Source organism: Vanellus vanellus (assembly GCF_965231255.1).
Source record: "Vanellus vanellus genome assembly, contig: HAP1_SCAFFOLD_707, whole genome shotgun sequence".
Classification (NCBI taxonomy): Eukaryota; Metazoa; Chordata; class Aves; order Charadriiformes; family Charadriidae; genus Vanellus; species Vanellus vanellus.
Genome location: NW_028126742.1, coordinates 24,506 through 95,000, shown reverse-complemented (window position 1 = coordinate 95,000; position 70,495 = coordinate 24,506). Strand labels below are relative to the sequence as shown.

The following is a 70,495-nucleotide window of genomic DNA, read 5'->3' as shown; positions in this document are numbered from 1 at the left end:
GTCTGGAATAGAGTACTTGGGTTTGCAGAAATGTGCACTGCAGCGGTGTTCAAAATAGTTTTAAAAGCAGTTTCAGCCTAAATGAAGATAGAAAGCCCCATTTAACTGTGGGACTAATATGGAGTTACGGACTTTCCAAGCATTTGTTCTACTTAAGCTTGACCAGGTTAATTGGCTGAATTTTTATCACCCGATGACAACTTATTTGTAAAATGGGTCTCCGTGTCATTTGGTGTCGCAGCCATGGTCCCATCACACAAGATCACACGGAGCATCCTGCAGCAGTCTCAGCAGACGGAGCAGACAGGCAGCAAACGAGGGAAACACAACCGCTTCTGTTTCTCATTGTGGTTCAGGGCGGTTACGTTGGGCTGGAGTTGTTGGGAAGCTGCGCCATCAGGGTTGCATTTTGAGCACTCAATTTCATCTTTAACAAACCTTTCTTTACTTAGGAGTTTCCCCGAGTCGACGGGGCCTGCCCCCGTTCCTCAGTGCTTGCGGTTTGTAGATGGTTTTGCCTGTTGACAGGAATTTTCTCATGCAGCTCATTTCTAACTCCTATAAGAGGTGGAATCACTCCAGAGTCAAAATGTTGTTGCAAGTGGCGGTGAGACACAGAACTGAGGTCATGCAGTTGGGATGCAGGAAGGCATCCCGACTTTAGGGAAGTGCATACACAAGCTCAGAGCAGCAAAGTAATCTCATAAAATTTCCTGGGGCTTTGACAGTCTTACTGCTGCTGGATTGTCTGCATCTCTCTTGCTGGCACTTGAATGCAGTCGGATTGAGCACAGAGTGCTGGTTTCAGAGCCTGCTGCAAGTCATGCTGGTGGCAACTGTGCTTTTATTTAATTACCTTCCCACTGCTCTAAAAAAAGTGTCTTACCAAGACAAGGAGCAAGAAAAGTTCCTGGGTTCTGATGAGTAAATTGTGCCTGATGTGTTCAGTCTCCCTACGTGCGTGCATGCTGCGAGGGTTAAGAACGCTGACGCTGGAATAACTGCCTCCGGATCCCACTGTAGGTGAAAGCAGATCCTGGAGACAGACACGGGATCCCTCCAGCGCCTGGCTGGCATCCTTGTTACCTCCTGCTTCCCTGCAGCAGCCCGAGGCAGTGGGTTGGCTGCCTGTTGGTTGTGCTGCGTAAACACAGGGTGCGCGCAAACCCTCTGCGAACGCTTGGTTGGTTGCAGGGCTGCATCCCCCTCTACAGGCAGACGTTTGGGTGAAATAATTTTCTCTCCACCCCTGTTCAAACAGGCGGAAATAGTCTTTCCGATGGGATTAAGAGTGCATGCGTGTATTTTGTTTATGGTTTAAAATATGCAAGTAGCACATGCGTTGCCTTCTAAAGTCTTCTGTCCACGTCTGAATGTTTTAGCAGTTTTGCTGCAAGCGTGGCTCTCTTAGGAATGAGATGGCTTTGGGGAACGGCAATATTAAAAAGTAATCAAAGCTGTGAAAGTATAACCAAATTCTCACAACCCTCTTTGAATGTAAACAATAAGGTATGAATTTAAGATTATTTTGAGAAGACATAATTTACAAAATTGAAATAAACACGAAGACATGCAAGATCCTTGCATCATCATGGTGTTATGGCGTGTCCTGAAAAAAATACAATCAGAAATTACTATTTCAATGTAGCAAACGGAATCCTGACTTAAAGAGAAATCTTTGTCTTTGTATTGATCTTCCATACGTAAAAGTGCTTAGACTAAAATGTCCTGAAGACAAACACAATGCGTGGCCCTTGGCAGCTGTACGGTTTGGAAGGAATTGGGAAGCCACAGTCCCAAGTCCTGAGGTGAGGAGCAGCGGCGTGCGTGAAGGCTGCTGTGAGGCAGCAGGAGAGCTGAGATGGGAGGCGACATGTCCCAGAAGCTGGGGCGGCAGCAGGGTGACCCGTAAGCACTGGCTGCGCACCAGTGTGACTGGAGATACAGGGCCAAGGGGGCTGGTCGGGAGTGGTCGAGTCTGGTCTTGCTCCTCCCAGAAACCCATGACGGTGTTCAAATCAGCAGGCTGGAAACTTGGACGTGAGTAACTGTGACCGCACTTGATTCTTACAAACTGATTTTTTCTATGTGTTTAAAGGATGTTCTAACGGACATCTTTGGGTTCATGATTTTTATGGGTCAGTTCAAGGCTTTTAGGTGCAGGAAAAACATTAACAGAAGCAGTAACAATTTGGGATTCGGGATCATTTGGGATCAGAAGTTGCATCTAAACATGATGCACGATTTCCTGAGCTTGGATGTTTAAATACTTTGCTATAGCAAATCCCGAGTTTAGTTCTAAATTAGACGATGCGGTGGGAGTTAGGGCCTGCTGCCACTGGAGGGCTGCCTCACCACGGGGAGCCAGGGTGGGCTACATTCTCCCCTCAGCCTTGGGGGGGTGGGGTACTTCTTTGTCATCATTATCCTGTTGCCAGTAAGAAGAAAAACGAGTTTGCTGGTGTTAAATTACGAGGGCTTTATATGCAGGTAAGTCATTACTTTGTTGCCACAGTAATCCTACGCTTTTTTAAATTTTTGATATTTTGACATCATTATCACATTTCCAGCAATAATGTTTCTAAAAACAGTTCTGCACAAAATATTTGTAGTTCTGGTGCTATCTAAGATTAATAATGTGGACACCGCTATACTGGCAAGAGGGTTGTTCCTTGTAAACCTTTTCTGCAGTTTTCCCGCCAGCCCTTAACAATACGCCTCGGAAGCCCGAGCACAAATAATGTTGGGGGGGAGGGTTGCGTACGAATTGAACTACAAGAGAAGTGTCTGTCTTACAATCGTGTTCAGCCCTAGTGCCACTTGATTTCCAGCTATGGGGTTGACAGCAGAGCTCCTCCCACACCGCAGGGAATCCCACTGCATTTGCTGTAACCTTATTTCCCTGCTGAACACGCACGTCTCCCTTTGGTGCCTGGAAGGCGACGGCTGTCAGTGTGGTCCGGATGCGTGTGAGTTATTCACAGGCTGCACCCTTGGGTGCTAGCACTTTCCCATCAAGAGGAGAAAAGTATCAACTGGCACACAGCACCCCCAGGCAGCTTGGTTTCACAGTCAGTACTACTTTGTGGAAAATCTTCCCCCCACTCCCCCTCAAGTTTTAGTGTTATCCAGGACATCCATAGAAAAACGTGTTTGTTTCCAGAGAGGGAACCTGCACCTCTTGGTTCCAGCCCTCCTAGCCAGGTCAAGAGCCACAACGGTGTCAACATCCTTGCCGGGGGGCAAGGGCAGGAGCAGGGTGGTATGGTTTGCAGCCGTAACGCAGGATTTTCTCTGCTGACAAAGGTTTCCGGTTGGGAATTATACTTCAGGAATGACCTCTCAACAGAAACTTGCCTTTGGGGGGGTAATTACTACAAATTTTATTTGAAGACTTGAGAATTCCAGTATTCTAGTGGGTAAGCTCAGGTCAAGAATCTTTTCAGCTTTCTAACGAGTATATTAGCTTGAGAAAGTACATTGAAAGACAGGTTTCAGACCAAGTACCTGCTATTTCCACTGCTGCCAGCAGTCCCTTCGGACATGGGCAGTGAACTTCTCTGCTCCACTTCTCTTAGTGTGCAACAGGGATGTCGTTACCTTCTAAAACTTGAGACGCTTTGTGTTACAAAGCTCTTACACAATTAGGAAATGTTTAAGACTACATTCCCGAAAATAAGTTACATTAAATGGCACTCGAGTCCTTCAGAAAATGCGTAGCAGGGCTGTTGGGTAAGGCTCAGCAGTACTAACTGCTGCTCTCTCTCCTCACCCCATGCCTGGTTTACAGTTCAATAATGAGTCCCTGTACCAGTTGCCTCAAATGATTCTGAAATTACAGCTTCTCAGAAATGGGATGATTGCAGCTCTTGGCAGGTTTTCTCCTGTGAGTTATACTTTTATTCCATGTTTTCACAGACTTTTCCGTATCACTACTGATAGAAAGCCACCAAAAGCTTTACAGTTGCAGGAGGTAACATCTTCACAAAGAAAATGTATTGTTTGCATTTCTTAACCTACCATACAAAACACGGTGTTTAAAAGCTCCGCAGTGCCTCCCTTCCTATCGTTCCTCTGGAATTTGGAGGAGGCAGCAGAGCTCACATGCAGTCAACAACATTGCTGGATCCTTGGCCCACGTCCCGGATCTGGCTGCTGAGACAAGAGCACACAGCCACGCCTGCCCCTGCCCTGCAGTGTGACACAGGGCCGACGAGTTCCCACCTAAAGAAGATGGCAGAGGAAAAAAAAAAGAAAAATAAGTTCCTGTTCTTTCTGAGCAAGCGGAAAGTATTTCTTTTCTGTGTCTGAAATTCTATTATACAGCCTAGTTATATAGTCTGTGCAAAATATACCTTGCTAGTTTATGCTCATTATTTGTCTGGTAAATTTAGTGCAAAATCGGGTTGAAACAACCAGAAGAATGTAGATTCTTATTGAGCGAAGGGAAGAGAACAAAGGACGGAAAGAAGGAGGAGGAGGTAGTGCTTTTTTTATTTACAAGAATATTTATTTACAAGAAGAACCTAATGGCATAAGCAGCACTCCTGCATCGCTAGTCATGGATGTAATATGTTGATCTCACAAAATTGACGTGAGACAGAGTCAATTAAAATTTGGAGTATTTATTAGCAAGCGGCAGCAAGCAAAACAGCGCTGGGCGGCCCGGGAGTCTCACTCCACTGACGGCGCGCACTCAATGCAGCGGCCTTCTCAAATATATATGGTACTTTTTACATAATCATAAGATCTCTTAATACGGCTATACATATGCATAACCTATCCCCGCTTCGTATTAAAATTAGCTTTAAGAAGTCATTTTCATAAACTCCTCCTAACTGCGCTTGCGCAATGCTTTGTGGTGGTGGTCGCTGAGGGTCTTGAGGATGAAGGCTGCAAATTCTTCTTCATCACTTCAAGTAACCTTTTGTCCCTGCGCAGACTCAGTTTTTCTTTTTGGTCTCTGTCCAGACTGCAGGGTTGGTTTCAGCCGCCTTTCAAGGCCTTCTTTTATTTGTTATCAGGAGCTGTCCTTGGCAATGCCTCAAGACTTCTTGCTTCGTCCATTTTTTTTATCAGGCCTGTTTTTTAGGTTATGAATTACTACTAGTTAATTAGTACTATATCTTTGACTCAGTCCCCCCCCTTTTTCTAAAGAGTTAGTAAATTCTATAAGGATTCTTCATCTAACATTTTCTCAAAGTATTTATCTAAGTGCTATAGGTATCTCTAAAACTCTGGCAGTACTAAACGAACACCTTTAAAATTACACAAATTAATATCTTAAACACTAGTATTGCCAGTGGTCTTGGGGTGAAGGTTTCTTTCTTTCAAGTCTTTTCACAATTTATTATACTTTGTCTACATAACTTGACCCTGCAGCTTAGTCTTGCCTGCACAATCATGCATATCTTGTTTACACAGTAAAATGTTGGCCATCTTGCCACCTCTTGTTAAGCAGTTGCCTTCTTGTGGAAATGTAAGTTTTCAGGTTTGGTGAACAAACGATGCTGAGTTTATCACAATTCCCCCCTTTATTTTTTTTACTATTTTGTTCATCAAACTGCTTAAGCTTTTGTTGACTTAAAATAAAGGTTTCTTTTGGTTTTGGTATTTTTTTAGGGGTTCATACTTGGCTCTTATAAGCATTAAATGAGCTGCTTTTAATTTGCTTTTTACAATTGCAACTATTTTGTTGCTTTATTGTCATTACTAACACTTTTATTGTACACAGGCTTATTTGCAGATTTGAGAAAGGTGGAGTGCTCTTGCCTTTGCTATAGGTATTTCGATATCTCTGGCAATTTATATATATATATTTTATTTATTTATTTATTTATTTATTTATTTATTTATTTTCTTTTGTTTCCTGGGAGAGTGTGTAGACTTCGGGAAAGTTTTAAGGTTGCTTGGGTTGGGAGTTGTAAGTCAAAGGGCATTATGTGTCATTTCTGGAGGTGGTTTATTAATCTCAATCCCCGCAGCAGTACGCCTCTGCCTCTTCCTCTGCCTACTCTGTTGCTTAGAGCAGCGAGGGGTACCATCTTCTCGGCAGCAGTCGTATTTTTCAGGGGAACCTCCTTCATATTTAGCTCACCTTGACTTACATGCTTGTCAGTTTTTATTTTTTTACCTCCTAAGCTCTACACCCTATCTTAGACACTGTCTGTCCGCAAGTCACCTGCACAATTTTGGCCTCCGTTAAACAAGGTTCATTTGCATGGAGACAACACTTCTCAGGGTTCATGCTTTTGGCAAAGATATTTTACCACTTCTTAGATTCTTTTATGATTTTCCCGGTTGCAACTCTTGTGCGTAATGTCTGTAGTTATAACATTCATGGCAAATACTACTAAGAGGATACCCATAGAGGCAGTGGACCCACCACTTTTCTTTACAAAGTTTACACTTAGACAAAGGGATAACAAATACAGTTAGGATTTCTACAAAAGACAGTTTCATTCATTTGTCTTTCTTCGGAAGGTAACCTTTAGGTTGTCCGGGCTTCCTGTTGCCTCTTAATGGGAACTTCGAACGGGTCCTTTGATTCGGCTTGCGTGAGTCCACTCTTTTTCAGCAGTCCGAACAACAGAATCTGTAGTGAGTAAAACAAGAAAAGGTACCTCCCAACAGGGAGTCAGGGATGATTCTTTCCAGACTTTGATCAATACTTTATTTAATTGTAATATTTAAAGGCGGTCTCTGCACTCTTAGTCTTTTCTTTATTAACTTTTGCCTTCTTTTCATGCACAGGAGAAAGAGTCTGTCTCTCACCTTGAAACACGCTCCACACTGCAACCAGCTCTCTCACCTGTGCACTACCTTCTCCTGTAATGATTTGCTTCTTGGTTTTTACTTGAAGGGCCACAGCCCGGTACTTCTAAACTTTCTCTTCTCGCTTCGATGAAGCATCAGTAAACTATGCATTTAAAACTTGCTCTGAGAATGGGGGAGCGACTTTGATCACAAGGGAAAGTTGGGGGCATCTCCCTATCCAAGTTCGCCTCATCTTGGATAGGCAGTATTTTAGCAGTTCTTTTTGTCACAAAAAATCGCAATAGTGTTTTATTTGAGCATACTATTTTTTTTTTTTTTTTTTTTTTTTTATGGAGGCGCGCTGAGCCACCCCGTCAGGGGTGGGGTCTTTGTAAATTTTAACTTTTTCTTGTATGTGAATGGTTTCAAGTTCTTGGGCCAGTACATGATGAGCTGGTGTGGGGGAGTGTTTACATCCTTGAGGCAGTCGAGTAAACGTATACTGCCCCCCCCCCCCCCCCCCCCCCCCCACGTGAAAGCAAAGCATTCCTGTTTCACAGGTTGCAGCGGAACCATAAAAAAATGTCTTTGACATCAATTGTTGCTATCACCGGGTGAGATTGTTTCTGAATGGTGGCGATTAACTCAGCGATGTTTGGCACGGCAGCCGTTAATGGGCCTGTATTGTTATTGAAGCGCCGGTAGTCTACAGCCAATCTCCATTTCTCATTAGGTTTTCTCACGGGCTATATGGGAGAGTTGAAGGGGGACTGTGTCGGGACTACGACTCTCTGCTGCTTCAGATCTTCTAACACGGGGGTGATGCCCTCCCTCGCTCCCAGGGGTAACGGGTAGGGTTTCACATTAGTCAAGCGGGAAGGGGGGGGGGGGGCGCCGCTTGTAGCAGGCGCACTGACACACTGAAATTCTCGGTTAGCCTTCTAACCTGAGGAATGCTGAAAGACTGTAAGTTTCCTTGGGTGTCCCGCCACTGTCTTCCCTTCAAAATATTTATTTTTAGGAGATTTATTTGGAAGGGCTTTATAACCGCCATGGTGTCTACCGGACTTTCCTCTCCTGGTAGCCACAAGATTACCGGAGTCATGGGCACAGATTGGGTTTTCCCCAAAGCATTTAGTACTATTAGGTGTTTAGAAGGGGCCGAGATGCCGCACTGTTCTACCTCACTCCGATTAATTGCTGTAATTTGGGCCCCTGTATCAATTAAAAAAGTCACGGGCTTTTTCCTTGGCCCTACTGCAACTGTAATTAGTAAGTCTCCTTTATTATTGCAGATGAGTTGTCTAATAAACGTTTACCCTCTGCCTCCCCTCTCACCTTGGGGGGGCGGAGGATTTAGCTTTCTGCCACCTTTTTGTTTCTTTTGAACCTTTCTTCTATGTCCACGGGTGGCGCCGAAGGTGGGTTCAGTGTGAGCGGGGGTCTTTGTTCAGACCACCTCCGCACTAGGAACTCTAGCTTTTTGGTGGGGAGCCCCATCCATTAAGTCTTGGGGCACCTCCTTTTGTAGTTCTATTTGCCACAATTCTTGCTGGAACAGAGGTCTCTCTCTCTCTTTTTTTTTTTTTTTTTTTTTTTTTTTAAGATCAGGGCTTTTCCCAGAGGAAAAAAAAACCTAAACAATGATTTATTCGCCTGCTCCTCCGTCCGCACTGCTCTAGTTTCTGCTTTTTGGTAAGTCGACTTACTGGCCTGTATTTCTTTCTGTAATTTATTAATTCTTGAGTCACTTCCCCCTCTTCAATGGGTTCAGCCCCCCCACCCCCCGACTAATATGCGGCTCTCTGGGTTAGAGACCATGGGGCTCGGAGGTCGCCCGTTGTGAGGAAAACGCCAGGGCCCTAATATCCCTCTGCTCCCTTTTTGATAAAATGATTCCGTTCTCTCCCGACAGGGATATACTCCACACGTATTCGGTTTCGGATTTCTTTGCCATCCTAGCAAAATCTTTCCGTAGTTTGGCTAATTCAGTGGCGGTAAAGGGGATTCTGTTTTTATCAGTGGATACATGTGGGGGTGTTATCTGTGGCGTCTTTTAGTTGGGTTTTTGTTTTGTGGTGTTTTTATCTTCCTGACGATAAATTGGGCGCACCCCTTTTCCCTTTGGCATTACTTTTGTCTCAGCGAGGGTGTCTGACTCCTTTAGGAGCTGAACTCAGCTTCTCTTTCAATATTAAGTTTTTTGCTCTTTTCTTCCTTTAGCACCCGCTTGGTTTCTAGGAACTGTTCCTGCAGCGGCGCCAGTGCCGCTTGTATTGAGGCAACTATCGCCTCTTCTTGGCAGGGCGCCTGCCTCTTGTCCTCCACCGCAGCCGCCAGGCACGCTCCCAGCACAGCACAAACAGTAGCTTTCCCTTTTCTCTTTCTAGCTTTAGCTTCTTTGTGCAACACCACTATTCGGTTTATGACACCTTGCAGTTGGAACCAATGGTTCCGTGCTCAATCTCGTCCCGAGAGTGAGGGGCGAGAACAATACCTCTCTCAACAACTCGTTTAATCCTTGCTCTTGCCAGTTTTCTAACTTTATCAATTTCTTTCTAATGTCTGTCCATGACTTTACCACAAACTGAGTTTTCAACAGAACTTGTCTCACAGGGGTGGTGGGATCTAGCCTTGAATAGAGTTGCAGATTCTGTCGCAATCTGTCTAGCCATTTAGTGGGGGGGTTCATCTTTCCCTTGATGTTCACTAAAAGCTTTATTTATATTCTGTCTCTGAGGAACAGATTCTTTAATTTCTTGAACAACTCTGGTGCGCAGATCCACCATATGAGTTTTATGTTCAGTGTCTTGATTAGTCCAGTTTGGCTGCTGTAGTAGCCATTTAATGTCTGCGCCTGGACTATGTCGATGTTCCCTCTCCTCCATTATGAAAATCCTTTTCACTTAGGGTGAACACACAAACTCTGCACCGCACTCACTCAAACACTCACTCAGTCATATAAAAGGGCCCATTACACTTCTCACTCACACCACAAGATTTTCCAATTAAAACAATAGCCAGTTACGTGTAACTTAAATCTTAAACCATTTGCCATTTACCACTAATCTGCACCAAGATAGTCAGACTGATCACAAATCTAAATTGGCCAATATAAGCCTTTTCTTATTTGTTTCTTTCTCTCCATATTTCCATACAATAGTGGATCAATTTTACTTTGTTCTTACCCCGCCTAGAGGGGTAATCATCCCAATACTTGATCATTAAACTTCACGGACTGTCTGGTGGTATTTGGGGGGGGTTTCACATGAGGTCCCAATCCACCCATGGAATCAGAGGGCTTGCTCTTCCTCTGTCCCATCTTCCGGAGTGCCTTCTTACACACACACACACGCTCCCCCTATTCGTGGCCCAGTCCCTCGCGGGAGATGGGAACTGCACTACTAAGGGGTCCGCACTCGCTTCGTCCGGTGGGCTACTAAGTCCGGTGGACGTCTCACATTATCACACTCCGGGATACCCAACCCCAACCGAACGGATAACTGGCCTATACTCACGCGTTCCTGCGTCTTCGTTCGGGGCTTCGTGCACAAAGATTACAGGGTTTGCCGGCTTTCTTTTGCTTGTTGCCGAATTTAGGGTTCGTCGGTAGAGGATGTGATGCGATAGCACCCAGCCAGGGCCGCTGAATTTCAGCGGGGCGCCTCCCTGTATGGGGCTTCTCACCAGATTGCCTCTATCCGAGTCACGGCACCAAAATTGTTATATGTTGATCTCACAAAATTGACGTGAGACAGAGTCAATTAAAATTTGGAGTATTTATTAGCAAGCGGCAGCAAGCAAAACAGCGCTGGGCGGCCCGGGAGTCTCACTCCACTGACGGCGTGCACTCAATGCAGCGGCCTTCTCAAATATATATGGTACTTTTTACATAATCATAAGATCTCTTAATACGGCTATACATATGCATAACCTATCCCCGCTTCGTATTAAAATTAGCTTTAAGAAGTCATTTTCATAAACTCCTCCTAACTGCGCTTGCGCAATGCTTTGTGGTGGTGGTCGCTGAGGGTCTTGAGGATGAAGGCTGCAAATTCTTCTTCATCACTTCAAGTAACCTTTTGTCCCTGCGCAGACTCAGTTTTTCTTTTTGGTCTCTGTCCAGACTGCAGGGTTGGTTTCAGCCGCCTTTCAAGGCCTTCTTTTATTTGTTATCAGGAGCTGTCCTTGGCAATGCCTCAAGACTTCTTGCTTCGTCCATTTTTTTTATCAGGCCTGTTTTTTAGGTTATGAATTACTACTAGTTAATTAGTACTATATCTTTGACTCAGTCCCCCCCCTTTTTCTAAAGAGTTAGTAAATTCTATAAGGATTCTTCATCTAACATTTTCTCAAAGTATTTATCTAAGTGCTATAGGTATCTCTAAAACTCTGGCAGTACTAAACGAACACCTTTAAAATTACACAAATTAATATCTTAAACACTAGTATTGCCAGTGGTCTTGGGGTGAAGGTTTCTTTCTTTCAAGTCTTTTCACAATTTATTATACTTTGTCTACATAACTTGACCCTGCAGCTTAGTCTTGCCTGCACAATCATGCATATCTTGTTTACACAGTAAAATGTTGGCCATCTTGCCACCTCTTGTTAAGCAGTTGCCTTCTTGTGGAAATGTAAGTTTTCAGGTTTGGTGAACAAACGATACTGAGTTTATCACAATGGATATTACTCAATTATTACCAGGAAACAATAGATAGACTCCTGCTGCGCACTACTTCTATTATGTTGCGTTTTCATATAGGCAGTTCAGTTTGATCTGAGTATTATCCTAAATATCCTCATCTTTTGCACAGCTCAGTAGGATTTTGATGACCAGAGGTGCTAAGACCTACCAGCTGCATTTTGTTCAAAATCCTGTGTTCTGCCTTGTAAAAGCAGATGGGAAAAGCAGTTCAGTTCCTCAGATGGCCTCAACTTGGGAGGAAACAGTCACTTACCACAAGGGCTACGGAGCCAACTCCTCCCCTGGGAGCGTTCATTGGGGCGACTGCACTCCATCGATCAGAATCAATGTCATATCTTTCCACATCGCTGAAGCAAGTGTTGTCATCTAAACCTCCTATTGCGTAAATGGGGCCACCAAGGGAGGCAAGAGCAATTCCTCTCCTAAGAAAACCACAGGATCAACACCTCAGTGCAAGTCCTTAAGGAAAAGGAATGGGAAAGACACATCAAGTGCAATGTTACCTGACTGGTACCTGTTTCAAACTATGGGGGAAAAAGTAATGAAAATGTTAAAAGTGAAGTTTATAATAAATAATGACCAGTAACTGCGGCTGGCCCTCTGTACACCTGCATCAGTCTTGCAGCTTTATCCTGAAAGTCTTTCGTATGTTTGCATCCTCCCGTGAGAGGGGCTCTAGAGTTTTATCTTGACTTCACCTCAGCTTTCCCAGGCACCTCTACGTTATTGTGTGATCCATGAACAGGACTGTTGCAGCTAGAATATTTCTAGACTGCAAAAAGACAAAGCTCCTGTTTAAAGAATAAAGGCAGGGGGACGCGGAATACTGTTTTGACTGAATGTCACCCAAGACCCAAGTCTTCTAATTACACGCTTAGATATATGAGGTTAGCTTAGCTATGTGATTTCTTGGTACTGAATTTTACGCCTCCTATTTTGTTTTATTGAAGAACCACATTTTGTTTTATGGAGAACCCAAACCTGCTGGTTTTAACTTTGCTGGTATAGCTGCTGCTACAATCTGGGAATGATTTTTTTTGGGGGTGATATTAATACCTATTAAAAGCAAGCCTGCGCTGGATATTAGATGAGTGAACTCTAGAAAGATTTAGTTACAATTTCTTCCATTCTCTTCTTTTTTATTAAGTCTGTGTTAAAATAGTTGTCAGATTTTTTTCTACTGAATCTACAATTATGAGAATACAGTCAGTATTACAAAATGCAAAGTATGGTCTAGACTCATTAGAAGCATTAAGTTTCTGCTTTAAGTACCAAGACAGGTGATTCACCATTTCACTGAGAACATTCTTGCCTCATTACACAGAGGGCAGGTGCGAAGATACCGAGGCAGGAGCAAGGGATGCACAGTCTTTCTACAGAACACACACTGGGGAGATACCCTGACCTTATCTTGCATTGCCTCACCAGGTAACATAGATGGCATCAATGGTGGCAGTTTTTTCTCAACTAAGTATTCGGACACCATGTCCATGAATGGGAGGAATGGAGCGTAGCCAAGGCACAGCAGCCCTTCCATTTACCAAGGTACTGAGTAAGAAATGTCACAGAAATCTAGGGCTGATGCTTGCAGAGAATATGCCCTGTGGTGGTGGCAGTAGGGAGGAGTAAGAAGCTCCTTCTGGGAGTCTGGGTCTTTTACTTTGATTATGTCACAGCTACAAATAGCTTGAGGACTTAGCCGTGTTCAGTAGTTCACTCCTGCTTGTACATGATGCTTTTAGAAACAACAAATAACAAAACAGAATGTAGAATTCAAGAGGTTGATTTAAATGACAGCGGAAACAAAAAATTACCCATCTGTGACTCCTTAAAAGAATCCTAAATGTCAAAAGGCAAGAAAAAGCCTCAATCTGACTTTAAGTGTTTTAGTGCGTCTGGCCTTTTGTGGCAAAAACATAGGCAGCATGAAGGTTTCCTGGGCATGAAGAATTTCACTGTGCGTGTTCACTGGCAGTCATCTTGCTCATTCTTAAAAAGCGCAAAAAACCCACAGAAGTCTATCAGTTTCAAGTTCTTTATCGGGCATAGCAGAAATGCCCTAGATACGGGAATGTAAGCACAGCTGGAGTAGAAGAGCTCTCTGCTCCAGAAGCCAGGCCCCCAAGAAAGAAAAGAATAGTGACAAAAGAAAGCCAAAGTGTAAACGTAACCAATGTTACCAGCCAGGGCCCCTCCCTAGAGAGAGAGAGATATTATGCAGTTTTGCACTGAAATAGTATGTTACACACAACGTTGTGTTTCTGAAAATATGTGATGTATGCAAGTATGTGATGCAAATTTGTATTTGCTTTACAGCTAGTAAATAAAGGTGTTTGATAGCATAAAGCCCCAAAATAGGAAAAAAAAAAAAGAAACCAACCCAAAACTAAAAATAGCACAGTTTGGAAACCCAAATAAAGACAGGACAGACATGGTGTTTTTCAGCGTCAGCAAGAAATTATTTATCGCAGACTAGGACTTAAAATTTGGATCACGTACCTCTTTGTGTTCATTGATGCCTTCATCATCCACTTGTTTGTGAGAGGATCAAATACTTCCATGCTTCCTAAGTGTTCGTTTCCATCATGTCCACCTACTGCGTAGACTTTACCTGAAACACATATGCATCTTTTGATACAGAGATTTCTTGGCAACACTTCAGTTTTCATTTATGCAATATCCCTGCCTATGTGGAGACAACAAGCTCAAATAAAGGTTAAAGTTTTCAAATGTTTTCAATATCAAGATTTTAGTAAGTACAGACTTTATATTTTTATATGCTGTACTCAACCAGAGATCTGTTTCTAACTTGGACTTTTATACAAAGCTTGAGATATGTAGACAAAAAAATCTTCCCATCACTTGAGTACTGCAGGTCAGATCAGTTTTGGACATTTCTATCAGTCTCTCCAGATTTTCGGGGGGGGTGTGGGAGGAGGGGGAAATCTCTGTTCTGCTGCAGCAACACAGGAGCTACCGTTTACAAGGAGAAGTTGCATCATGGGTGCTAAGCTCCTCTGGGTTGCACGGACCTGGTTTGAGAAGATGGAGACCCAAAAATAAAGGTAGGTCTGTTCTTGGAAGATTTATGGTCTTAGTGACTTGCCTGTATGGAGTTAAGTGTGAAGGGAGCTAGTATGAGTACTAGCAAATTCTGGGTGACTCTGCTGTGTAAGGCTATTTTTTTGTAAATGGGTTAAAAAAAAATTAAATCGCCTGTTAAGAGAAGAGGCTATGTACCGTTCATAGAATCATAGAATAGTTGGGGTTGGAAGGGACCTTTAAAAGGTCATCTAGTCCACCCCCCCTGCAATGAGCAGGGACATCTTCAACTAGACCAGGTTGCTCAGAGCCCTGTCCAACCTGACCCTGAGCGTTTCCAGGGATGGGGCATCTACAACCTCTCTGGGCAACCTGTTCCACCACCCTCATTGTAAAAAATGTCTCCTTATATCTGGTCTAAATCTTCCCTCTTTTAGTTTAAAACCATTACCCCTTGGCCTATTGCAACAGCCCCTATTAAAAAGTCTGTCCCCATCTTTCTTACAAGCTCCCTTTAAGTATTAAAAAGCTACAGTAAGGTCTCCCCAGAGCCTCTTGCACGCTGAACCACCCCAACTCCCAGTTCACAGTAATATCTTTTCAGTAAGCATGCTCTCAGATTGTTTCAGAATCACAAACCACTTCGTGGGGAAGAAGCCTTACTAAATTGAAGAATATCCAACAGGTAAGCCATTGGAAGACAGATTTATTTATTAAAAGTACCGATTCCACCAAAAGGAGCAAACAAGTGCCTTTAGAATAGCATTACTGACCTCCCACAGAGATCACACCCACGTGCCTTCTCCTGCTGTTCATTTCAGGGCCAAAGAACCAGTTGTTCTTACTGATAGAGTAACATTCAATGCTGCGAAATGGGTCACCAGATCCACCTCTACCACCGACACAAAACAACACACCTGAAGAAGACAAAACAGGTTTCCAGAAAAATAGCAGGAAGATGGGGGATAAAGTTGTACAGCAGAGTGAACTGAAACTTATGTAGTTCGGGAGAAGTCATATTTCACTTCAGGGGGCACAGTCATTGCCCTGCGTAACTGGGTGCTGGATTTTGCCTTTGCTTGGCATGCTGTTATGGCAATTAACTATCTATGCTGATGCAAAACCAATGCATATTTTAAATATGCTTTTTGTGATTTTTTGCTCAGGGAGATAAACATTGTTAAATATAAAAATGTAAAAATTCGGATTTGCAGTCTAATATTCATCACTCACTTTTGGTGTAGGTTAGCCAAAGAGTTTAAAAGTTAGCTCAACCTTCTCGTGCCAAAAGATAAGTGTCCACTGTTGTCGGTATAGCTGTGAGCATGCTGCCTGGTCACAAGATACTTAACAGTTCTAGCTTTAATACAGATAGAGCCAATCAGGATAAATAAATAATGCTTTAAAGAAAGCAAATGACAGCTAAAGTTCTGCTAGGACAATGCAGCACACTAGCTAATTACCAGAGAGGTACACAACGGCTTTCCCAGTTTTGCATTAAGTCATTAACAACCATTTCTACCAAGCTACCTAACCCTGCACAGACGCACCGCCTTTTCTCCACACCACTCCCTATGGGATAATCAGACACACATTTAATTACCAGCAGTCTGCTTCCTTGGTGTTGTGCGAATGGAGTACTCAAAGTCTGGCACTGCCCTGCTGCTCAGGTGAAGGTGGTAGTTTCTTGCTTCATCCAGCAAATCCCTACATTTTAGATTCTGCTTGACAATCTCTTCCTTTGCCACAACACCCATAAGGAAACAAATGGGCAAGAGAGGCAGCCGTACCTGACAGAAATGAACACAGTTGGAGTAACTGGCTGAACTGACTGAGTCTCACCATTTACAGTGACGCAAGCATAACAGATGGCAGCTTCTGAGCCAGCTGCCAGCCCCACGCTCTTCACTAAAAAGGGAGGCGTTCATACTTTTTTTCCAGAATAACAGCGATACGAACAGTTCTTTTTAGTGACAAACGTTTGCTACAAGCCTTTGCATTTAAGCAGCGGTGGAGAACTGCCCCTTGGCCCAGGCTGAGCGGAGGAAGAAGTGCCGCTGCCTGTACTGCAACTGCACCTGCCTGATGTGATGCAGGCAGCATCCGTGACTGTACCAGGATAGCCCGTGTCAGGTTAGTCTGCTGAGGGGGTGAATTTTCAGCTCATTGCTATGCCAGTATAAGAGGGCTTTTGCTAGAATGGCTGATTTTCTTTGGGTGGCAAGTCAAAGAGGAAACACTATCAGCATGAACTAAGTGTCTGTCTATTAAGGAGGTATTGATAGTGCAGTAACACCTTTCTCTAGTGTGGACTTGACAGACTACAGGATTAAAAAAACCCCAACGTTGAGAGCTAATTGTTTCCTTCCCCAAATCCTTCCTGTGGTTCCCTAGCAGAGAGCTGGTGAGCAGGCTGAGGAAAGAAAGGCTCCTTCTGGGTAAGGCTATAGGTGGTCACTGCCCAGAGCAATCCCCAGCGACAGGGCACATCTGAAATAAGGTCAGCCTCTCCAAGGCTGCCTTGAAATGTCTTCCTCCCCACAGTCACTTATTTCAGCAAACCGTTCATTTGTCCTTTTGAGAGAAACAGTGAGGAATATGAAGTACAATCGGGTGCAAAGGTGGGACAGGTGTTAGCAGGGGGGACTGAAGCAAACCAGCATCTGACTTCCTAAGGTTTGGAATCGATGCTGTCAGGCGCCTCCCAGTTAGCTCAGCAGCAATTGTGAAGTCCAGTATCTCCAGTGCTTCTCAGAGCAGCAAAAGGGTGCTGTTACATGGCTGACAAATGTCCCTGCCTTGAAGTAAGCAAGTGTTTCTACCAGTTCTTCCTTACCCGCTTGCTTTCAGTCCCACTTCTTCCTTTACTTTGGCCTGTCTTGGTTTTGGCCGATTAAAAGCACAGCCATAGCCCTGCTCATAGACTCATGAGGCAAGTGATGCGGTAAGAGCACAAGGCTGACAAATTCAGAACCTCATGATGACAGCGCAACCCCTAAGGCTGATTATGATGTGGATAATAACTATCGCGAAGCCCAGTCATGTTTTCTGCTAGCAATAATGTCCAAATCACCTGATGGCTCCGTATACTCTGGCAAATAACCCATATTTACAGGAAGGGGTTTACTTTTTCATTGTTTCATTCTAGACTGGTTACCATGAATAAAACAAAGATGTTAATCTCACCTACTTGTACACCTGGGTAATAATGAAGATTTTTTTAAATCTCAAATTATATTGCCTATAAATTTAATTATAGTGTACTAAAGAAGGAATTTTTCTACCAAAACCATCATGCTAGTCTAGATGAAACTGAAAGTTTTGGGAAGACAGTTAATAAACAGTTGTGATCTTTTACCAGGAAAGGTGAAAAATGATGCATGAAGACAATGACAGCAGTATTCTAGTGGGCCTCTCTTTACTCACATGATGCCAATATTAGCACTTCTGCTGAATGCAAAACATTCAAGCTGGAGTTCAGTGACAACTGAAATGGCACAGTTGATCCTACCTGCTAAGATTCACAGGGCATTTTGCAGTGCACAGCATGTACCACCCTCCTCCCCAGCACAGGTTCTCTATACCTGTCTCAAATACTGTATTTTAAATTCCCATAATCAACGCATACGGAGCTTGAATAACTGACGTACCTAACGCTTTGACAGGAGGAGGTCCGATGGGTGTTTAAATAAGTTCAGCTAAGTGACCTTTTGATACCCGTATGTGTTTCTTTCAGAAGCAGTGGACTCTCATCAAGTCTAGATCATTAAACTGCTAACTCCTACAGGTAACCAGCAGTGCTAGCCTAGTGAGCATTAAATGGTCTAGCATATGTTTCCTAGCCTGCTTATAGGGCTAACATGTCTTGGTCTTTTGTTAATTAAGTATAGGAACATTCTAGAAGTAGCACAACTTGATATGACACATCCCCGTTACAGTTTTACTCTCCTAGACACGTAAAAAGCTCCTCAACAGCTTTGCTCTCTTTTCTTAAGTACAAACACTTACCAGCAAGGGAAGTGAGTGTTTCAGGCTGTAGTAGTATCAAACCAAGTGAAGTGATGGCTTTATGTACTCTACTATGTGTAAATCTAAGAATTTTCTGCTCTAACACAGATGCAGCTTTTTGTTGGCTCCCCACTCCCCAGCCACGAGCATGTAGTGAGTACTCATCTCACAAGAGAAACTGAAGAATATGACTTCTTCCTGATATTCTACTGTTAACTCACAACTGCGAATACCAGAGGAGGTGCCAACTGCCGAGAACAATTTTCATCATGAGATCTACCCAAGGACAAACAGTTGATTAGACAACAAAACCAGTGACAAGACAGGCACACGGCGCCTCAGCCTGCCCTACCTGTGCAAGTATTTCATCCAGCCACGTCGCATGATGCTGTGGATTGGCTAGCAGCCACTTGATAGCAGCGTTGTAAACTTGCTTTTCGTTTTCAATATTCAGGTCACTGGAGGACAGGAGTTTATGGAGGTGCTGTGGTGACACACTCACAAAGTCTTCGCACTCCACCACTTCTGTAAAGTGTTCGCAAGCATACTGATCAGCCATGTCCATCAAGTCAATGCGGGTGTGACTCTCCGCAAATGCCCTGACTGCCAGGCAGTTGGAGGGATGGAAGTGCAGCTTCATGTATTCACAGCACGCCTTTGCTACCAGTTCCACCTGAAGAATGCAAGCAGCGTACAAGAGAGGCTGGACGTTATCCACTGTCAGAGTAATCCGGGAGGAGTACACAAACTTCACCAGGTCTTCTATTGCATCACCATCAAAGTCCCTGATCTCAATCAATGTCTGCTTGGCTTCAGCCATTTCCGAAAGAAACATGGCTCTAAAGTAAGGTATAACACAAGCTAGCACCAGTTTGTGGCAGGAGATAAGCTTTGGACCAACCTGAAAAAAAAGAAGAAAATAACCCTCGGTCTTTCACTGGAATGTCAGTTTTGGCTACGATAGGACGGACAGTTAAGCCGAAATAAGAATCCTGAACTCAATATGCATTGAGCTACTGTATTTTGTTCAAGCAAAATAACTCCATCTGCCCTGTACTTCTGACATCAGATCAATGTATCCCAAGCAGGTCTGAGTTGTAACTTGGTCACCAGAGTAGGGCAAGGCCGTAACACAAAGAAGCAATAGCACTGATGCGCTGAACTTGCTTTTCTTTAAGAGGCGTGTCCTATTTCTTAAATGAAACATCCTTAGGAACCTTCTAGATGCATCTTGGAGACAGGAGGAGACTGCCAGGCACTTGTTTCTTTTATGTGTATTTCAGAGACTTTGCAGGGCGGGGAGGGTGTAAATTGTAAAGCGACATTTTTAGACAACCTAATTTAAACCTCTGGACTTTTACTAATGTTGAGGAATTTATAATTCTCTATATTAGCAGCAAATTCATGTAAAACGGCAGTAATAACAGGTATTACAGGGATTATTAAAAGTTACCAATCACTTCAAGATTTTTAGCAGTTGTTCAGCCACAAAAGATAGAGTATTCCCCATAAAGAGGAGGTATTTTTCATAATTCCGATCAGAAAGCACAAAACAAGCTTTTCACTTATAAAATTCTAGAATTCAACTATGTTAAGAGAATGTAGGTAGTGAAGGTAAAGGAACAATCCACTACTTATTTGCGTTACAGGAGTGCTTTCTTACAGCCTTTGTCATTCATCAGTCTGCGCTAACAAAGGGATGGCTGAGTTAAGCAACCGGTACTCCTGGCAGACTCAAATTACATGTTCATTTTCAGATGAAGGCGTTAAAGTGAGCGGTCTTGCAATGTAAAAATAAAAAAAAGGGTGGGATATTAAATTATAAAGGATAATTTGGAGTTTTTTCTATCTCTGATTCAACACACAATTTCTCTACCCTTTTTAAAAGTGTGTGTTATCAACACAAGTGTAACCTGCCTGGTGAGCAGTAAGTCGAGGCTACAAGGAGCTGAAATTGCACAGTTACATACTGATCAACTGTGGGAACCTGCTTAGAAGGCAATTTGGGTGAGGTCGAAGTCATGCACGTCCTCTCTTGGACTGTTAGCATCTTAAATGTTTACATTTCTGTTGTAAACTTCCTAAATAAAAAAAAAATACAAACACCTAGATAGAGATGCTTCAGATCCAACAGGTATTCTATGCTTTCCATACCCCTGCCCAAATTCACAGCCACCTCCAGCATACGTATTCATAGCTTAATCTTCAGGCTGTTAAATGCAATGGATGCGTGACAATATCTCCTTTAGTGTAACATCGCAGAGCTCTCCAGCTTCAAAGAACTGAAGGAGAGAGCTGTGAAAATCCTTCCAAGCCTCATTTGCTTCAAATACAAAGATGTCATCTTCACCGTCACTGTTGGAAGACCTAGGCTGCTGCTGCTGCTGCTGTTGCTGCCGCCTTTTTCCCTTTATCAGATGTTGTTTTGCCTGCTCTGGAACCATGGATTCTGAAGCCATTGGCTGTTTCTTCTTGCACTGTGTCCATCTTCAAAAATTCATGCCAAGACAAAATCCAGCCCATCAGGAGTCAAATCCTAAAATGCAGTTAAATTCTGTTCATGTTCCTGTTCGGAAAAAAAAAACAAAACCCAACACAAAAAATGATGAGACATTAGGTACTGGTAGTACCTAACAATTTGATTACATGTTATAAATACTACCTATAACCTTACTTGGGGAAGGTGGGAGGAGAAAGCAGGGAAAAAAGACCCACAGTCAAGAACCCTACGCAGGTACCTTTAGGAAAAGCCATTGTTTGTGAACTTGTTGCCCACGCTTCTTGAAAAAAAGACAAGAAAAAGAAAAGGCAAGGATGTATCCTCCAACATTCCTGATCTCACTGCTGTGGATGGCAGAGGAACAAAAGCGACACGGCCCACACACAACCGTGTTTCTTTGGTCCTTAAATAGCATCTCTCATCACTGCTGCCATAGACAAACTATTGATCTGACCCCGATGGGTATTTTGTACATACTTATTACTCAGCTTTCCTAGGTCTCTTAAAAAGCTAAAGCAATCCTTAAGTGTTTTATGCATTTATGCAAATGTAAGCAAAATATAAAAAGCTTCTACACAATTAGAGAACAAGAATTTACACTTACAGAAAAATCTTGGAATGAAAATTATTTCCTTTTATCTAGCAACCTTATTAATCCAACAGATTGATAATTAAAGCATGACAATGAGGAGCAAGTTTGCTCCTGCTTGCTAGCTTTTATTTTATACTGTTTACCCAGCTTAGCTGAAGATATTTAAGGTGTCTAAGTTTTATACAGCTCGGACTAAAGGAATTGTAGCCATACTAACATCATAGCTTTCCCAGGGCTGAAAGACAAATCAGGGATACCACAGACAATGGGGAGAAGGTTTTTTCTGCTTCTGCCACTCGACTATTTTACTCTTCCTGCTACTGTGAGCTTCAGTTAGGTTAAGATTTAAGTCCAGCTTTTTATTTGGAAAAAAAAACAAAAAACAAACTTAAGCATTAGGGGAAGAGCAAATTTTTTTCCAGTTCAGTAGCATATTTTAAGTTTCAGCTCTGTGTGCCTAGAACTCATGAAAGCCACCTCAGTGAGATTTAGGCCATGCATCCACACGTTTTGTGGAAGATTATGAAGTCCACAAGAAAAAATGAAATACTGTTTGAAAGCATGGAGTTACTGATCTAGCTTACAAGCAGGAGTTCTGTTAGATTTTGGCAAGGAAAGCAAATGGATTTGTAAGGTTTTAAGACAAAGTCTCTGGAGAGGGTATTTAGTAGCGTGTTCCTCTCTTACGCTGGCTACGAAACTTTGGTTTTCATGTTTTCTGGTTAATTTATTATGCATTCATTCTTTGTTTTATGCTAAGAGTTGATGATTGCTGTAGTTCAGTGATTTCTGCTCATGGACTCTGGTGTTGGAGGAAGTGGACTGGCTGAAGTAACAAAAAAATTATTCTACAATAAAAATGTAAGTCGCATGTCTAGGAGCAGACTTGACTTTCTTCTGGGATATTTGGAAAGCGTCCATGCTAAATTTAGAACTCCTCAGGCATCGGTACTGGAGAAAAAGCAGGAAGTCATACTCATTTCTGCTGTAGGTCACAGGGTTGTTGCCAGCTCCTCGTCCTGTGCAGTGACAAGGCTGTTGGCTGCACTGGGCCAGGCAGGTTAAAGTAATATCACACGTGCCTAGAATATTCACTGATGGTGCTGTAAGCAAGGTAAGTATTCTTCCTTCAAAAGATACCTAAGAGAAAGATCTTACTTATTCCAAAATCACAAACTAGTTCACAGATATTACGGATCACAGGATATTTACATAGTTTATAAGAAGGAATACCTTTTCCTGCTGAAAACTTAATTTCTACTATGCCAGATTTGACAAATTCCTATACTAAGATGTTTTTATAGTTAGCTAGGGGGAAAAATCTTGATATTTTGGTTCTCTTAACTTCAAATTAATCCTCAACTACTGGTATTCACCACCTTTGCTTTGTTTAACATTCCCTTTGAAGAAGTCACTATTATCATTGAGATATAAGCTTCCGAGACAACCTACTTAAGTTACAAAAGTGAACATAAAAAAGCAAGAGGAAAAATGAGAGAGGTTGAAATGCTGTACAAGGGTTTTGAAAAGCACCATGTATTATTCATTCAGAGGTCAGATATAGCATCTTTAGCCTACACTTCCAGGGAACTCTTGCTTGTTTTGGTCCTTAAATGACAGTCTCACTTCACCGCTCCCTAGCTACTCACACTTAACAGTATTTTTACAGCCGAGAAGAAATGCTGCTTACAGATAGAACTGCCACTGACTACTAAATGATAGTTTGCAGCTCCCAAGTCGTAAGGTTTTCCACCTGGCATACATGCTACATTTATCCTTGTACTTTAAGTGCAACTGCACATACGCTTTCCAAAACTATTCTGTGTCTCAACGTGAAAGAGGCTGATGGTGTATGTTTTACCTATTCTGGGTATGCCATTGTAAACACCAACACAAAACCCACACAATAAGTCTTAAGATAAATCAGTGCTGTTGGGGTGACTTTTTGTGTGTGTTTTAAATCAACTGAGCAATAACACAAAATTCAAACATAACTGCTTTTAAGCAGTTTTTTCAAAACCAAGTCATCGCTTTCTTTTGTTTCTAATCTTTTAGCTACAAGCAATTAACAAAACCCCGATCTGTAGTTCAGAGTACTGAGGCAAAAACAGTGCCTGGAACTAGGTTCGTGCATGCATGGAGTATCATGACACAATCTTGCCTATTTGTGTGCTTTCTAGGGAAAATGAAACTTGCTGGTAGCAAAACATACTTTGATTGCATTGGAGGTTTTCTTTGTATCTTTTTGAAAAGCTAAAATACCCCGTTCATAAAGTTTTAAAAATTATTATTTTCAAGTTATGCAAGTATCAGGTGCAGTATAAGAGTCACTTCAGATTTGCTGGAATCTGTAGGAATTCATCAATTAATCTCTCTGAAGTAACTTCCTCAACTGCATTTTCCCAGAAGGAAGATGAGTATAGCAGTGCTGCCTGAAATGACTCTGAATTGTGTGTCCTTCCCCACTTCATTATCTGGGCAATGCACTTGCATTATCAGAGGTTTCCAAAGTGTTGTACCTACAGTAGATGTTAAATGGAAGCACACAACTTCTTTGTCAAAAAAACCCTGAATCAAAATAAAACAGCTCCCCCCCAAAAAAACCTCAAAATATATGGTACATCTTTTTTTCTTTTTTTTATTTAAGCTTCCGCAGGTAGAGATTTCTTCTTGGCTGAGGTCATTAGTAGTGAGGAAAAAGGAAGTGGGTGATTTTTTTTTGTGCAACTAGCAAGGTGGGGAGAGGGTGGATGTGGGATTTAGGTCATGCTGGTCTGAGCTGTTACGTTGAAGTTACATTGAACAAAAAGGTTTGAGTGAAGTCCTTTTCAGACAACTTCAGTTGTACCTAAGAGTACTTCAGGCATATTGCCTTGTAGCACTGTCTTAACTTTGAGATGATAGGTCTTTGCAAAAACATTACTTGGCCTTCATGATCCAGTTGTGCGGGTTGGTGAACTGGAAAAACATATCTATTGCAAAAATTATAAAAAGGAGAGAATGTGGCAGCGTCTCACCGTTTTAAGAGCATGTTGCTTGTTCTTTAGTGACTGAGAGGCTTAGAAGTCTTATTAAGAGTAGTCTCTGCGTTTTTCTGTAGTCAAAATTTATTTAATGGCTTTGACTTTGTTTATCTAGCTTTTTGGCCCAAAAACCTTAAAACCAAACTTATCCTTGACATTGTGAAACATCTGTTATGCCAATTAAGTCGTGAATCCTCATCAAAAAGATACCTGAAAAAAGTCTTTATGACCTTTTTAAACCCCTTCTCTTTGCTTTTTAAGCTTGCAAGTAAGGAAGTCATCTGTTAAATTAGCCTTGCAAAACTTATTATGGAAATTCATCAGTCCAGATTCTGCTCCCATCATATGTTATTGTTTGAGAATAATTTTCAATTTGCCCCTTAAATTATTGGTCATGTAACGGGCATGAACCATGTTAAGGTCTGTGTCTAGCTGTTCCCTCGGATTTTTCTGGATAAGCGCTGCAAATTACAAAGGCGGCAGTTTCTTCAGCCTGCTGTCTTAAAGTAGTTTTCTGTCTTTCTGAACGAGATTTCTTTCCAAGTTACATCCATTTATTTAGCCTCTCCGGAGTCTGCGGGCCTGCATCAGTGGAGGAACTGGGCTGGAGTCTTAGGTCAGATGTGAGTACCTGCTTGCAGCTGGACATGTGCGGCTGGCTCTGGTGGTGCTTCTGCTAGAGGAGATGGTAAATGGAGAAGCATGCTGCCCTGCAGACCTGTTATTGAAGCGCAGCATCAGTTTGGGTAGGAATGTTGGCATTAAAAAGCAAAACGAAAACAAAAACCCAGGGACTCAACGGTTCTGGATGTCCCGTGATTGCGCTTGGCCTTGGCTGTCAAAACGTTTTGTGAGTGGCACTTGGAGGCGTCTGCATCATTCCCAAACCGACAGTGAGTATGAAGGTGGCATGAGGAAATCCTAGCTGGAGATTGTGCAGATGTCAGTGTCAGCCAGCAAATATGCACAGGGCTTAAATCGAGTTGTCTGTGGGGAGTACGATGTACTGTTCCCTGTAAAGGCTGTCAAACTGCTAGCGGGGATAGACAGCAACATGTAATATTTGATCTTCTATGCCCACAGTCCTCGGTGGAGCTGATCTCGTTTCAGTATTTCTTTGGCTTTATGGCTTTTTAACTCTTCTTCTTTGACCAACGTTGTATTTCTCCTTAAACTCTTCTCTTCAAAGTGGCAAGGACAGCCCTTGCTGCTGGGTGGCAGTTGTGGTTTAATGGTAGTTTACAGGCTGAAATACAGCTGACATGTGACTTGTAGGGAAAAAAAAAAAAAAAAAAGGAGGAGGGGGGCAAAACATTACTCAGGGTGCAGAAAAGCCCAACTCCTTCAGGCGCTGGACGGTTAGCTTTGTAAGAGTCACTGCAGCTGGGACAGAGTGAAAGGGTGCACGCCCGTCCTCTCCAGGGCCAGCGGGTTTGGGGCACAAGGACTGATGGGCTGCAGTGGCAACTTACGGTAGAAATGACAGTTGCACACCTACCCAAGAGACAGGAGGGCTCCCTGGTGCAGTCAAATGGCCCTGACCAGTTTTGTTGTGGTTTTGGCACTGAAAAGAAATTTTCTGTGCGTGTCCTGAACAGTCTGTGATTTTAATCTCTCGAGCAAACGTTTCACCGTGTATTTGATATGGGTGTTGCAAGTCCATTTGTGGGCAGCAGTTTTGTTTGCCTATTGCACACTTTCCTGCTGGTGAAAGCGTCATTCAGTTTTTCAGTCTTAGGGTGCCGCAGGATGGCAGAACAGAGACTAAAGATGCCTGAAAACCTGTCCTCTTCAGGGAGAGACTCTAGTAGGGGCATGGGCTTCCTAGCGTGTCCTAACTCAGTGGCTGTGGGAATAAACTGCTGGGCAAAGCTGAAAGCAATCCTGACAAAAGTAAACCTTATGTTCTGTACCTCCAGAGCTGCACGTATTTTGGGGATACTTGTGTCCTTTAAAAACAATAGAGGTCCTTGTGCTGCCGCTGCAGACTTCTGCAGTACTTGTGCAGTCGTGCGTTTGCTTTCCTTTAAATTTTGTGCTGCGAAGAAGAAAGTGGTTTCTGCTAAGCCACCGGACCTGTGAAGAACAGCAGACAGTCACTGAACAGTGCCCTTCGGGGTTATGATAAACCCTCCTGGCAATTGCACTATGAATACTCATTGTATGTAAACCTGTATCAATTTCAAAGCCTCTTCAGGCTTATCTGAAAGAACTTCAGGAAGGGCTGTGAGTTGTTTGGCAAGGATAAGAGAGGTCCAAACTGGCTGTTGCAGATATTCTCTGATTCGCAAGTTAATTGAATTCCACTTTTGTCATCAGTTATCACTTTATAAAACTCAAGTTTCTGGAATGGGAGAAGCAAACGGATTTTGATTTGTTGCAATTGATCCATTGTAGAGAGAGGTTTTTGAATACTTTGTCCAGGTGGGATCTTGATTCGTTATGTTTTGTGGGAAGGTTTTTTACTGTGGTGCTCTCATGGGATATCGCAGGAGCTTTCTGCAGTAATCTGCTGGTTGAACGCTGCTTTTCTGTGCCTGCTGTTCACCACTTATTAAATTAAGAAGTAAATTAGGTGTTTGAGCTATCAAGTTAAGCTTGCTGGGAAGAAAAAGGGGAAAAGAGAGATTGCGTTTTGGCACTGTGAGTTCTGAAGCTTCCCGATCTCTTGCTGTGTGGTAGAAGTTCCCTGCTGTTTGCTCTCCCTTTCCCCTCCTCCTGCCTGCTGTGGGGGGCTTCTGCAAGCAAGATCCCAGCCCCTTGCCTTCATTCGTGTGACTTATCTGGCCGTGCCTCAGCTTCTGTTTGTCTCGAGGTGAGTAAGGTCAGATGCAGCTATCCGTGCATGATTTTCTGAAGAGAAGTCAAATCTTTGTCAAATGAGCGCTGCCTCAATGAGAGCCTTTTGTAGACATAGACAAATGAGGTTGCAGGGAAAAGAGAAGATTCCTCACCTGCTCTCGTCCCTCCAATGCAAATAGTGCAGCATATGGGAAACAGATGAGTGACCTTTCTGTGAGAGTGTGAAGGATGACACTTTTTGACTTGATTAAAGTGTTTGCTTGCTCTGCTGTTTACCTTGATCTGGGGAAGATCCCTCTGATGGGGCACTGTAGCTCGCTACCCTCTTCCTTTAACACAAGGATCGTCTCAGTGGCCTTTCCCTTTTCAGCGGTTATGCTGATTGCTGAACATTTCCATTGAATCTCTTGTTTATAGGCAAGAAGCTGGTCTTGGATGCACTTTGCTCATTTTAACTACTCAGCCCTTTGGTTATTTTTCATTCCAATTTCCTTTGATAGGAATGGTTGGGAAAGGATGTGTAAACGACATGTGCTTTCAAAACACATGCGTTGCTAGTAGATAAGCCGATCCATCGAAGTGAAGTGGTGTTCCCTGTGGCCAGGTGGCGAGTCAGTGCGTGGAAACAGTGCAGGTCCTGCTGCAGAGCATCCCCAGCACCTAATTCTGCCAGGGGCATGGGAAGGAGGGCCCTGCTGCTGCGTCCTCTCCCACCAGGCACAGCCTGGGCATGGGGCAGGTGGGTTCTGTCAGGGGGCATCGCCGCTCGCCCTGGCTGTGCAGTTACTCTCGTCCCCACGTGCCTGAGGAGCAGGAGGCGTTCACTGTGCTTGTCCCAGCCCCTGCGCCTTGCCCAGCGGTACCCACACTGCTGATGCGTGGTGTCGCACGTGTGCAGGAGGGTGTCCTGCCAGGAGCCGCTCAGTGGTTTTGCTGATACATTAAAAGCAGATTTATGTGTTTGCACAGGCTGCAATGTCTGCTGTTTGTTATATAACTGGCAAATACCAGCATTGCCTTCGTTTTGTGCTCTTCCCCAGAGCTTTGTTGTGCCTGGGCTCGGGAGCCTGGTTGAAGGCAGCTGTGGGCGCTGCTACGGCTGTAACCTGGTTCCCTTCAGGTGGCACTGCTGGAGTGCCAGGGCACCAGCAAAGAGATGGCCTCCTTTCAGAGGTCCTCATCACACTTGCGCTCGGGAGTCCTGGCCCATGCCAGGTGGGCACGTATGTGGTGGTCACTGCCTGGGCTCCAGTGAAACGGGTGGGGGAAGTACAGGGGCAGTCCCTTGATCGAGGTCATCTGCAGACTTTTCCAGAAATCACCATGTTGTTCCTACTCAGCAGTACGTTCAAGGTTTTGTTCTGAACTGCGCAAGTTACAATTGTATGCTTTTCTATTTTTTAATATCAGTTGATGTTCCCACGAGCCCAAGAGCTGGCATTCAAGGGTCTGGTGTGTGATTCCTCCACTTAAAACCACCTCTGCTTTGCCCTCTCCAAGCTTAGGGCTTTGTACTGGCTTCTTTTTCTGCTGAAAGCACATGAGTTCGTAGAAGAACGTGAGCCATGAAACAAGAGGAATCCTGCCAGCTGAACGAGCACCACTGTTGAATGAGCTGTTTCACTTTCCTTCTTTCTAATCTTTCTTAGAATGTATCTTCTACTAAAGACTTGAAAAGAACAGGCTTTGTAGAAGTGCATTATTAACTGGCCTTCTGATGGGGCCTTTAATTCTTACTAGGATTTTATTATTAATGGGCTTTCATGAAATTTATAGAACTGTTGGTAAGCCAGTGTTTAATGAGTGCATCTGTGTCTCATGTCAGTTGGTAAAAACAAAACAAACTCATGCTGCTTCCCTCTTTTTTTGTTGTAGCAAACCCTCCCCAGTGATGTCCACTCCAGTGAAGAAATTTTGAAGGTAGGTGCTCTTAAATAATCAGTCTCTGTGGTTGCTTATATTTTGCATGCATTAAACTAGCGTGTGGGGAAAGAATGTCATTCTGTTTCTGTTCTGTCAGTGGATGTTGTAGTCACTAAAAGTGGTGTATTTTGGGATATGCCGTGGAGCAGTAAAGATAAAAGCTTCAGATACAGGTGGAGTTGGAAGACCAATAATGGTCTTCCTATCAGTATGTAAGTGTAATGCAGTGTGGTGCAGTTCAAGAGCAAGACTGACAAGTCACCTGAAACAGCCAGAGCTGCTCCTTTGTCGAGTCAGGGGGTTGCCATTATTGAGTGTGTTTCCTCCAAAGGGGCTGGACATGCTGCCTGCTGTCCATACTGCCAGCCCCAGCAGCATGGCCCTGAACAGGAGCACGCACCTGCATCCGTCCCACCTGCCTGCGCAGGGCACTGCTGCTGCACTGTTTCTTCTTCACTGTAATTATAGTCCATTCGTGCAAAGCTAAGGCAGCTCTGATGCAAAACCGTCTCCGTAACTTTGTGTTAGAGTCGGCTCTGTGAGCAGTGTGCAGGCTTCCAGTAGCTGGCTCTGAGTACATGTCACCCATTCACTGTGCAGGGTGTGAAAATGCACTGGGACCTTTAATAAAGGTCTTCAGTAAAAAACACTTTAATAAAGTAAAAAATGGCTGGTCGTTCTGATACTGAGAAGACAGTTCCTTGATGTCAAATGCTGTTCTGAGACACGGGAGTCCTAACAGGTGTTTGGTTTCTGTGATTCGCTTCCCTCACTGTTGCTTCAGGTTGCTTCAGATCCTGATGCCTTTATTGCTCTCGAGAAGCTGTTCTTGAGGCAGTGTTGTAGCTGAAAGGTAGTTGTGCACAGGTGCTCACTAGCTGCTGTGCACTGGTTGGTATTGCAGCACAAGTACTCCTCCTGGAAATACTGCATCATTTTGTGTTTCACAAGACATCCTGTCTTCTTGCCTTGTGTGCAACGCATAACACTATTTTTGTAGCAACCACAGGGAAGCACTGACAAATGCATGAAGAGGTGTAGTGCAGTATATTGAGGAGTTTATAATCTACTGAAAGATTGGAGAGCTAGTCAGTGAAGCGAGCAATGAGCTGAACAGTGGGAGGGGAGAAAAGAGAAGGCAAGGGTGGTAACAGTGCCATCAAATAGTCACTCAGGTTAGTTGTAGGCTGCTTCCAAGTTTTGCACAGAAACCCCTGCAGATTGCTCTAATCCCTTCTTATAGAGCCAAAGGTAGCAATGTGGTTTCATTCCCTATGTATCTTTGCATTTCATGTTGTTCCTAATAGATAAGGAAACTAGGGACACTCCTAAACTTTCATATTTGTGCCTTGTTGAAAAAACGGCACTTGTAAATTATGGCACAGTAGACTTTCACGCTTCAGTCTATTTCATGCCAAAAGTACAAAGATGCGCTTTGTACCGACACGTTTCTCATAATTTTTTTTTTTAAGCCCCTGAGCAAACTGCGTGTGGTGCATGCTCATCATGAGATGTGTTCCGCACGAACATAATTCCTAACTTTCATTCACCTGTTAGTGATGGTGGGTGAGAGTGAGGGCAGGGGAACAGGGCAGGAGAATTCCTGAAGACATAGCACATCGGGCAGTCTCTTTCTTTGGTTTGAAACTACGTCCCAGAGCTCTGCGTCAAAGATGTCTTGGTCGGTCGGAGCAAAAGCCAATAGTCCAGGCAGAATAGCGTGGGGAACGGCTGGCAGTCAGCACTCTCTGGCTGACGTCCTCACATTATGTGAAAAGCCTTTTGGAGTGTTGTTGCTGTAAGGGGTTATAAGAACTTCTGTAACAGGAAAGTCCTGTGCTTTGAGGAACCCCAGAACTACTCATACAGGTTTTATTTACTTTTCCCTTTATTAACTGTGATAGCTGTAAGACTGAGGCCTAATCCTGCAAATACAATATGTACTTAACTCTCTACGAGCTTCACTAAGATTGCTATTACTTGGGCAATGGGAGTATGCTTGCAGAAGAGGAGCAAGTCCTCTCCATGGTCTGGCTGCTGTGATCAAAGGAGGGTTTCTTGCTGTGGTACCAGCTCAGCTTTACAATCGGGTCAATAAGGACTTTATGGGAAGATCTGTATGAACCTCTTAAGCTTAAAACCTCACCTGTGTGTATCAGCGAAAAATAGTGTAAGCCGCTTCTCTCAATCTCTTTCCAGGAAATGACCCACTCATGGCCACCTCCCCTGACAGCTATTCATACGCCTAGTACAGCAGAGCCTTCCAAATTTCCATTCCCAACAAAGGTAAAACACCCTCTTTTTGCCAGGGTTTTTGATAAATTAGAGGAACTCTTTCCGGCTCTTGCATGTGTTTTCATCTGATTTTGTCCCTCTTTCATAGATAAAGGCTGTTAGGAGATATTATCTTTAGAAGTCAGATAAATTAAAGCACAATGGATCTTGAGTTGTATAACAGCTGCTTGCAATGTATCATTTTACTGAGAATTAGATCAGATTGTGCTTCTGAGTAATTGGTTTTGAGTGGGCTATATGGTAGTGTAACTGTCTTTCCTCTTTTTTATTTTTTTAAGCAAGATTTGTATTTTTAGAGTTGAAAGACGTTTGAGCCAGAGGGGGATGAATGAATTAATATTTCAATGACTTACACATTTGTTACAATTGTGGGCTTGAAATGTGACTGCTTTTCCGAAACATTTTAAGCATCTCATCTCTGTTGCCGCATAAAAACCATTTCATCTTTATTGCCAACAAAAATACTTGCTGACTGTGTTAAACAGAAGTGTTTGGCAGCTCTTATAATTTTTTTTTTAATATTTCTTCAAAAATGCACATACCACTGATGTGCTAGGAACACATTTTTGGTGGCAGTAGCACGTATCACTTCTCTGTCCATCTTAAGCTATGTCAGGCCAGCTTAGACTATTGGACACTTCAAAGTCATACTTTGACAAGTTAGTCAAAGTATTTATTACAGTACGTAACCAATATGCTGCTATTAAGAGAGAGCTGATTTATTTTATTCTTAATTTGCACTTTGTCCTTTCTTTCTAAGAATCACAGCATGTTGGATCTGTAGCACAGAATCAGAGTAAGTAGAAATCCAAAGAAAACGCACTTAATGTGTGTATTGACAGATAGTTGTGTGTTGTGTGCTATACGTTGAAGTGAACATCAAATGTTTACATTGATTAAGGAATTTAATTCAACGTTGAACAGTGATGAATTTAGAAAATGCTTAAGAAATTGCATACACTCATTACCTAGAAACTAAGACAGCAGTTCAACAGAGAGCAAGCAGTATTTCGTTAGGAAACCCTGTTTGGAGTGATGAATAATCTTAATGGCAAACAATTGCATTCTGGAAGAAGGTGACTTTCTAATCTGATGCTCAGAGACCATAGGTTAAAATACCTACTTTAGTGTGAGGCAAATAAAAGCAACTGATTCATTTTTGATTTACAGAACAGTATGAAGCACCTTCAAAAACGTTGCCTATTTCTCAGCCGAGAACATCGTAAGTAACCAGACTCAGTTCCCATCTCTACTGTGCAGTTATTTAAATGACCCTGGAATGAATTACAGTTTGGCTTACTTGATGATTCTGAAGATTAAGGCTTTACCAGTCTGATTTTTCTCAGAAAATTTCAATGCAGGGAATTTTCACCAACAGAAACATTACTGTTTCATGATTATAATGACTGTGTTAAAAACAAAACAAAGCTGAAGAAAAGAAACCCAACCATTAATGTACCTGATTTAAGGTTTTTTTCTCTTTTAATATTATTTAATATTACATAGCTGTGGCTACATAATATCTTGTCACACTTAGTGCTATTCAAACTACTAATAATTTATTAAACTGACATAAATGATAAGGGATACAAAATGAATCTGATCTGTTCTGCATATAATTTTGAAGCTTGTGGGGGCTCGTAAAGCTACAGCTACCAAAACTCTGAAAACTAGGGGTGAAATTTTAAAGCAATTGTATGATAGAACTTTCTGCAATTGTGCAAGGAAAAGTTTTCTAAAAAGTGTTGTCTTAATTCTGTTTTCATTTTTAAAAGCAAACAAACAGGCAAAAACTTAAATGTTGACTTTCTAAAAACCTCTATTTATATTCTAAGAATGTTAGCCTGTTGCAAAGTGGGGTGAAGATGAAGTTTCTAGAGCTTTTTTAAATAGTATTTATATATTTCTACTTCTCTTTATCTAGTTATTCTTTTCCCTATCATGTTACGTTTTCTTTCAGAAGAAAGCTTCTTAGAATTTGAGTCTCAGTGTAAGATGTTTATGCGTAATCACTGCAAAAGTTTTACAAGGCTAGGAAGGAGTGCCAACTAACAAATGAATCGGTCCAATAGAAAATTTTAAGTTGGTGGATAAAATAACTTGGTACTTTCCTTGTAGGTTAATAATTAATTAGGTTAATAATTATCTATTAATTAGGTTAATTACAGAAATTGCTTGAAGGTAGTTTTGTGTGGGCTGACATTAGTCTTTCAGGATTAACCTGGCCAAATTGGCAGCATTGATAGCCCTGAGTAACAAATAGAAATCTTTCCATGTCTGGAAAGCTAAGGCGTCCCTGGGCAAGGCAATTGCTGAACCATTAAATGCTTATCAGTCCATGTGATATATAAAGATCTCATGTTCCATGGAAGGCTGCAAACTACAGACCACAAAGCTTACTCCATTTGTTTTCCTTATCGTGAACAATTTAATTAAAAAACCCCCAAACTGGGCTAGTCACAACTAAGAGGAAGAGCATCTCTCCATCTTGTTTGAGATTGTAGAATTTTGCATTCAATCTCTGTAAGATCTGTAAAACAACCCTTTTTATACTGTTCCAGCATCATGCAGAGGAGCCCGCCCTCACTGGGAGCAATCAGCTACTCCCTTAATCCATTCTTTATTTTACTCCTCCTTCTTCCACCCCAGCTTGCTCCTCCTGAACAATTTCTGGCAATTTTCACTGCAGTATTAAAAATACTAGTTTCAACTGCAGCAGGCTCTGCCTTCCTCCTCAGCTACCCTACAACCATCATCTTTATTTCAACTGTTCTCAGCTGCTTGTAAAAATCCCCCTAGAACTGTAGTCAGTTTTCCAGGTGGCAGAGAGAGAAGAGGCTTTCACTGTAAACAAGAATCTGAAAATACTCCTTTCTTAGCCCAAAGGTCCAGAATTGTAAATATGGCATGGTACATAGCTCTGTCCTTAGCCAACATCCCCTCTCTGCTCGGCGTCCTTCTGGGTACTTCAGAGCCAGCACTCATCTGCCCAGGGACATGCATACCCACAATCGACGACGGCAGTTGAAGCAGGAGGAACAGGGTGGTTTAGGTTTACGTCCCAAATGGAATTAAGCAAGATTTGCCCAAGAACTTCCTCTACATCTTTCCCTCGAACTCATGCGTCCCTTCTTTTTTGTTTTGTTTTTGGTTTCATTTGCACAACAGGGCTTGTTTTCTTTGCTGTTTAACGCACACGTGACTGTCTGAAAATTCAGCTGCCTAGAGTAGCTTGCATTACAAAGTGTAGCTGGCTGAAAACAAACAGCGTTTGTGCTGGTTAATTAGAAGTTGAAATCCCAGTGCCTCTGTGTGCCCAAATTAAGCATTCAGCTTTACAGAGCATGCAAGGGTTTCCCAGATGGCTTTCATTCTTGAATAGAGCCCCGAAGTTAGCACCTGGCTACACTGGAATGGAAGCAGCCCTTCTTTTAAAAGGGGAGATGCCAAGCTCTTTCTTGGTGATGCATCTTTAACCTGGCTGGCAGAGAGGGACCAGCCTGTGCTTTCAGTGGGGTTGTTTGGCAAGTGATGTTAATTTTAGTGCTGCTTCTCGCTAAAAGAGCTCTTTTTAAATAGCTTTACAGGGAGATTGATGGTGTGTATATAAGCTGCAAATGAACAGGTCCTGCGAATGAAAACTCGGCATCTATTAACTCCTGAGCTAATTAAAGCATTAAAATTATTAAAGCAGATTTATTTTCTTTAACTAGGCTATTTAACAATTTGTTGAAACCTTCTTTTGGGGAAACTGGTTTTGTCTATCCTTGTAGAAGTATGACTCATTTAAAGTTTTAGTGTTCTTCCTTCCTTGAACCTAAATTGAACTTAAGTAGTTGCGATGTTCTTTTATGCTGAAGATCTAGATAGAGTTTCCTTGCATTATTCTCTTAACCTCTAAAAGAAATGCATCTGTAATCCACAATTCTTAAGGCAAAACAAAAAATGAAAACATTTTCAGAACTTTTTAGCATCCCTGGAAGTTTGTTCATTATCACCTTTGAAGGATTACTTTCCCTAATGGGTTGGGGGGAAAAAAAAAACAACAATTCATTGAGATGCCAACAGACATTTGCCAAACTGCCCAGAAGTGTGGAGAGTGGCTGTATTGTTGCTACCCTTCCTTTTTTCCTATTTATGCCTCAGTGGACTAGCGGTGAGCTTCAGCTCTAGCCCACGTGCGAAGTTGGCACACGCAGGATTGCTGCAGACTGCATGCCATTTGCCTTCTGTAGGAAATTCGGGGGCCTCATTTTCCAAGGTGGTGTCTCATAGTGATTCCTGTCCCTCTAAAGAAGAGGGAAGAGGTGACTTCCACTGAGAAGGTGTGTGAGGAACTGAGGCAGTGGAGGCTGGGAGATGGAGGAGGATAGTCACAGGGGAATGGCAAAGGCAAAATGCCTGAACAAAGAAAGCGCGTAGGTCATCATGAGTGTAATCAGACAGCGCCTTTGTGGCACTGAGAGCCTCTTCTGCATCAGAGAGAGGTACTTGGGGACTGTGGGTCAGTACCTTTGCAGGAGGTGTCACCTATGCAGGAGGGGTTGGCTCCGTACTGGTAGACAAGGAGACCTTTGGGGTTTCTTCATGCTGTCCTGCTCCATGGGCAAGAGTAGATTCGTCCCTTCTGGTTTGTGGAATTATTTGTTTTGAGATCGTGCCAGCTTCAACCGTAAACACGGTCCTATTCCAATGAAAGTATCTCCATGCATGTCAACTGCTTTGGTATGAGTGTAAAAGAATTTATCTAGGTAGTGGGGATAGTACTTAAATAAGGGAATCACTTTTTTATTCAAAGTTTTTACTTCTCTTTTGTCATGGAATCATAAAAGCAAACTGCTCAGGGTCATTAGAGGTGACCCACAGGGCCATAAATCTTTTTCGCTTTGTTCGTAATTTGAAATGAAGGCTTAAAAGAGTGTGAAGGTTTCTGTAGTTTTCCTTCTCCTAACAAGCACCAGGAACACTCTCTCCCCACTTTTCCAAGGTGATGTGGTTCGCTGGGGATCTTTCATATTTGTTTTCATGCTATAAAATGTGTTGTCATGAAGGGTTGGAGGCTTATTTTTCTTATTTCTCACAGAGAGCCCTTAGATTGAAATGAGGCTGAAATAAGCAGAGTTTTGACCTGATTGATTAGAACCCCTGTCTCGGTTCCTAAGCGTTTTATCCAGTTTTTGGACACTTGTGTAACTCTCTGGGTTGAGGAGTCAGTCTCCAGCTAGTTTCAAGATTTGAACCACCGTACACTTGAATAACAAGAGTTTTGCCTGTCTGCTTTCCAACTCCTTTTGGGGGTGCCTGCATGATTGCCAAAGTGGGGGATAACAGTTTGGGAGAACTTTGGGTCCCTCCCCACAAATCCTTCCCTTCCAGCCTTTTAAGGACCTCGGTAATGCATTGAAATTGCCAGCAGTAGTTAGCACCTGCAGGTAGAGGACTAAATTAGGCTTTTTGGAAACATTTGCGGGCAGCCTGCTCTCTACTCTAGCAATAGTAAAAAAGAGTTTGTGCCTCCCAACTCGTAAACCACTTTGAGTATCTGAACTGCTCAATGTTATGGTTACTGCTGAGATGTGCACAAGTGTGAAGTTCATTGTGTAGAGAAGAAATAGGAGAAAGGCTTGACCTTGGCATTTACTTATGTATGTGCGATAGGAAACTTCAGCAGCAAAAAGAGAACTCCTGTGACAGAAGAAATATTCACAGGCCCTCAGAGTGTGAACACGCACAGTTTCTGGTGCAAAGACGATGCTTTCTGCCCCTTGGGGAGCCAGTGGAGGCTAATAGCGTGCTAATTTCTTGCTGTACAAGGAGCAGATAGATTTCTTCCACGCCACCTTGCGGTCTTAGTGCCTAGGTAACTTTTCTTCTCTGTGTTAGTGTGCTAGGTAACCGTTGTTGAGGAGCACTGCCCTCGTAGAACTTTGTCTCAGTTGCCTGTAGATGGCAGCCGATGACACTGACCTCCAATTGCGCAGCTCCTGAGATCGACTGGAAAGCACAGTAAAACGTTGAGGTTGTGTGTTGTCGTTTTATCATTCATTCGGGTAGTGAGAGGGTTTAGCAGATTGAGCATGCCAAATGTTCAAAAAGGATGTGGGAGGTTGGTTTGTTTTGGCAAGTGCAAACCAAGTCTTTTTCAGTGTCTGCTGCTTGAAAATGTGTCTGCCTTGGCTGATATTTATCTTCTGGTTGTCTTTCAGAATGCTCCAGGACGACCTGCAGCTCAGTGATAGTGAAGAGAGTGGTGACGACCAAGTCAGTTTTAGATGTTTTATACACTAGGCACACAGACATCCCTTTCAATCACCACAACTTGTTGCATTGCTCCGAGTTCCTTACGCTAACCTTTCCTCCCCCTCTCCTCTTTGTTTTTGTGAACAAAACAGGTTGTTGAAAAGCCACCTTCTTCACTTGCTCCTCCAAGGTACAGGTTTGTTCCCAAACTACTAGCTAGACCAAATAAGGAGGAAAACCAAAACTACTTTTTGTATATGGGGTAGATAGGTAAGGGTTCCTGGTTTCTCTTGTAGACACAGGCTTTTGTTTCTAGCTGCCTGAAGCTGCTTTTGAAAATTGGCTTGTGGGGGGTTTTACAGAAAGCTCCAATTGGAACTGAGTAATCCAGTCATGCTGGATTTTGCCTGTGAACCGTAATTTTATTTCCCCAGCTGTTCTCTTTTTTTTCTCCTCTTCCCGTCCACCACTGTGTATGTAGATCACGCTGGAGCTAATGGGATTTTCAGTTGTAGTAGTGATGGATGTGAATCCAGTTTTAGTTTGGAAGGAGGCCCAAAACAGCCAAGTGAGTGAAGAACAGGAAACGGTTAAGTAGACTCATTGAGGCTGTTTCAGCTCCCTGATAAGGCAGCTGATTGTAAGCAGCTCCTGCCATGTATTGTTAGTCAGAAGCAATATTCAAGGTAGACTCAACAGCCACATGCCAGCATTAGAGGAAGAAAGGTGGAGAAGCCCAGAATTTTTCCTACAGGAGAGCACTGACAGACATTTTTGGCTTGATATCTGTATTCTTCAAGCACAGGGTAATGGTCGACAAAGTCAGACATGCAGAAGGGCATGCCGATTCTTGGCATGATTTCTGCGTCTCTGCAAGCTCTTGAAATAGAGTGTTCTCTTGAGATCAGTCTGGATCAGCAAGGAGCTTGCCTCCAAGTAATACAAACGTGTTGATGCTGATATGGGAAACAGTTTTCAAAGTAAAAAAAATAATAATAAACCCAACATTTTGATTTTGTAAGCCCATTTCAAAGCAAAAAGAAGCTGTGCATCAAAGTCGTGGCTCTCCCTCACTTCTATTCATTCCCATTGTCAGTGCTGGAGGAAAACACTTTTGAGTAGGGGAGGGTGTTGAAAAAAAGCCGCTGCTTGACATGGCTGTTAACGAAACAGTTACAGCACCTTGACCAAGTAACACAGATGAAGTGAAAAGGTGAAGGGGAGAATACAAAAAAGAGAAACCATCCTGGAATGTGTGTTTCCATCTTGTTAGCCTTTATTGGAAGTTTTTCTTTTGAGGGTTGGGGCTTTCAGAAAAGCACTTGTCAGTTTCAGTTGTTTTTTAAACTTTGGTTGGCTAAATGCTGCTTCATAGTGTAGCAGTGATGTCCTGCTTATGTATTTGTCTGACTGGGTTGGAGTTGAAGGTTTTATTATTTCCAGAGGTTTTTTATTCCGGTGCTTTATCTTTTGGGTATGGCAATGTATTCCTTTGGCCTTCTCCCATCTCCGCTCACTGCCAAAACATGGGGTTTCAGTTTTATTTTTGAATCTTGCCGTGTCAATATAATAAGTAACCTTCGCCCATGCTGCTTTCTAATGTTATCTCATGGTGGTCTAGCAGTGCCCTACAGTCCCAGCCCAAGAGCGTGGCATCAGCACATTCCAGCAGCTCGGAGTCAGGGAGCACCAGTGACTCAGACAGCTCTTCAGACTCGGAGACCACCTCAGAGAGCACCTCCAGTGACAGTGAAGCAAACGACCCTGCGAGAGCGTCAGCGCCTGAGGTGAATATTAATATAAAATGTAGAGGCTGCTTAATACAGCCTCTTGCTTCAGACTCTCTGCTGCCTGAATGCAGTCAGGACAGGAGACCTGAAATAACGTCATCATTCATGTGTCCCCTTGACATCTTTGCTTCATCATCAGACTTTTTTGCCCTTTGCTTCCCTTCTAGAGTTTGTCAATTAAATAATCCTTAGTAACAGCGTAATTAGACTTTTACGTGCCTAACCTTGAAGTGTTCCCCCTTCTACTTTGGCATCGTTGTCTAGCACTCCTGGAGGAATTAGTGTCATCGCTGGGGAGACACAAGTAAGGCACAGATGAGAAACACGGCTTGTCTGGGATGTTTGGGGTGCACCTCTGCCCATGCAGGTTTTCTGAGTGCTGAGGCTATGGGCTGGTTGAGGGTGAGACCAATTTCCTGATATGTGAAGAAGAGCCTTTCTTTTGCCTTAGAAGCACACGAAAGGGAGAATTTTATGTGCAGAAAACAAGTTTTGAGAAGGCATAGCTTTTCTTCTCATATCTAATACACTTCACCTTCCAGCAGTTCAGTTATGGAGTTTGCCTTCTGCAATGCGGTTGTCTTTGGAAGGAAACAGATATTATACTTCTACTCTTTTACCCAATCCTGCCTGCTTTGTTTTGAAAATACTGGATTGCAAGATCCTTCTCGCTCTAGTGAAATCCTAGCTATTTGCCATTGACCATCTTATCCTTTTTTATTCAGCAAACTGTTCATCCATGGTGCTCAAGGAGCAAATTATTGCACATGGCCCATTTGTTTATAGTCAGTTCTTCACATGCAAAAGCACAGACTTTAAGACCTATAGGCAATAGTTCCTCCTTTCTTTTTTTTTTTTTTTTGAAGTCTCTTACTATTCTTTGTGTTTGGAAAACCTAAGGAAAGCCCGTATGATGGTGTAGATCACAAACAAGGTAACCAATGGTAGAAGGTGCTAGAAAAGCATCAGAGTATGCCACTGTCTGATAGCTACCTACATTATGAACTGAAGTTTGCTAAGTATTTTGGCCACGTTTTTATAGTGTTTAAATAAAAAAAAATGCTCTTTGGTGGCTAATGAGTTAAAATTCTAACGAAAACAAAGCTGATTTGTGTTGTCTGAAAACTATAATGGAATTTGTGGTTTAATTTTTCTTACAACCCCAAGGTAAAACCAAACTGGTTTTTAAACCAGGTTTCTAGATTGACTCTCTGAAACACAGTTGAAGACATGTTTTGTTTATCCACATGTTCTACAGTGAGTTGAGTCTGGATAGAGAAGAAAATTGTGGTAGAAGGGATTCATTAGTCTTGGAAAACCTTTCAGGCTTTCTCTTTTTGGGGAAGAGTTGTGGGACTTCTGAGAAGGGAGAGTTGTGACTGGGGAGAATCGGTAAGGGCAGGAGTGTAACTGTGCCATGATGGTGCCCAAATAATGAGCTACACATTTAAGTGATGCTGACCCATACGTGGTGTTTTCAGAACAGGCCCCAGAGAATAATGCTCCTGCTTTGCAGTTTCTGTTGTCTTTTTTTAGGGTTAGTTGGGTTTGCTTTTCATAGAATCATAGAATGGCTTAGGTTGGAAGGGACCTTGAAGATCATCTAGTTCCAATCCACCTGCCATAGGCAGGGACACCTCCCACTAGACCAGGTTGCTCAAAGCCCCATCCACCCTGGCCTTGAACACCTCCAGGGATGGAGCTTCCACGACTTATCTGGGCAACCTGTTCCAGTGCCTTCCACCCTCAAAGTGAAAACTTTATTCCTAATATCTAATCTAAATCTAACTTCTTCCAGTTTAAAGCCATTCCCCTTCATCCTATCGCTACATGCCCTCCTAAAAAGTTCCTCCCCGTCTTTCTTGTAGGCCCCCTTTAGATACTGAAAGGCTGCTATAAGGTCTCCCCAGAGCTTTCTTTTCTCCAGGCTGAACAACCTCACCTCTCTCAGCCTGTCTTCATAGGAGAGGTGCTCCAGCCCTCTGATCATCTCTCTGCTCTTTTTCTCGTAATTTGTCAGACTACTGTTAGGTTAAGCAGGGCTTGTAGCGACCACATTACGTTATCTGACCGTGTGTCCTGGTTTGAGATAGAACAAAACTAATGTTCCTTTTCAATAATTTTCCATTTCAGTTTAGTCTGGTCTAACTGAATGCACTCTCTGAAATTAATGGTATGTTTTTCAGACAGTGTCTGCTTCTGGCAATCAAAAAGTCTGATGCTTATAGTTAGTACCAAGGAATAGTATGCCGAGAGGCTTTTGCTTATACTTATCTCTGTATCAACCAGGGTTAGCTAACTTTGTTATGTACCGAGTTGGAAGCAGAAGAGCGGGCAGGAGCGGACAGGACAGATGACCCAAAACTGACCAGCGGGGTATTCCATCCCATCTGCCTCATGCTCATTATAAAGCTGAGGGAGCAAGGGCTCAAGTTCCCTTTTCTTCAGTGGCTGGAGTCGGAGGAGGACTCTGTCTGTTCTGCCTTTGATCCTGATCTGTGTGTTCCTGCACCCAGTTCCTGTCTGCTGCTGAGTCCAGTCTGGGATTTCCCCAGTGCTGGCTGGTGACGTGATTGTCATCCTGGGAGCTCGATATTGGGTTTATATATATTTGTATATATTTCATTATTTTCTTATTAATATTATTATATTTTCTTTTTATTGTTAATATTTCATTAAAGCTGGTTTAGGGTTTTTTTTCAAGCCGTAAGTCTTTCTCCCTTATCCTCTTTCCTTTCTCTCTTCTGGGAAGGGAGAGGGGTTAATAGAAAACATCTGTCATTCATTTAGTGGCCAGCCCAGCCCTAAACTGTGACTCCAGAGGCCTTCAGACCTTGGTCATTGCTCATGCCTTGCTTGACCCAGAGGGAAGCAAGTGTTAAGTTGTGTAGGCAGAGGACTCAGAAGAGGCTGGACTTGATGCGGTAGCCATACAATTTCTTATGGTAAATGGTTTTCTTTTGGTTAAACCACAGGAGCCTGACAGCCTACCTGTCAAACTTCAATGAGATGTGATAGCTGGCACAGCCCCTTGTCCGTTTTGCTGTGTGCAAATAACTTTCCAAAAGCATTGTGAGGACAGCACCTAAACCGTTTTTACAATTGCTGCTTTTTTTAGACGTTCACAGTATCAGAGTATGCTAGGGATTGGAAGGGACCTCAAAAGATCATCTAGTCCAATCCCCCTGTCGGAGCAGGAACACCTAGATGAGGTTGCACAGGAAGGCATCCAGGCGAGTTTTGAATGTCTCCAGAGAAGGAGACTCCACAACCTCCCTGGGCAGCCTGTTCCAGTGCTCTGTCACCCTCACTGAGAAGAAGTTTCTTCTCAAATTTAAGTGGAACCTCTTGTGTTCCAGCTTGAATCCATTACCCCTTTTCCTATCACTGGTCGCTACTGAGAAGAGCCTGGCTCCATCCTCATGACATTCCCCCTTTATATATTTATAAACACTAATAAGATCACCCCTCAGTCTCCTCTTCTCCAAACTAAAGAGACCCAGCTCCCTCAGTCTTTCCTCATAAGGGAGATGCTCCACTCCCTTAATCATCTTAGTTGCCCTACGCTGGACTCTCTCCAGCAGCTCTCTGTCTTTCTTGAACTGAGGGGCCCAGAACTGGACACAATATTCCAGATGCGGTCTCACCAGGGCAGAGTAGAGGGGAAGGAGGACCTCTCTCGATCTGCTAACCACCCCCCTTCTAATACAGCCCAGGATGCCATTGGCCTTCTTGGCCACAAGGGCACAGTGCTGGCTCATGGTCATCCTGCTGTCCACCAGGACCCCCAGGTCCCTTTCCTCTACACTGCTCTCTAACAGGTAGCTCCCCATCCTATACTGGAACCTGGGGTTGTTTCTGCCCAGATGTAGGACCCTACACTTTCCCTTGTTGTATTTCATTAAGTTATTCCCTGCCCAAATCTCCAGCCTGTCCAAGTCTCTCTGGATGGCAGCACAGCCCTCTGGCGTGTCAGCCACTCCTCCTAGCTTAGTGTCATCAGCAAACTTGCTGATAGTACACTCAATTCCCTCATCTAAATCATTAATGAATATATTGAATAATATGGGCCCCAGTACCGACCCTTGAGGCACTCCGCTGGTTACCGGCCTCCAACTGGACTCTGCCCCATTGACTACGACTCTCTGGCTTCTCTCCTTCAGCCAGTTCGCAGTCCACCTAATTATCCGGTCATCCAGTCCACACTTCCTCAGTTTAGCCATGAGGATGCTGTGGGAGACCGTGTCAAATGCTTTACTGAAGTCAAGGTAGACCACATCTACCGCTCTGCCATCATCCATCCATCTCGTTATTTCCTCATAAAAGGCTATGAGGTTGGTCAAGCATGACTTCCCCTTGGAAAAGCCATGCTGACTGCCCCTAATAACCCTCTTATCCTTGATATGCCTTGAGAGGGCACCAAGGATAAGCTGCTCCAGCAGTTTCCCAGGGATGGAGGTGAGGCTGACCGGTCTATAGTTACCCGGGTCCTCCTTCTTGCCCTTTTTGAAGACTGGAGTGACATTTGCTTTCCTCCAGTCCTCAGGCACCTCGCCCGTTTCCCAAGACTTGGTAAAGATGGTGGAGAGTGGTCCAGCAATGACTTCAGACAGCTCCTTCAGCACCCGCGGGTGCATCCCATCTGGACCCATTGATTTATGGATGTCCAGGTTGCTTAACTGGTCTCTGACCCAGTCCTCATCAACTAAGGCAAACCCATCCATTGACTTGACTTCATCTTCATCTGGGGTCTCAGCAGAACAGGACTCCTCAGGACAGCCCCCGACAGAGTAGACAGAGACAAAGAAGGCATTCAATAGTTGTGCCTTCTCTGTATCTTCTGTCACCAGGGCACCCACCCCATTCAGTAGTGGGCCTACATTGCCTCTGGTGTTAGTTTTATCTGCCATGTATTTGAAAAAGCTCTTCCTGTTGTCCTTGACCCCTCTTGCCAGGTTTAACTCTAAGGAGGCCTTAGCTTTCCTAGTTGCCTCTCTACATCCCCTGACAGCAGCCCTGTACTCCTCCCAAGCGGTCAGCCCCTCCTTCCATGATCTATAAACTCTCTTCTTCCACTTGAGCTTGCCAAGCAGTTCCCTGTTTAGCCACACAGGTCTCCTGGCTCCCTTCCTTGACTTCCTACGTGTCGGGATGCTCTGATCTTGAGCTTGGTAGAAGCAGTCCCTGAATGCTGACCAGCTATCCTGGGCATCTTTACCTTCAAACAGCTTTGTCCACGGGATTTCCCCTAGTAATTGTTTGAAAAGGCCAAAGTTTGCCCTGCTGAAGTCCAGGGTTGCAATTCTGCTTGCTATTCTGCTTCCACCAGCCGAGTTCATGAACTCCACCATCTCATGGTCGCTGCAGCCAAGGCAGCCTTCAACCTTTACTCCTTGCACCAGACCCTCCTTGTTAGTGAGGACAAGATCCAGCAGTGCACCTCTCCTAGTCGGCTTCTCCACCATTTGCATCAGAAAGTTGTCATCAATGCATTGGAGGAACCTCCTAGACTGAGGCTGGCTGGCTGTGTAGTCCTTCCAGCAAACATCCGGAAAGTTAAAATCCCCCACGACAACCAGGGCCTGTGACTGTGAGGCCACTCTCAGCTGCCCATAGAAGGCCTCATCAACTTCCTCCCCCTGATCTGGTGGCCTGTAATAGACACCCACAACAGTGTCACCCCTGCCAGCCTGTCCCTTAATCCTCACCCACAGACTCTCAACTTGCTCCTCAACTGCACGTGGACAGTACTCGGTACATTGTAGTTGCTTTCTCACGTAAAGGGCAACTCCACCACCTCGCCTGGCTGGCCTGTCTTTCCTGAAAAGGACATAGCCACCCATGACCACATTCCAGTCATGTGAGCTGTCCCACCATGTCTCTGTAATTGCCACCAGATCATAATCTCCTGACCGAACAAGAGTTTCTAACTCTTCCTGCTTATTCCCCATGCTGCGTGCATTGGTGTACAGGCATTTCAGGGAGCGAGCTGAGCACACCGATTTCACCCTATGGGTGTGGGAGGCCTCCTGGCCTTTATCAATTCTGGAGTGCTGCCCCACCAATGCAAGCTCAGTAACAACCCCACCCCCCTTCGAATCTAGTTTAAAGCCCTCCAAATGAGCCCTGCTAGCTCCTGCCCCAGCATCCTTTTGCCCCTGTGAGATAAACCTTTCCCACGTGTCACTATCCAGACCGGTGTCTTATAAAACCAGCTGTTATCAAAGAAACCAAAGCCCTGCCTGTAGCACCAATCCTGAAGCCAATCATTTATTGACTTAATTTTTCCATTCCATCCCACATCATCACGTGAAGATGGAAGGAGAGAAGAGAAAATAACTTGGGCCCCAGAGTCCTTCACCATCCGCCCCAAGGCCTTGAAATCTTGCTTCATTCCCCTCAGGCTGCGGGATGCAGCTTCCTGCCCATCCATCTGGAATACCAGCAGTGGATAGTAGTCTGTCGGGTGCACCAGGGTGGGAAGTACCCTGGTGATGTCCCTGATCCGGGCTCCGGGTAGACTACACACTTCCCTGTGGTGAGGGTCAGCTCTGCATATCGGGCCCTCTGTCCCTCTTAGAAGGGAATTGCCTACTACAATTACCCTTCGTTCTTTTTTATCAGAGGCAGTCTTGAGGCGTGGAGTCAAGCGCCTCTTCCTATATGACCTTGCAGGTGGGGCTTGATTGTCTGATTGTGCAACAATGTTGGTTAGTGGCAAACCAAGATGAAGCTTTCATGTAGACTACTCTCTTACTGGATGACAGGTAGGGCTAGCAGAGAACCAGGAGTGCTGTGCAACATATTTGATCCTGTGCAAAAACGAGGTCTGTGTTCCTGAAGTAAGTGTTCATGTGCACATACTAGAGCATCCTCACTGTCTCACGGTCTTTCACTTTCACGCCTTTTTTAACAATAAGGAGGAAATTTTACTGGGTTCTGATAAGCAGTGCTAGGATGGAAATAGCCCATAAAGGCATCAGTGTTGCATCCTTCTTTTCTCTTTTTGTCTGCAGCCTGACCCACCAACTTCTAATAAGTGGCAGCTCAACAACTGGCTGACCAAGGTGAACCCACCAGCAGTGCCAAGTCTCAGCGAAATCGCCCATGGGGATGGATGTGAGGAGGGCCAGGAGCAGGGCGATGGCATCAGCAGCAATTCTTCCCACCAGCACGCTGAGCCGAGGGAGCCTCATCACAAAAGCTCCGGCCGAGCAGCCAGGGCTCCTCAGGACACTCATCTGCCAACCAAACACAACTGCCAGAAGTCTCCTGTGCGCACCGAGGAGCCCTCGCTCAGGCAGACTTGTCTTCCTCAAAAGAGGAAGGTGAGGGGTGGAGGGGGAGGTGGGTTTGTACAAGGGCCAAGGTGGTGTTTGAAAAACCCGTGTGGAGAGTTCATTTCTGCTTCATAGGTTGGGAGTGCACCCATTATGCTCCTCCTATAAAGGTGCTATCAAACTTCTAAAGGGAATGCGTACCAAAACTTTCCACAGATGTTTCTTGTTGATCACAAATCCCCTGCTGAGCAAATGAAAAGCCTTGTAAGCTGTCTAACAAATGCTTTGGTGGTTTAAAACATTTTTTTTCTGTGTTTTCTTGAAATACTAATTTTCTCAGACACCAAAACCTCAGCCCTCCTATGTCAGAGAGGACCTTTGGGCAGCAGGCTGTGTCACAGCATGCAGCTGGCCAGCCTGCTGGGAGCATTTGTGGGTTTCTCTGCTTTCAGCCCAAGCAGAGCTTTGTAGGGCTGCAGTTCCCCCTCCCCCTGCAACTCCTTGAAAAGCAGCATAGTATCTGAAGCACCTTCCAGACTGTGGAGTCATCTGTGCTACCCATTGAGTGTCTGTTGTGGGAGAGCACCTTGCCTGCAGTTTGTGGGGGTGCCCACAGGGACAATTGACCCAGGCCACCCTGGTCTGTGGTTTTTGGTTTTGTCCATGTATGCACCTTCTGCTGCCTTTAGTCACGCAACCACAGTCTGAGTAGCGTAGTCTTTTCCTGTGTGGAATTATTTATTTCCATGAAACAGTTGTGAAGGCTTGCTTATGCAAAGAGGACTGAATTCTGCAGATGTAAACTGTGTTATTACTAGGGGTGATGGCAGCAGCCCCGTGCCTTTTACTTTTCCATAAATGCAGACTTTTGACTGAACCAGGTTCACTGATAGTAACAACCATCACTAAACCCTGCTTTGGATCTCAGCGCTTGGATAAATATGTAGAAAATGTCTTTGGTTTTCCTGGAGCTGCTGTGGTGCTAGCAGCAATGCTAATGCTTAAAAGATGCGTGTATCCACTAAGGGGATTTGTAGAGTCCTTCAGCTATAATAGTTGCTTTCCCCTGAATTCCAAGACAGACCTTTATTTAACTGCGATGGTAGTAGCTCATGAGTGTTTTTGAAAGCTAACTGCCAAAGGGGACTGTGGATATACTTCCAGCCAGCTGGTTCAGCTGCACAGAGAGTTGGCTGCAGGTGTTAAGGTGAATGGGTATTCACTGTGGACGTTTCAGTGCCTGTGTAACTTTTTGGTCCTCCTCACAGAGCAGGTGGCTTAGCATGTGTGGGTGAATTACCTTGGTTCCCACGTGGGTTTCCTTTAGTCTTGTCATTTTCTGAGCTTCCCATAGTTGTGGGGAAGAGCAGGAAAATGGTGAAGAAACTTGAGAGACCCCGGCAGTCCCCCTCCTGCAGAGCAGCAAGAGAAAGGTGAACAGGCAGTAAATCTGTTGCTGCTTCTGTTGTCTCAAAGAGCCAAGAGAGGAGCTATTTGATACTAGACGTGTCTTCCCTTGCAGCCTGAGTATCTGATTGCAGGAAAACCCTCCTAAGAGACTCAACATCTGTATTATATCAGCATGCATCAGTGTCCTTGGAGGCTCAGGCTTCATCACAGCCAGTTTGGTCAGGTGCAGCTGTCAGACATCTTTTGCGGCACTGTGGAGCTCAACCTGGGAAACGGTTTAAGGACGTGATCTAGGTGCTTGAGGCTTGCCCTGAGCACGCTGCCAGAGGTAGACTCTGTGCTGAGCATAACCCACTGAGCACCACCACAGTGACGTAAACCTGGATGTACTCGAGAGAGAGAGACAGAAAGTCCTGCAATGCTTTTGGCTGCCACCAGGCGCACTATGGGTAACGCTGACTTATCAGTGTAGTTTCTTTTACATTTTCTTGGCTTGTAGCAAATTATTCTGAAGTTTTTGATTCAGGTAAGCAGATGAGGATGCTTTGTATTGTTAAGATCTATCGAGTGCAATTTAAAAGTATTATTTATTACCTCTCTGCCTTAATGGTTCCTGTTCTTCTGGTATCAGATTCTTGTTGTTGAAACCAAAAGCCCCTGTGCATCTTGGAAATCTGAGTGATCGAACTCTCCTGTGAATGCAGTTTTTTCCTTCCCTTTGATAAGGCCTATCACAAAACACAATTGCTTGCAGTTCATGACTTTGCCAGGAGGAATCTGAATACATTTCTGTACAATTCACACTGAGTAGGAGAAAAAAAAAAAACCACAACCATCCAGAACAGATGAAATGCTATTTTTCAGCAATGGATGTGCCTTAATTTTGATTACTGTTGGCAACAAGAGGTTTTGTGATTCCATCCCTGCAACTACAAAATAATTAATCTATCCAAGCAAAAGTAGATAATGTCATTTTAGGATACTTGTCAGTGAGCCGGAAATCTATATCCGCTGTGCTCTGGGTTTCCACTTTGTCAGTTCCAGTATCTTATATTTTCTTTTTTTTTTTAACCAGAATCAGTCAAACTTAGATGTGTTTGTCTGTACTTTACCTGCACATTCAAAACCTGAGTGATTTTCTTTTTTTTTCTTTTTTTTTTCCTTTCTTCCTGTTAGAGGGAAGTGGAGAAGGAGATTGATAGGAAGAAAATGAAATCAGAAAAAGAAACAAAACCATTGCAGTCTTCAGCTAACAAAGACTCCCATAAATTGAAGTGAGTATACAGTGGTGGGATGGCAAAAAGATGCATAAAGCTGAGTCTTTCTCAAAAAGGTTAAGGCGAGGAACTGTATCTCCTGTGCTTATGCTTGTGAGTTTGCTTATAACTTAATGTGTCTTCTGAAACTTAATCTGCTGCAGATTTGTCTTTACATCCTGGAACCAAACATGTGGCTATGGGAATATAATTTATTCACCTTTTTATTTGTTGCAGATGTGAAGGTTGGGTGTCACTTATCTATCTTCCTCTGTCTTCTTAACGCTGAGGATTATGGTTCTAATCATTCAAGCATAAGCTGATGTTTCAGTGGCTTGTTGTCTTCCCATACTTGGTTTACAGTGCTGCAAAAGCGTTGAATGTTGTTGCATTTGCCTTGATTTCCTACAGTTGAGATGGGAATGAAGACTTTACTATTTTAAACATGAACTTGTCCATCCTGCAGCTTATGTTGCTGCATGCTCTGATCCATGTATTACGCATAGCTCAAAAAATCTGTTTATGCTGCAAGAAGTTTAGTTGCCAGTTATGCCCATGCTGCTTTTCCTTCTAAGCTGGTAGGCAACCATTTGCACTGCTGTCTTTCAGACCAGATGCGGGAAACAAATCAGTGCAAAAGAATTTTACATTGCTTGAGTTACAAACAGTGTGGTAGACTGCCTGCCTGCGGGATGCAGGAGTCGTTTTCCCTTCTGCAAACTACCATGGTGGTAATCTGTCAGCAGATGATTGCCCTAGATGATCTGGGAGGTGGCAGCTGTTCTGTGGGGAGTAGCATGTGCTTGTTCTGCATGATAGTTTAGGGGTTTCAGGGGATGGCAAGAGGTTGAAGATGGTTGAAGATGTCTCTGGTTGAAGATGTCCCTGCCGGGGGGAGAGGGGGAAAGTGTCGACTAGATGACCTTTAAAGGTCCCTTTCAACCCAAACTATTCTGTGATTCTAGGTGAGTAAGACTTAAGAGTTCAAGCATCAGTTATTTCTGCTTTCATGAGAAATGGAATTAGCCTTAAAATGGTTTTAAAAAGGGAGTTGGACTAAATGATCCTTAAAAGTCCTTTCCAACCCAACCCATTCTATGATACTACGAACTTCTTTTTCTTTGCCCATGTCTTCCTCATTCTGGGTTCTGCTGTCATACTTATTTTGGGGAAGTTTGTGCTCTCACTGCATGAGAAGCAGCAGAAAGCTTTTTGTCAGATTCGTGGTACTTCACATGCATTTAAAGCTCTTAGCCTTTGTAAGGTGAGAAGATGAGGTGAACGCGTTTTGCACACAGAGAAACCGAGGTGCAGACAAGTTGAGTTGCTTGATCAGATTCTTGCCGCAAACAGGTGAAATAGCTGAAAGTGTAGCCCTGAAGTCATGACTCTCGTTCCCATGACTGAGCAGAGAGAGTTCTGGCAGCCTCTTGGGAAAGGATATTCTGCTAAGTGTAACTGAATGTCCATAAATTTCGACTTGGTGATTGTTGCTGTTTTCTTAATTGGACAGGTTCTGATGAAAGAAAAAAGTCATGTGTCAATGCTGATACTGTCTGCTCCCTCAGCTGCTTTTGCTGTCACCAGTGACAGGCTTTGAATTGTACTTATCGGCTGGCTGCTGGTGCACACGGTGTCTGTGCTAGGTGGGACCTGTCTTCTCCCAGCTTGACAACACAGAGGTGGATGTGATGGATATTGCAGAACTCTGGTTTCTTCCCTTGCTGCCGTGTGAGGCTGCTAAACTGGGATGCTTCAGAAGCACATAGGTGTGCAGCTCCCCCTTTCTCTAACTAAACCAACATGATGCAGAGCCAATAAGCTTTTTGCAGTGACTGGCCCAAATTTGTATATGGGTGAAACGCACAAAGCCCAATCCAGAAAACAGAGTTGTATGTATAGGTGAGTAAGGGTAGGGAGCCTTTCCCTTTTCCACTAAAATCATCTCGTTGTCTTTGTCTTTTTTGTACGTGGACACACAGCCAGCATGCCTTTTGAATCATGAAACTGTGGAATTTCAGATGGCCTTCATGGCCAGGAATTTCTCATTTATTCAGCATAGCATTTGCAGTGCTTCTGGTACGTCTCCTGAAACTTAACCCATAATTTGCATACCAGTGTACTGCCAGCATTTTGGCTAGCTCTTTGCTAGAGCTAATGCTTCTAGGAGCATGTCTTCAAATGGGCAGTGTCCCTGAGAGGGGAGGCTCATGCATCAGTCACGGGGCACTGCGATCAATTCCTGCTTGCTTGTTGCTTGAATTGGAGGTATTGGATTGGTATGTAGCGTTGAGGTTTGTGTCCTGACAATACGACTAAACTGCTTTTCTGCAGAGAAAACATTGACGTGCTCTTAAAGCACTGAGACTTTGGGGCTAACATTTAGTTGTATGAAGGGATACAGAAGGGCTTTAATTCTGGGGTTCACTCCTCCCTTTTGCTCAGTGAAAATGAGCACCCCTTTTAGCCGTGTTCTGGCTTGCAGAGTGGGAAGGATAAGGATGCGTTTTTGGGGAGAGAGCTGTACCAAGGTAGGGAAGCTGGGGAGCATGTGTGCAGCGAGTAGGGACTGTACCATGGGAAAAGTGGGTTGTGGAAGGCAGGAGAGGACTGTCCTGTGCACAGCAGAATGAAGCAAGATGTGCAATGTCATGCTTCGGTCTTCTCACTGGGTTTAACTTAATTTCCTGCTCTTCTGATGTTGCAATCCATGAGTTGGGATCCACTGTTCGGTGTTTTCCTCGAAACTTTGAGAAGCTGGATAAAAACGATGTAAGTGAGCAGTAGAGAAACAAGGTTTAGAGCTATCTGGTGCTGCTTAAAGCTGCCAGAGTTCCCTGGTAATCCCAACTCCGGATGATCACAAAACTGATATGCCACCGTGTTATTAAATGTGATAGCCTCTGCCATTATAAAGCACAGCATTTTAAGTCTCTCTCACCTGAATCCTCTCAACTTTATAAGTGTTGTGTGGGTGAGCTGGCAAGTCTTAAAGGAACAACTCAGTTAAACTCGGTCAAAGCATATACAGGATCAAGTGTCAGGGTGAGTATTTCTGACCATAGAAGATATCTTCTAGCATAATGGGGAGAGAGAGTCAGTGCTGCAATTCATTTGCCTTGTTGTGTGATTTGTCCCAGGGATTTTAGTTGCTGTTATTACCCCTCTCCCATTTTCAGTGAAAAGAGGCTGTGTTGGAGGGATGCCTTTTTTGCAACATCCTGATATTCTGGTTGCAAGTCTTTACTCCAAGGACAAATCTTACTCCTACTTGAAAAGAAACTTTCTTGTGTGGTGTTGGCAGCTGAGGATGTGGTATCTAATGCACAATGAAATCCCTGAAGTTTCATTTTGCTTTTGTTTGATTCTTTATGTTAACAAGTCCTCTTATACTTCCAGAGAAATTTAAACAGAATTGGTACACGAAGTAGTTTTTTTTTAAAAAACTTAGTTACGTTATATGTACACCATATTCATCCCAATTGCTGAATTCGCTTCCCATCTCCAGAGCACCAAAAGCTTTACTTGAAAACCAGAAGAGAGATCTCCTGCTACCGCCACCTCTGCCACCCATGTCTCCTGCACATCCTCCACCAAAGTCAACCAAGATGGCCCAGAAGAGACCCAGAAGTGAGACTGGTGAGCTGCCTGCCATGGATAACACTGCCAGGAACAAGAGCGACCACAAGGATCCTTTGTTCTCCAAGCACAAGAAAGTGGAGAGAAATCACGCTGAATTGCCAAAGGGCATCGAAGTAGGTATCCATTATAACTGGTGGGATGTTTCCTGCAACTCATGAGCGCTGTGTGATTGTCTTTAGAAATGTGCTCTGAGGATATTAAAAAGGAAGGAAGATAAATGAGCCACCAAAGAAAGCTCTTTGAAGCAATTTTGCTCCTTTAATGGCTGTCTGGGACCATATGTTGCTAGCCCGAAAGCCTGCATTGTAACTTCTCTGCTGACTTTCCATCAGCTGTTTTCATTTCACCAGTGAACAATAGTGTAAAGGGATGACCGTGTAAAAACCCAAGGCAAGAGAATCATGTTTATGGTAGTAACCGTTTCTGACTGTAGGCGACTGCAAGTACAATATTGGCGTAAAAATAAGTGTGTTTACAGAAAGGAGTGGATTGCTTCAAAGTAAGAAACAAGCAACCTGTGGTTTTGGCTGCAGCTGGGATATAAGGTTTTGTGGCTTGCTTACAAAATTATTAATGATCCTTGCAGCTGGATCTTTGCATTTTTTTATTAGAAAATTCAATTATATTCCTGTTTTCTGGTGGCTGGGGGTGTGTGGTCTAGTCTGTTGTTGTGTGTGTTAGGCCAGATTCTGCACACTGTATTAGCTGGCTTCTAACTGCTTGCTTTTTCCTGATAATGGAGTTAGTAACAGAGAATCAACAGTTGCTGTGTGGTTAAGCTGGAATAAGTGTGAATGGATATTACTCATTCCTGCCTTGGCTAGTGGCCATGAAAAATGTGCTGCTTGCAGCCTTACTGCTGTCTTAGCCATTGTGCAAGCAAACCTGTGACTTAATTTCTCAATGCTTGGGAAAAGTTTGAGTGATATTAAGCCTTACTAGCAGTCAGGTAAGAAGCCAAGTTTCTATTTCTGTTATTGGATGGGGTGCTGGGGAAGAAGGTAAGAAGATGGTGAGAACCTGGAGAGTAAACTGTGCCTGGGACAACTAAATATTTTCTCTTGAAATTTAGGAAAGCCAGGCTTTGGAATTGATTTAGATGTACCTCTCTAACCAGCTTTATCTCTGCTCTGTTTTTCAGGGATCTGTAGGGGATGTCACAAATCCTTTCCCAGTGCCTTCTTTGCTGAATGGTACCTCCAAGTCAAGGAGACCTCAACTCAACTTTGAAGAGTAAGTTGTTGTTTTACACCCCTTGTCTGTACTTTCTGAAGACACCAGGCAAGCCTGGCCCTGCAGCCGCCCTGGCTTCTGCTTCCTAATGAGCCCTTCTTTTGGGAGGAAAGAGAGAGGAAGAGATGTCTGAGACCTGCCCTGTACTGTCTTCTCATGCCTGGGACTTACTCCACCCCCCACAAAGCAAAGGTCTCATTACAACAGTTCTTGGCTTGAGGGAAGCTACTCTGGAAATTAGGTACTTTTTAACTCTGAGAGGTGTCTCATGCCTGCCAACAAGTGATGGGTTTTGATTTATGTGTTTCTTGGCAAGCGGCAAATTCCTCTGTGACAAGGTGCTGGGCAGGCAGCTGACTTGATCTTGAGAGGGCATGACTCACTCGTTAGTGTACAGGTGGCTGTGTGCCATTTGCACGGTGAATAGATTATCCCAGTGCACAGAAATGTGTGTCATGAATGAGACCCAAGACCTGTAGAAGCCTTGGTGACCGTATGTCTTGTAAGCAAATAGCTCGAATGCAAGCTCTCTTGGTCCAAGATGACAGTGTGGTACTGCAGAGTTTACTGTATGTTTCAATCAGAATGTGTTTGTGGTATTGTACTTGAGGAACGGCAGGAGATCACACAACTACTGTCTTTCCATGGGAGCAAAGAAGTAAACTTGGCCTCATAGTAACCTAACTTCTGGTGGATTTTTATTTCAAAATGTAAGTTTTCAATGTCATTCTAACATACATTTTTTAAGAAATCAATTAACTTTATCTGTGCGTTCAGCTGCTGCGTATTTCTGAACAGGCAGACAACATTCATTTAGTGATTATCATAATTGTAAGGTGTGTTTGATAAGACTGTAACAGGCTTACCAAAACACGATGTTTGGACTCATAGCATCCTATAGATCTGAAAGTAAAATTGATAATTATCCCCCCCTTTTTCTCTGCTTTCTGTTTTTCCACTCTCTGTCCCCAATTCAGACAGCATCCGACAGAATACTACATAGAAGAGGCCAAGAGGCTGAAGCACAAAGCTGATGCAATGGTAAGTCCTGGCCCTGTGCTAAAATGTTAACCTTCTCTTGCATTCGGACCAAATACCTGTGTGCATGTGAATAAGATTCGCTCGCTAACATTACTTCCATACTCGGAGTACGTTCAAGTTATATGTGGGGAGGCTGTCTTTATTTGCCAAATGTTCAGACATTTCCCTCTGTTGTAAAGACATCTAGGGAATATGCCTGGAGAACGGGATTTGGAATTGACATTGCCTGAGGTTAGCAGGCCTGTTTGCTTCGCAGAACTATCACGAAGTCCTCGGAAAATACAAGGAACAGTTAGTTTTAAGACAGTTTACTCTGAAACATCAGGATCCTGACAGTAATTGTGTTGCTGGCGAACAAGACTTGGAAGTGCCCTTTGTGGAATGGGACTGACTTTCTCCACTGTGTGCAGTTTAACATTGTGTATGAATGAGCGCTTTTTTTTAATGCTAATTATGGCTCAGTCAGATAATGTACATTTGCTAATTGTCGTTTACTTGTGAAAACGAAGTGGGGGAATACTGCAGAGGAAAAGCCTCATCTGCCTCTCATGAGGCAGGCCTCCAAGACCAGAAAATAATATCCAAGAAAAGTGAAGATGGTGAATTACTGGAGGAAAACATTGAGCAAGAGGAAGAGATACAAATAGCCAGAGCACACAAAGCTGATGACTGGGCCCACATTAGGGCTACTGCTGAGAACCCTTTAATTATCTCCTGGAGGCCCGACTTGCATCTTTTTCTTTCTTGAAATCCTGCCTAACTAGGGAGAAAAAAGGAAATCGGGTACACTTGAGAGAAGTAGTTTTTGTCTTAGTCTAAAAATGAGAATTTTCTTCCCAATAGACCGACAAGACTGGAAGGGCCTTTCAGTACCTAGATGCTGCCCTCTCCTTCATTGAATATGGGATTGCCTTGGAATCAGATGCATCAGCACCAAAATCAGCTCACAGCCTATTCAGCGGCACCATAGATCTCATCAAGTAAGCGGTTTTCAAAGTGCGATGGTTAGGCAGCGTGTTTGGAGGGGAAGGGTTAGTTGCATTGCTTGTTTGCAACTGTGGCCAGTTTGGATTCCCACCATGGAGCAGAGTTCAGGTTGCTGTACAAGCACGAGAAAGACCATCCGGAGGCATCAGAGGCAAATCCTTTGAAGTGCTTCAGCATTGCTTATCAGAAGAAGTAGGCACCATGTCCTCCTCAGCATTTGAGCCTTGCAGCTGAGGTACACCAGAGGATGCTGGTTATGACAATCAAGGCCATGAAGGAGTTTTTACTTTATACAGGTCTGAAGTTGCTTTTGCATGTGAGCTCAGTAGTATTTAAATTAAAAAAAAGCAAAGCAAAGATATAGCATGTGGAAGAACAGTTTGTGTCCCAAAGGTCTTGTAGCTTGATTGAAGGCAGACTTGACTGGTTTCTCCCATGTGTCTTTCTACTAGTACACTTTATTGAGGTTTCTTTTAGCAACCTTCCCCATTTAGTTTCACAACCATTGTAGATGCACGTAGATAATATGACGTATACAAGCAGCACAACCCAAGCAACCATGTATTGGGTAGAAAAGAGGCAGGTATCGGTTATTCATACCGAAATTACAGGTTATATGAGTGTTTTTGAGAGCTGATTTGACTTCTTGCCTTAGAGCTGAAACAGCTGTCAGGTTTTGTTGTTTTTTTTTTTTTGTGGTAGACTTCAAACTTTTTAAATTACATTGTTTGCTTTGTGGTCTTGATGGACTGTATTTCCAAGATGCTGTTGTTGCTTTATTTTCATAAAGGAGACTTGCTTGTTTGTTGTTAGCCAAAAGAAACATTTCGACTAAGATGTCTGTCTTGTCCAGAAACAATTGAATTAATATTTCACCTTCAGTAGTAGGGGCACCTCTTCTGGGTCCCAGGCCTGTAAGTTAGCGTGTAATCACTGTAAGAGGAGAGTGGGTCGCATAAGGGGTCACATCTGTTCGTGCTGCGTGGAAAACAACGCATTCTGAGACAGTACTCTGCTCAAGATCATACAAAGCACTCAGTGCCAGGACTTAAGAAGTCAAGGCAGGTTTAGGTTTCATGACTTTTGGACTGATGTTAGAGATAACGGCATGCGCTGTTTTTTCATAAACAGCAGGACTTCAGAGCACTGATGGCTGACAAGATTCTGGTTTTTTTGTTTCCTTAGATTCATCATGACATTGAAATCCTTTACGGACTCCTCAGCATCTTCACATGAAAAAATCTTTGCCGTGTTTTGGTTTGTAACTGTTTTTCTCTGCCTTCCTATTCTGTGTTTAGACTCGATAGAGTGAAAGACCCATTACTTTCAGGGGCAAAGGAATGAGTTAAATGGGAATCAGAGTTCCACAAGGGAAAAAACCCACAGAATAAAAACCAGAATGAACTGGAACATCTCTAAAGTGCGCCACGTTATCACAAGGGACCACATGTGGAAGGCACAGGCTCTAAAATTTGATCTGCTGGTAACCTGAGAGCACACAAAGGCTTTCACCTAAGGTGAAAGAATGCAATTTGGCTGCCCATGTTTGAGCCATGTAACTGAAGCTGTCACTGAACATAGCTGAGGCACTTCTGGACAGGGGTTTAACGGGCCTGTTGCACCTATAAGAGGTCGGGCACCTGTTTGAATATAACACCAGACATGGCCCGCCCTTGTTTTGTTTTGTGTTGTTTTTTCGCCTTGTGATTTTTTCACAGGGTCCTTTTTTAAGATGAGCAGGAGGAGGAGAAATTCTGAGCTTTCTTGACTTTGCAGTACGGCTGATGTGTGCCTGCCTCTGTCCCACAAGGCTGATGACTGCTGAGCAGGCAGCAGCGAGCATGAACACTGACGCTTGGGTGTGTTTCTGTTCACAGTATGCGCTGCCAGTCCATTCTGCACATGGCAATGTTTCGTTACAAAAAAGACACTGCAATCAAGTATTCCAGGATCCTGAAGGACCACTTTAAGGTAGGGCACAGATATTACCAATCTGCCAGCTGGATGGCTGCGGCAGTTACTGATGTTGGCCCAATAGCCCAAATCTAACAAGAGTTCTGTTCCTTGCTGCAGAGTTCTTCCAGAGTAACACAAGCACCTTCTCCATGTGTTGCAAGGTAAGATTTAAAAATACATATGTTGTAATGTGTCTGTAAGGGTGTGAGTGAAAACAGTAGCTGGAATATTTGAGTTGCTAACTGCATTTGAGAGCGCCTCACCTCTCGCTCTTTCTTGCCACCTGAAATCACACTGTTAGGGGGCATGAGTACTTTTCTTCTCTCTCTTTCCTGTCTTTTCTCGTTGGAAAGGGTTTTTTTTTGTGTTATGAGGTCCAGAGTTACAGCATATCAAGAAGAGCAGTTCTCCACCAGATAAGCAGATCAGAGCAAGGAAGGTATCGTCACTATGCTGTTTCAAAGCCCCTGTTGTCATCTTTTTTCTGTTAGAGATCCCTTGAGACTTAATGGGATAGCATCCCCATCTCCCTGGCCACTGTCCAGTATGATTATGCCTTTGTCCTGGGGTAGCATAACTTTGAGGTGATACTTCAATATTTGTCTCTTTAGCTTAGTCACCAATTAAGAAAAAGAAACTAATTTTCTAATTTATGAGTTATTGAGCGTTTTGTCCTTTCTATGTATCTACAGCAGCGTTGCTGTGTCTGTGGCAGCAAAAGCAAAGGGCAAGCTGTCACATAACAGTGTTTCACCTGATGCCCTGCAGACTGGGCCTGTGTTTTTACGACAATGAGTAAGAAAGAGTTTTTCTGTGTGCTGTGGTAATTGCATTTGGCAGATAGCTACCTGGTTCCACGTCTGTCCCTTTTAAACTCTGCAGCTGAGAGAGGGTTGTTTGGTCTTTAATATCAATGCTGAAATTCCAGTTATTTTTCTGCTGCCTTGCACAATATAGTTTATTGGGAAGTAAATGGTCTCCCAAGAGCAGTGGTGGAAGCCCTTTCATACCAGGTACTAAAAGTTAAGTTGGTAGAAGTGGTGGGGGTGAAGTGATGTGATGAAGCCAGCCTGTGTCTGGAAGGCGGGCAGCTGACTGCATGTAGCTTCCCTACATCTATAAATAAGTGTGGGTAGGCTGACCTGGCTGCTTTGACTAGCTGTCAGAAAGCTCCAGCCTCTATAAGTGGTGAGCTTCAGCATGCCTGAAATGGAAGTCGTTAGAAAGAAAACACTCAGATAATCTGGTGAAGGCTTCCACAAATAGGTGTAGATTTTGGAAGGTATGGATGGCCCTTTCTGATGTCTGGTTCTGCATTTTCTTTTGTCAAGAGGAGTCCTTAGAGTTGCAAATCACTTCAAAAAACTTGGCCTTGCACTTGAAGGACAATTACTTGTTATGTTGCTGAACACATCTCAGTTTTCAATCCTCCGCTCCATACTGCAGGCCTGGATGATAGCGGATAGCTCCTGGCATAAGATAGTCTCGTGGCAAGGCTTTTAACTCTGAAGTTAAATGTTCACGATGGTGTTTCTTTCTCCTGCAGAAGCACAGGCATGCCTTCTGCTCTTTCTCCAATGCCCTCTCCTGCCGGTTCTGTGAGTTCTCAGCCGGGATCGAATGCTAGCAACTGCAGTGGCAACAGCATTGGCTCTTCAATCACTGTCCCCTATAATATCCCAAGCATCACCTCTTCCTATGTCAACATCACTTCCTGTATCCTCTATGCGTATGATATTTGGGAACAGGCTGATGCACTGGCCAGGAAGAATAAGGGTAAGTTTTTGCCTTCTGGCTTTTCTGTCTTGTGTGTTGTGGTTATGTGTATGTTCTCGCTTAAATCCTAACACTCAATGGAGCAAACACCATACCTAAAGATCAAAGCATTAAATACGTTGAAATAGACAGCTATGGCATATTGGCAGGTTATTGGCAGAGATACTTGATGGTGATATATTGAGGAGTGTTCCAATTAAAAGGTTGTCTTGGCATCCTCAAACGTCTAAGAGCTAAGGGATGAGGGTATCAAATGCAGGAAACCAGCCAACTTGCTTCATGGCAACACAAGAAGCATAAGGGGTTTTTTGCTGTTTGTTTTTCCCTTTGGGGCGCAGAGCTTTTCTGAGTCGGTTCACTTTCTATAAAAACAGCTTTTTGGCCTGTAGCATTGTGTTTTAGTTTGTTTGTCAAACTTCCAGGTATTTTTGTCTTGAAAACGGTGAAACTGGCTTCTCTAACAGAGGATCTGAGCAGCACTTGAATTGGAGTCCTTGCTGGGCACGTGACCAGTATTTGCCGGTAGCATTTCCTAAAATTGCTGCTACTTTTTTTATTTTACAGTTTTGTTAATAAAAAAGTTGTATTGTCCTGTGGTACAAGCAGTGGTGAGTAAGCAAAAGCCCTAGAGTGGGTGCAGTTCTATAACCTGCCATCCCACGTGGCATTTGCAGTGTCATTTTTCATCAAACACAAAGTTTTGTGAGCTACTGTGGGCAAAGGGACGTATTGCCACGGTCTGTTGGCAAACTTGCAAAAGAAAGTAACCATGATGCGCCTGGCTGAATTGTTGGAAGGCTGTAAAAGTACTCATGCTAATGAGGCAGTTGCTGAAATTCAAAAGGCTTTGCAAGTCACCTTTGAATAAAGTAACTCCAGTTGTTGGCTGTCTTCTGAGCAAATCTGTGCTCGCAGCAGCAATTCATGTGTAGTATTTTGGATTATGTCCTCAAAAGGCTGATAAAAGACTGTCACACAGAAGGCTCAGTGGATACTGCTGGTAAGCCAGAGGAATGAGTCATGGAGGAAGACCTGTAGGGGGGACAGCCTGAGCACAATCTTTCATCAATCAAGAGTAAATTCAAAACCTGCTCTGTGTTGCAGTAAATACTCTCAAGGGAGTGGATCTGTGCAGGAGAACAGTAAATACTCCTGTAGGCTTTGCATTTGCTGTCCCTGTTCAGGACGGTGGAGGAGTTCCAGTTCTGATATTTGTTGATATTTGGTGTAATGTACAGGTTCTAAGAGGTACAGAGAGTGAGTACCTAAAACTATTGAAAAGGCCACATCCTTGATTCTTTTATGCAATTCATAGGGCTTAAGAAGAAGAAGAAAGAGCAGTGGCCTTCAGCTATCAAGTTCCCTTAAATGGAGAAGTTAGTGGAAAGCAGTTAGTTATAACTGATGTCCAAGGCACTTGTGCTGAAGTGCTTTCTGGCGGGTCCAAAACTAGGTGCTTCCAGTGCAGGACCCAGCTCCTCACTTCAGAGCAGTGCGTAATTCAGATCATGAGGCTGTAATACGTTGCCTTCTGGCCTCTGATGTTCCACAGCAATGACGAGCAGAGGTTGCATGTGTGCATGTAAAGTCACTCTCCTTTCACGTGGTGCTGTGGTCACAGATCAGATTAACTTCTGTTTGCTCAGGCAGGGAGTTTGGACTCCTCGTCTCTGCTTGCAGCTCTTCTGTTCCCCATGAAGGGAATGGGTACCCATTTTGTAAACAAAAGAAGGAAAATCAGGGGAAATGCGTTTTCTGCTTCTGAATTGGAAAGTATTAGAAGGAAAGCGTTGTCTTCTCTGCTTCTGAAGAGTTCCTTGCACAGCCAAGCAGAAATTTTCAGCCTCCAGGTTCAATCTTTGTGTGTAAAAAAGTAGATCTGAGAATGGCCAGGTTCTCAAAAGGTATCTGGCAAGACGATTGAGGCTGGAGGGACTGGGGTGAGCCCGTGTTGCTGGAAGGCAGGTCACGCAGCAATGTCTTGGAAAGGTGTGATAATTTCCTGTAACTCACTGTCACCTGCCGAGATGATTGCCAGCGCAGAGCAGGGCATTTAGCCTGCCAGCACCTCCCGGCAGGTTCAGATATGCTGCAAGATCCATTTTCTGCCTGTGCCGGAGGAGGAGCACGGTGCCTGAATTTGGTGGCAGGATAGGACTCTGTTAAATCTGCCTGATGTGCCCAGCTGTAAGCAACTCAAATCAGAGCTGTATAGCCTGCCAAGCTATCCAAATTTTTAAACCTGCTCAATTGAGAAATCATGATGCCTTCGACGTTTGAGGATGGATGAAGGAGAGGGACCAGTCCAACGACAGCTGTGTGTGCTTCTGGGCATTGCTCAGAAAGACACTCGAATTTGGCCTGTTTAAAATCTGGGGGAAGCACACAGCACATGTGTGAACACCCAAACTTTTGCCCACCTACCATGGAGTCTCGACGTCCCTTTAAACCCAGCGGTTGGGGAGGCAGTTCAGTGTATGCAGGTGTGTGTGAGTACGTTTTCCTCTCATGTGCCCTGCCTCGTGTGCTTGGTATGCTTCCCAGCCTTCTAATGTTGCTGAGCTCTTTGCATTAATGCGTTTAATGGGACTTGCCGGCTGACAGTGTGCTGCTGTTGTCGCTCCTTGCTGCCCCCTTGCCTGTCAGACATGCCTGTTACGTGAAACCAGCCACATGTTTTCTCTCTCCCTACCCCTTTTCCAGAGTTTTTTGCTGAACTCGGCACAGCGACGTGCGCTCTGGCACTGAACAGTAGCATGACTGAACTGGTACGCTACACTAGACAGGGTTTACAGTGGCTGAGACTGGAAACAAATACGCCTTAACTGGTGCTCCAGGTGGTTAAGTACCTTGAACTTTTTTGCACTTTTGAAGCCTCAGAAACAGTCTGACTTGTTGAATCGTTGGATACAAAGCACCTGCAAGGGAAAATAAGTTAAGGTGGAATGGATCTGGTTACACTGGAAAAACTTTGAATGGTGTTTGTAGGGTAGCGCTTTGCTGCCTTGAAAAAGAAGAGATGGAGGAAAGCCTCGATGTTGATGGCACCTTCCTTTAAAACGACAAAGTGCAATAAATTGTCTGAATGGCTCAATGTATTGATGGTCTATAAACATTTCTATTACGGATAACCAGCAGGACAATAATCACACATGAAGAAGTGCCGACAAGAAGGAAATCTGCCTCCAGACGTTATTACGCAACATCCCACAGTCCACAACAGTTGTGTGCCCAGAAGACATGTCAGAGAAGTGTTTTTGCAAGCACGGATGCAATCTTTGGTGTCTTTGTTCCTCAGATGGCAAGTAGCAACCTCATCAGCACCGAACAGCATTATGTTACAGTAAAAACAGCAAATTGGTCTGCCTTGCCAGCTTTCCAACCTAACCCTCTTGCATTTGTCAACCAGCTGCTGTCCTGAGAATTGGGGGAAGCCACTGCCTTCAGCGCTGCAAGTTCACTTTTTAAGTCATTGCTGCTCTGGTCCTCCTCCTTGCCACACACTTGTGCACACACATGCCCTTAGCACTCGAACTATGTTACTTAGGGTCTTGCTTGGTTTAAGGCTTGTAAGCCAAACACAGCTGGGGTGCCAAAATGACCAGGTATGGTTGGAAACAGCTCTACCCCTCTTCTGTGGTGGAGGGACATTGCTCACACTGAGGACTCCTTGTCCGGTTGCTTATTGTCGCTTCAATGGGTGGGGGTGGACAGCTGTACTGGGTCACCGTGGTTGCTTGGACATCGTTCTGAGTCTGAGAGGTTACATGGGGAGGAATCGCTTCTGTTTACGTGGCTGAATGTGGAACATAAGACAAATGTTGCGTTTGGATATTTGCCTGCAACCATTGCTGGTCTCGGTGAATATCTAAGAGCAGGATTTGGTACCAAAGTAGGGCATCCTTCATGTGGGAGATAACTCACTTGCTCTTTCTCAACCAAACTACAGCATGGGCCCAGCAACTTAGAAATCTGTCAAGGGAACACGAAAGGGAATAATTAGCTGTTTGCAAGCATTTTTTCCTTGCCAGGAGCTGCATTTTTGAAATTGCAATTTTGCAGGTGACAATAACGGTGAAAGCAGCATCCTCAGCATTTATGTATTCAGTAAGGTGACACCCTTCTCTACCCAAAGATGTCCTGTTGTGTGACAGCAGCATCCTGCCATCCTCATATCTAATAGTGTGCCTTAGCCCTCTGGTCCCCTCTCACATCTCTTGTCCTATCTCTGACAGGCCTGTGGGAGTGGCGAAGAGAAGGATGGTATCCCAAAAGAATTATGCTTACAGGAAAGAATTAGCTCCCTTTTACACATATTTTCAGGATGGAGGAACAGGTCTGCATGCATGCAGTGGTACTCCCTTTGTAAAATACCTGCTTTTGTTTTTGAGGCTCATGCAAATGGACAGCACAGTCATTTTGCCTCTGGGAAGAGCTGTTGGGAGCGTGCTGCTACTCTGCCCTAGACCAGAGCACAAGGGAGCTCTCCTCCCGCCTCCCCTGGCAGCGCAGGACCACTGGGATCCTGCCTTAGTCTTCCCGCACCTTCAAGGGACTGTCCTTTTATGTTCACTTTATTAAAAGCCGTAGTGCATTTCAGGGATAAGCTGTCCTAACCAGTGGAAGAAAGGTCCATGTCCTCCCCCTCCCCGTTTTACCTATCAAACTTCACTTGTGCTCCTTCTCCCTGGGGGAGAGACTGCTCTGAGTAAGCCAGGGACAGAGAGGGGCTCAGCATTAACTGTTTTGTTCTCAGGAAGCGCAGGGATGGCCAGCTGGCCTGAAGTCTTGATGTGCACTTTGGAGCTCAATTCCAGACTAGTGGGTCAATACCTTCTTCTGACTTTATCTTCAATCAAAGCTATTCTTAGGATCACCAGCTGAGGGGGAGGAGGGAAAGAAAAAAGCTTTATTGAACCTGAAGACCGCTGTCGGAGTCTGCCAGAACCGTAGCAGAGTGTTAGGGGTAAGCGTAAGGTGAAGCAGGGACATGAGTGTGTGTCCCCCCCCCCAGTACTTTCACTTGCATACACCCACCTCTCTCCCTGCTGCCAGGCCGGGTTCCCAACGGAGAGCCACTTGCTCACAGCTTGCCTGCCCCAGGGGGACCTGCTGCAACCCGCGAGGCAGGGTGTGCAACTGCTCCTGTCCTACCTCCAACTCGGTGCAGCCCGCGGGTGCACCAGGTCCTGTCCTCACCTGCCCTTTGGTCAATTTGCTGCCCAGATAGTGATAATCTGTTGTCCTGATCCTAGGAAAGCAAATGCAAGGGTGTCGGGCAAGCAAAGTTGGTAAGAAGACACCCGGTGAAGGCAGATGAACTATTGGCATTTGCTTCTTTACGGTTGGGAAAAGGCAGCATGCGCTCTGCTACCATGTGGAGGCGGTTGTGCAAGGGCTGCTCCCAGTCCCAGGGCAAATTCCCATGGGCTTCGGAGGAAAGGAGATCACGGGCAGTTCGTGTCAAAGGCATGTGGGGGCTATTTGGAGGCTCTCATTTCAAAAGCGATCTGTGGAAGCATCAATACCAAGCTACATAGCAGGAAGCTATGTTTTGTTTCAGGTCATGGAGAAGACTGTTTAAATAATAGGTAATTTTTAAAAAGCCATCATATTTCAACCTTGAGCCAGGTCAGAGGCCTGCAAAGGGTTAGGAAAGATGCTCATTGTTTTTACTTGGGCCTGTTCAGGCCTTTAAAAAAAACAAACAAAAAAAACCAACAAAACCAAAAAAAAAACCCCAAAACAAATCACAAACAACCCCCAAACCAAAACATAGCAGTGGAGGAAATAGCATTTGCCATTAGGAAAGAAAACCATGAATCCAGGAAAAAACAGCGGTGATGGTTGAGTCCCAGAAGGAGAGGAGGCAGGTATGGTGGCAAAGCAGCATCATTTCCATGCAATATTTACTTAGAAGAAATAATACATGTGTTGAAATTGTCAAATGTTCTATTTTTAAGATGCCATTTATTTAATAGCTGAAAGCCCCACTTACATGGAGATGAAGATTTCTTCTGTAACAGGAAGTCAAAAGTCTGACTGCAATGTCCTTGTTTTTGGTTTTGTCCTCTCCCCTCCCTCTTGGTTCCCATTATAAATCTGTACACCTTAAGCTTATTTGGGGGATGTATGTCCCTCTTGTTAATAACTTTTTTCCTGCCCTGTGTGTGATGGAGTTTCCGAAATGGTTGATTCATTCATCTGGGGAAATAAACAATAAATGAAGTAGCCTGTGTTATGAGTTGTTGCAAGAGTCCTCGTGTTCTCAGCTTTTTGTAGAGAAATTGTAATTTGCCTTTTCTCTCGGAATGGTCTTAGTGTTTCCCTTCTGAACGAGGTTTAAGGATGAATTTCTATACAAGAAATGTCTGTTTCAATTGCTCCCCTGTTTATCGCCCCTTGTCCTTTCCTTTAGGAACAAGAATGGGTGCAAATCTAGATGCTCAGAGTGGCAGGAGGATCACGCCTCAAGACATCTGCCTCCTGTCCTCCCGAAAGGGATTCAGGGAAGATTGTGCTGGGGTCAGCTTCTGAGAGCTGCCAGAGCCTGGCTCTGAGCACTCGCTGACCGGAAAATCCCACGGGTTGGTTTCATGCAGTTGAACAAGTTAAATAAGAAAAGAAGGAGACAGGGCACACAAATGGCAGTTGAAGCGTGCTGCTTTGCGTGTGCCACAAAGGTGTTGCAGGGCACAGTGCTGGGAGGAAGGTCTGCTCAAGTTGAGTTCATGGATACGTTTCTGAAGTGCTGCAAGGAGGATTCACCTCAGGGAATCCCACAGGATTTCATGCCCCATGGTAGCTCTGCTTCTCATTGGTTAAGCAGGGTGGTCTCTTTGCAATGGCCTTACTCTTGTTTGGGGCTTTTCCCACTTTTTGTTTTATGTCGGGCAATGTAACTGTTCTTGGAAGAATGGTTTTTGCATCTCTCTGTGCACGATTGTGCTAAAATTCATGCATATCATTCAGGTCCTTTCTGCAATAGGCATTGCACCTAAGATGGTTGCTAATAATGGATGTGGTTTTCTAATGTAGTAAATTGTAGGGTATGCTGAAACCTGTTTTAATACCCACTAGATATGTTGCTGTTACAGATGTATATAGCAATGTAGACTTTTTTTGGTCACTGCACGCTGAAAATCCCAATGGCAAAATTGGAATTGAAGTATGAATAAAAGGAAAAAATACCTAGTTAGTTAAAAAACAAAACAAAAACAAACCGAAATGTACCCAGATGAGCATCTGCTGGGATTTTTAGCTACAGACTAGACAGGAGGAGCTCGGTGGCGTGTTTGCTCAGGCGAGGTGGGACTGGGACTCGATTCACTGCCATCAATTAGTGTTTCAAGTGGCATGAAACCAGGTCAGCCCCAGGCTGATTAAAAGGTGCGTGGAGGGTAAGAAAAGAGGACGGGAAGATAGCTTGTGGTTGTGGACATACGTATGTGGATTAAGCATCTGTGAATTTTGTTCTGGTTTCGGTGGGTCGTGAGGGGTAATTGGACACGAGCTGTCCTGTCTGCCGGCCAGGGTGGAGCTGGTTTTCCTGTGTCGCTCTCGTCCTCTGTCCCACCATTTCCTACCCCCTTGTGCCCCAAAAAGTATGTTTCACACACTCCTTGCTTGAGGCAAAAGCAAGGAGGGTTAGTTTTGGAGGTGGGAATGGAGATGGGGAGTGGAAGGAGGGATGCAGAGGAAGGGCGTGCGATGTGCCAGCAGGGAGGTCATCCAAAAGCCAGGGCGTGAGAAGGGGGAGCAGGAGGCCATGGGGCTGCAGCAGGTTTTGACCATCCTGCTCATCTTTCTGCCCTGGGGCAGCGCCCCCCCTTGGCTAAAAGGGTCAAAAATGTTTTGGGGTGGTTTTCCAAGAATATTTTGTTGTTGTAGTTTGGTTATTTATTGAGCCTTTATTGACCAAACCTAATTTTGCAACTGTGTTTAAGTTGAGGTTTGTTACACGTTATAGATTAGCTTGCTTTCTCTCTTTGGCTTGGCTTACCCTTTTCAAAGGCAAATGTTATTTTTGGCAGTTTCTCAGCCCTATGCTGCTCTCCAAACACTAAAATAGCCCATTGGCAGCCTGTGCTTTCTTTATATTAATTGCACTTTTACTGACCCCCGTCACTACCCAAAACCAACAGTGTTCCTGGGCCATCATCTGCATTTCTGAATGTGTTTCTGTAAACTTTGCGTTCCTGAAACAAGGACTCGTGCATGTTACAATGGCAGCGTGCGATCACTGCTGGTTTGCGATGTGTTTTGTCAAGGTACAGGGTTCCTGGAATTCCCACTGGGTTTTTCTCCTCTCCTACTCAGTATTGCTGAACTTAAGGTTTTCTTTGGGTCCAGCATTTCCTATCATAGCAATACAGCAATGTTGTCCGCTTCTGTTGAGCCAGCCAAACTGCATCCCAACCGATAGCTTTTTTCTGTTCTCTTTCAATAGTTGAACCATGTATCAGTCCGTATGTGGTCTGTGGCAGCTGAAAGGTATTTCTGAAAGTTGCTCCAATCTGTGCAATTTTTTGCTTGTTACACGTGAGGTGCAGCAGGCTCTGAACTTGCTCATGAGCTTTCCTCGCTGTTCAGAGAAGAGCTAGTTAGGCTTTTGCTTTGTCTTATTTTTCCGGAGGGCGTTGGGAGAGAGAGTTGAGCAAGATGCAATCTGCAAAGCAGAGCAGGAGCTGAAGGTTTTGTGGGTGGTGTTTTCTTTGCGATGTGAATGTGTACGGTAGTGCGGTGGGCGCTGGCAGGACTCGTGTCATCAGGTCTCTGGGCAGTACGTGAATTGTGGCATGCTGGTCAAGCCACTGCCCGTCTGTTCAGCTGCCAGCCTTGCATTTCTGGGTCATTTCTGTGGGATTTCTATTTCAACTGTTACCATACAGGGTTGGGTTTTTTCTTTTTTCACCCCGCTTTAGGCATCATCTTAGAGTGTAAATAAAACTGCAATTCTCAGTGAGAACGTCCTTAAAAAGTAACTGTCAGGTTTCCTGAGCACAGAACATTGGTCTTAAATCTGTTAAATGGTCCATGTCCCGTGGGGAGTGACACGCCAGTCATCCCTCTCGCAGCAGCTCTTCCCGTGCTGGCACACCGCAGTGGCCCAGTGACGGGAGAGGTGCGACGTCTTAGAGCCCCATGGAGAAATGAGGACGCCAAACCTCTTGCAAAATGGAGTCTCCAGTGGGTAAAGATGTGCAAATAAGTGAGGGGAGGAGACTGATGTGTTTGGCTTCAGCACTGAATCCACACTCTGAGGCTTCTGTGAATTAGAAGTATCTGCCTTTTATAGTCCATGAAAAAGATAAAAATCAGATGTGTGATACAGCTTAAAAAAAAAAAAATCTCCCCAAAGATACTGTGCCACCAATCTTTTGTTTGTCTTCTGTATTAAGGATGAATTGCTGTGTGTGTGTGTGTATGTATATATAAAATTAAAATATGAATTTTGACTTGTTTGTCTTCAAGTTCTTCAGATGAAAGAGATGTTGGTGAAAATTGTAAAGACGAAATTAAAAGCGAGCTGCCTGGGGGAGGGGGTGTTTCTTGTTTTGCTGAGATGTCTCGCCCTCCTCTGTGCTCTGCTCACGCACAGTTGCACAAGCACAGCCCCTGGGTGCAGCTTTGCTCGGAGGCGAGGGCTGGTGTGGCCATGCAATTTGTGATCATGCCACGCATCTTCCTTGGTATGCAGTTGCATTTCTTAAAATATTCGACAGCACAAACTTGTCACTGCCTTCACCTCATTGCCGCTTTTTTGAGGGAAGATATCAAAATGTTGCATTTCAGGTTTTTTAACCTTGAAGTTTGAAATTTGGGTGTTCATCCTGATGAGACCGTGATGATGGGATTCATTTTTGTAAGTACTACTCTGGCAAAATAGTCAAGCGTGTTTCCAAATCCCATTTATTTTGCCTGAGTGTGGGGTATGTTTTACTGGCACAAGTGTCTTCAGAAGCTCTAGATACCTGGTACGTATGTATTTTCCTTTTTTTCTCTCCTCCAATGGTACATGCATAGTAGTCCGATGCTGCCCTCTGTCTTTTGGTTTATAACCCGAAAAAGAAAACAGAATTAGTCTTTTGGTTTACTGGTGCCTTTTGTCTGACAGCTTTGACCTTCTTTCGGTGAGGAAGACTTTAATTAAGGGCAGTAACTAACCTTCTGCTAAAGCCCAGTCATCAGTAGGTGTGAATCAGCAGCACATGAGTGCAGGGGGATGAATCTCAGCA

The 70,495-nt window shown here is 43.9% G+C and overlaps 2 protein-coding genes across 2 annotated transcripts; one reads left to right on the top strand and one right to left on the bottom strand.

Moving 5' to 3' along the window:
• Positions 1-11,471: 11,471 nt before the first annotated feature.
• Positions 11,472-20,970, bottom strand: LOC309685796 (kelch-like protein 8; the record flags this gene model as incomplete). Its single annotated transcript, XM_082501510.1, is given in 7 exon segments — positions 11,472-11,885; positions 11,887-11,920; positions 13,961-14,072; positions 15,277-15,420; positions 16,107-16,293; positions 18,864-19,412; positions 20,755-20,970. Coding segments are annotated over 7 exon segments (1,440 nt in total). The 3' UTR covers positions 11,472-11,687.
• Positions 20,971-25,434: 4,464 nt separating this feature from the next.
• Positions 25,435-63,325, top strand: LOC309685798 (AF4/FMR2 family member 1-like; the record flags this gene model as incomplete). The annotated part of the gene is made up of 17 exons (XM_082501512.1): positions 25,435-25,519; positions 32,407-32,442; positions 32,817-32,868; positions 37,853-37,907; positions 38,039-38,076; positions 39,511-39,673; positions 46,693-46,977; positions 49,549-49,640; positions 53,131-53,377; positions 54,406-54,497; positions 55,475-55,538; positions 56,382-56,518; positions 57,711-57,782; positions 58,403-58,496; positions 58,599-58,642; positions 60,028-60,257; positions 62,961-63,325. The coding sequence occupies 17 exons, from the start codon at positions 25,435-25,437 to the stop codon at positions 63,080-63,082; spliced, it is 1,908 nt and encodes a 635-aa protein (XP_082357638.1). The 3' UTR covers positions 63,083-63,325.
• Positions 63,326-70,495: the final 7,170 nt, after the last annotated feature.